Source organism: Meleagris gallopavo, chromosome Z, assembly GCF_000146605.3.
Source record: "Meleagris gallopavo isolate NT-WF06-2002-E0010 breed Aviagen turkey brand Nicholas breeding stock chromosome Z, Turkey_5.1, whole genome shotgun sequence".
Classification (NCBI taxonomy): domain Eukaryota; kingdom Metazoa; phylum Chordata; class Aves; order Galliformes; family Phasianidae; genus Meleagris; species Meleagris gallopavo.
Window position 1 is genome coordinate 65,531,068 of NC_015041.2, and position 50,738 is coordinate 65,581,805.

General features: G+C 39.6%; 1 long non-coding RNA gene across 3 annotated transcripts; it reads right to left on the reverse strand.

Annotated features, from left to right (window-relative positions):
* Positions 1–4,528: 4,528 nt before the first annotated feature.
* On the reverse strand, positions 4,529–38,025 carry LOC104915348. Of its 3 annotated transcripts, none has more exons than XR_004162248.1 (5): positions 37,941–38,025; positions 21,515–21,574; positions 14,493–20,880; positions 10,512–10,572; positions 4,529–4,912 (listed from the first exon to the last, which is right to left on the reverse strand). It is a non-coding gene; the product is annotated as an uncharacterized LOC104915348 (long non-coding RNA). The 3 variants fall into 3 exon arrangements; XR_004162249.1 differs by lacking the exon at positions 37,941–38,025 and adding an exon at positions 21,977–22,555; XR_002110138.2 differs by lacking the exon at positions 10,512–10,572.
* Positions 38,026–50,738: the final 12,713 nt, after the last annotated feature.

Sequence of the window (50,738 nt, forward strand, 5' to 3'; positions counted from 1 at the left end):
TGCATGTGTGTTGCCACATTTTTCTCCTGCTGTTACGTATTTTTCCAAGTGCATTTTTTCCTCCTTCTTTATGCCTTTTTGTGTACCAGATGGCACCGACATAAAACTGACCACAACCATGTTTCCCAATTGCTGCCATGCAGACTGCTGCAGTTTACTGTCCTAACTCAGCTTTGCTTCACTGCCAGCAAATTGCCAGGAAGAGTGGCAAGGGGCAAGCAAAGCTGACTGAGATCTCTAGCCCTGAGGCTTCACCTGCCAGCACATCACAGGTCACAAAGCTAGAGAGCCCTCACCGTGTTGCTCATCCATCAGAAGAGAGACATGCAAAAACTATGCTCCCACATTTCCCTGTTTTCTAAGCTGCCTCTGAAACTCCCTGGATCTGCACTTTCTGATGCGAAATCTTGCTTCACAACAGCTGGCAACTGCACCAGGTCGGAGCTGCAGGCCAGCCCCTGGGGCTGCCAAAAGCCAGGCAAAGCTCTGATAGTCCCCTGACTAGACTCCTGTGCAGCCAGGTATTTTACCACAGGTGTGATTTTAACCACATCAATAAACCCACTGAAATCTGCTGGGCTATTCAAATCTCTCTGCTCAGGCATTTGCTGTAAGTGGTTTGCTGAATCTGTCCCCGAGAGCTTATTGTCTTCTTTTTTAGCCATGTTTAGACTGCTTACCCCACACAGCAATTTGCCAAAGTCTAATTAACGGCCCCACCACCATTTATGTGACCCAGAAGCACAGTTTTAAAGCGCAGCTGGAAAGAAAGACAAGTGGAGAAAGAGAAAAGCTCCCAGAGTAAGAAATTCAGATAACCTTGTATCAAATGCTTATGCTATGAGCAACCAGTTGGCTTCTATGAGACCTTGGGAGGAATAAGGTGATATTGAATGGGAATTTGGGTATTGTAGTTTGGCACTTAGTAGCAAAGAGAGCACAGTGAGATGTGAAAACAGAAAATGAAGAAAACAGTAAGCAGCTATAGGCTGGCACAACCCAACCTACTGAGCCCACTTGTGACATATCCGAAGTGAGCCTGCAGAAGAGCAGCATGACTGAGCTCATAACCTCCTGAACCTGGGAACACGTGCCTCTGCTCAGCCTTCCACATCCTCTGTGCATGGTACATTAAGAGGAGCAATTCAATATAGCAGAAATAATAGAAGCCAACAGAAATAAACACTTAATGGTTTACGGCCTGGGGGTTGGGGAAATCTGTCATCCATCCGATCTGCAGCAATGCATTTCTGGCTTTCCATTGATGTCAGTGAGAGAACTGCAGGCTCAGAACAGCTCAAGGTGCACTAACTCGTGTTCCTCTGTCTTTTGGGACACCCTGCACTAAGAACAAGAGCTGCTGTTAGAAGGAAATCAAGCCCAGCAAAGAAGACTATAGGGTTCAGTTCTGCCTTTTCTCCTGTGAGCAGGAGTAAAGTTCTCTGTGTCCAGGACTGCTTTGTGCTGGTGATTTTTCTGGGATAGGTAGGCCTGTGATCCTACAACAGAGGACAATACAGAGCCATAAATCAAAAACAACTCCACAGAAACCATTTAAAGGGATGATATGAAATATACTGAATTCTCACCCAGGACATTGGTTTTGCCAGTGATGGTGGCTTTGATGAGCCTTCTTCAGGCGCTGTGCTGAATTCCTGCAGTTATCTCATTTTAGAGAGTGGGAAATTAATCCTTATTTTAGCACCGTCACTTCAGAGAAGGTAGAACAGGAAACAATCAGCCCATTAAAATAGATCTGAACTCAAGTCAGAGAGGTGAAAGTCTAATGCTTTATGAGTACCCATTAAGCACCTAGTAAAAATGCAAAGTATTCCAGATTTTATCCATCTGATTTTATAGTTACCCGAGTAATGGAGACAGATATGAAAGCCGGATCTTCCTATAAAAACAAAAGCTGGGAATCAGCAAAAAGCTGGAAAGTGTGAAAAGTTTCACTTCAGTTCCTTTTTTTTTTTTTTCTCCACTGTATCTTCTCTCCCACTATCACTTCACTGATTCAAATTCTACTCCACCATCTGTTCAGAAAAGAAACAAATGGAGTGCGTCTAATTTCTGGATATTCTGAAATAACCTGGGTAATCTGATTCCAGCAAAGAATCTGAGTACGTGTCAACTTCCAGATCTTCACATTGTACTGAAAAATGCTCAGTCTAAGTCAAAACAATGCTCACAGAGCAGCATGCAAACGTAGCAACAAAGTAAATATAGACGCACAGATATATTAATTCCTTCACTATAATGTTGCTCCTGATGTGCCTGTTACCAAAGTGAAAGAGTGGTGTCTTGTTTAAGCTGCCAATCTGCGTAACAAAGCCAAAAGACAGTCACTGCAAAGTTACTCATGAAAGTTCCCCTAAAGCTCTGGATCAAAAGCTAATAAATGATTACTGAGTCTGTAATCTAACTAGCAGACATGAAACCATGTTTTTAACTTTGTCAGCTGCCCGTGAGTTGCACAGCATGAAAAACATTTCTTCCTCTTGATGGCCAAGGCAACTGTACATCATCTTTTCACTGCAATGTGTGAAGGAGATGACAGATGAGCCTCCTCCGTGTTCCCGTTCAGAGCTAAGAGATGCAGCATTAATAACAATGCATATCAGCATCTTTCCAGGAAAAGATGTGGGTTTCTTTGTTTGTTTGTTTGATTGATTGTTTTTTGCTATTTTGTCTGTGTGTGTGTTTGTGTGTGTGTGTTTTCTTTGTTGTTTTTGTTTGTTTGTTTGTTGTTTTTTAAATAGATTGATGATAAAATGCATTTAAGAACAACTCATGCACTTCTTCATCTGATTCCTAACTTAGCTTCTGTCCTTGTAACAGCCTGGGGTTTAGACACAGCTAACACTGAGATATGAGTGAGAATAAACTGAGCTGTTGTTTCTCCCATTAAGGACAAACAAGCACTGTATTAAGATTGCTGATTAGATGTACAGAGGCTAACTAGACATCACAGCATGGAGTCTTTCCAAAACATCCTATCTGCTGAACTGATAGCAGTCTTAGAATCCTACAATCATACAATTATAGACTCCTTTGAGCTGGAAAGGACCTTTGAGGACCATCTAGTCCACCTCCCCTGCAATGCACAGGGACATCACAGCTAGATCAGACTGCCCAGGGTCTTATCAAGCCTGGCCTTGAATATCTCCAGGGATGGGGCATAAACCACATCACTGAACAGGGCAACCTGTTCCAGTGCCTCACCAGCCCCACGTAAAAGATTTTTCCTTACATCCAGTGTCTGACTTTATAATGATTTATTTTAAAAAAGTCAGGCAGTTAAAACAGGTTTTCCTGTTTGCAGGGGAACCTTTCAATTTCAGTTTCCCTCTGTACTGGCAAATCAGAGGAGGCAGAAAACAAACTTCTGATGGGGTCTCTGACTACTGCTGCTGGACTTTTAGGCTTCAGATATACAGTCACTATATAGCATGGGTCATCTAAGGGGCAGAAATAGAAGCACAGCCAGTGTAAATCTGAAATCTCTAGCTTTTTTCTTGAAGTACAACTGTAGATAAACTTCTGCAGATGGCCAACATACACCTTAGTTTTTCTTTGTTTTTGTAGGATCTGGACAAAAATGGTGACAGTGCTAGCTCTAGAGATTAATGGATATAGGACTCACCTTAAGAGTGATCGTGTTGGCAGCTTCTAGTACAGCACTGTCCTGATGAATGGCACCCAGGTGAGATTTACTAGTCAGAGCCCTTACTTCTGCCTCTTTCCTTTGGGAAATCTGTCATGTGAGAAAGCAATCTCAGTGCCAAACAGTATTAATTCAGCATTGCTCACAAGGTAATAGCACCCACAGACCCCCTTCAGAACCAGGACTACTTTGCTCTCTTGCTGTACATGCATATCCCAGAAGTTAAGAAATTCCCATACATAGACTCAGAGGAGAAAAATAACATCAAGTGCAAATAAAAACTGTTCCACCCTGAATGCTTTATGAATGAGCTTTTTAAGAAAAGAAAATTGAAATAATTTTAAAATTCTTTTAAAAGATCTGGCTGGTGCTTAAGAGATAAGCCTCTTAGACATCAAAGCCAGTAGTGGGAGGGAGAAGAAGATAAGCAATTTTTGTAAAGATCTAAATGGTGAACTATTTGTCACCAATGGCTACCAAAAATGGTGATCACAAACCACTGTTTTAGACAAAAGAGTATTTTGGTTTCAGTGAAAAGACATTCCAGCCTGCCAAAACTGCACAGACCTTCCATCAGCACAGCACAAGAGATGGTTTCACAAAAGGCTTTTCTTATGTGTAGTTCACAAACCATATCTTCATGGCCCACCCCATCTCTAGATATAATTGCACTGACCTAACTGAGTTACTATATTTCCATTTGACTTGTCATGGAACTTTCCTTTGGTGTCCTTTCCTTAAAGCATCCTCGCTGACACCAACCCAGGTCCCCTAATAAGAATGGATACAAACTGCATAATGTCTGTTAGAAAAATAGATTCTTACGAACTCAGTGAAACAAATCTGAACCACAACTGAATGTAACAATATAAATTCTCAGGTTTTATTATTTTTTTTTAAATTCCACTAGCAGGTATTCCAGAAGAGGAATGATTGAAAGAGAAGTCTCCAGAGTTACTCCCCCCTCAGACTGTAGATTAGGAGCAGTTTCTTTCTCATGAGAGCAGTCAAGCACGGGAGGAGGCTTCCTAGAGAGGTAGTTGATGCCCTGCTCCTGTCAAGAAAAATGTGAATAATGTCCTTAAAAACATACTTAAACTTTTGGTTAGCCCTGAAATGGTCAGACAGCTGAACTCAGTGACATCTGTGGGTCTCTTCCAGCTGAATTATTTCTTTCTACTCTCCCAGACGTCAAGCCCAATCTTCAGAAGCCAACCCGTTCAATCAGTTTCCCTTGAAAAGAATCTGCATGAAAAATGTGAAAAAAATGAAAAATGAAAAAATGCACCGAAGTAACAAACACTTTGTTTCCCTTCCACTTTGGGCTCCATTTTCTCTAATGAGGCAGAAACTGAAGCTGTAGTTTGCATAATCTGGCTCTTATGGATCAAAGAACAAATACTGCCTTGCTCGTGGATTTTATTACTGTCAGGGAGCAGTTCCTCATGTTCTTTTTTTTGCTCATATTACTAGACATCACTGTCACTTACTACCTTTAAAGGTTTTTACTGTGTTAAGGCCCACAGATGAAGCTTGGTGGATTCAAAGTAGGAAATAATTTTTCATCTGCTTCTTTCCTCTGCTGACCATTTGAGTTTCTTGATCCAAGAGGGAATGCGAGTATTACCTCTATTTAAACTGATATCACGCCTTTACAATTCATCTTAAAAGAGTAAGTAAAATCCTTTAACAGCTTAATTCTCTGCTCCATTTATTAGCTTTCTGTCAACATTTTGGAGACTGCCAGATTCCTGCAGCACTAAATTTTTTTATCTATCTCCACTTTATACACACAACAGTTAATAAATAATTTGGTAGCACCTCTGTGATGGTGAGATCCTCTCAAATAAAAGTTCTCTGTCCTCCAATCTCTAACCCTACTCCCAACTCAAAATCAGCAGCAGACCCTGAGTATTAGTGTTTTGAATTGCTATTACATAGAAAATAAGTAAAAAACTATTCAACAGAGCAGCTGAAGAAAATATCTGTTCTTGAGCAACAGAAGCTTAGATCTGCTCCAAAGCACTTTCAAGCCCTCTTCATGTATAAAAGTTATCTCTCTTGGACATTCCCCCAGATGGAGTCTTCTTGCTTATCTTCAAACTTCAGTAACAGGGCTAATTTCTGCAAATCTGTGAGCTTTGAGTAACTACGCTTTGGTTGAATTCAACTTCACCATCTGATTTTGGTTTAAACGTTAGCAAGGAGTTGCAAAAAATCTTTGGGACTGAAATTTGATGCAGTTTAACCTTAGTTCAAGCAGCCTTTGGTGTCTCTTTTATGAGAAGCTTCCTGTAGTTTATAGCTTCTATAATTTGGAAATGTCTCTCTGGGAGAAATTGAATTATGAGGTATCTTTAGCAGACACCATATTTAAAGGCCTTCATTGTAACAGAGAGCTTCTACAGGAATGATGATGGTCTAACATCTGATAGCTGCAGTCTTGCAAAACAAGAACAACCTTCTTAGCAATCAGATTAAAGGTTACAAATAAAAGTTATGCAAATACTAATGCTGCAAAAACTCCTTCTGTGCCAACTAGATAGCTGAATACAGCAGATTGGAGAATTTTGTTTTGCAAAAAGAACACATGCTTCCCATCTCCCATGCAACTCTCCAGACAAGGCAAGAACTCCCTGTCCAAGAGCTGAGATTAACAAAGACCTCAAAAAAATCACTGCATCATGATTAGCATGTTGGTGATTATTTATAATATAGAAGTGGATAACTGGGAAAAAATGGAGCAGGACTGCCTAGAATTTTTATACCCAGAAACCTGTCACAATATGCTTTCCCGAAAAATAATTCTGATAGAAAATAAGAACTATGTAAATGAGTAACGTGAGAACAAGACAAGGTCACAACACAATAAAATCAGGACTGGCATACAAAATGTACTAGATGATATGCCTCGAATGAGAGAAATGAAGTGTCAGCAGCTCTCTGTGGGAACGAATACCTAGCAGGTATCACAGATGGAGAAACAGCTCACTGCACAGAATGGGGTACATATTATCCATCCTTTGAAGCCTTCCTGTTAAAGGTACCTATACAGTGGGTACAGAAACTGGTATCCATAGGGTGAAGATGAGAAAAAGAAAATGGAAGATGGACTGTAAAGAGTGGAATAGGCTGAGAGGGAAAAAAACGATGAAGTCTGAGCTGGCCAAGTGGGGAACAAGCTACTGAAGTGCTCTCAAAAGTTTGTGATTAAATGAGTCATCCATTTCCAAACGCCAAAATGACTGTGTCCAAAAAAGCAGTTCATTAAGTGTCAGGTAAACACTGAGATCACTGAGCTTTTCTGATATTCTCTTAGGAATAATCTGACCATGAATTGCCAGCAATTAATTCAATACAGATGCATCTCTCTGAAGATAAACTAAGTACCAGGGTGCATCCGTGTGCTTGGATGCCCTCAGCCAACAGTTCACCTAGCTCTGGCACTGCTGAAATGGAGGGAGATAGGCTCTGTCTGAATGATATTCAGTGTCCTGAGGAAAATATATGTTTTAAGCTTGGAGTAGTGGGTCTGTACAATGTGACTTTAGGGGGAATATAGCTATGCTTAATGCATCACAAATGAGATTGGTATGACCAGTCTTTGACACTGTGATTACAGGTGAAGCCAAGGTTTGAGGTAGCTCTTGCAAAATACTTCCATCCATTGTACCCACAAAACAAACTCTTAGTTTTTGGAGGGAGGAACAATGAGAATAATCTCTGGGCTCAGCTGACATCCTAATGAGGTTACATTAACCAATGATTTGCTAATGCCCAGGAAGGCAATAAAAGAGCTGAGTTAACCTACCACACACAAAACTGGAATCAGAAGTCTGGACTGTTTTTAGGACTGAAGTACTGGGGACTAGGTAGCTAGCTGGAAATGACAGCAAAGCACCCCTTTGTGGAAGCAAAGACATGCTTCCCTTTAGAAGCTGGAGATGTGGAAACACAGTCTTGAGTTCTTAGATTGGCAACTAAAATGATATGCATCAAGTGAAACTACTGAGCCACAAAATATAACTTTATCCCTTGCACAGCTACACCAGTAAGTAGGCAAACACTCAGCCACACCAGGGTTCAGTATTGTTTAAAAACATGGTGTTGAAATGTACTATTCAAGTGTGCTATTAATGCTTTACAGTTTTCTTTGGCAGCTTTACAAAGAACCTCTACATTTTTCAACACATCCTTTGTTGTCACCTACATTACTGAGATTGTCATGATCCTGAAGAGTGAAGCACCTCTTTCTCTTCAATAGTATATACTACACAGTGTGCTATTGTATGCAGAGCATTTTGCATAGTACTTGAAGAAGTACTCATCCTGCAAGGACCAGAACTCAGACACAACATGCAGGGGAAGATACTGAAATCCATCAGTCACTGGATACAAAAGGGTACTCCCCTAGAGTTGTCTATAGCAAACTCTTCAGCAGAGCAAGGGTTTTCATTGCCTCCTAAGGCAAACAAACATGGATGCAACAAACAAGCATGGAAACACCAAAATTAAAAGGTACATTTTCCTGAAAAAGTTAAAGCTCCCCTGAAGGGAATACGCAGCCAAAATGGAGTATTGTTCAGGTAAGGTGTTAGAAGGGTTAGATGTCAGAAGCATCAGAATTTGGGGATACTTCAACAACTGTCCTTAAACTTATTAGAATTTCTCAAATAACTGTCCTGGCAGTGATTAGGTTGATTTGCACTACCTACAAAAAAATGAGGTACATGAACACCTAAATAGATTCATGTTGCAGGATACCAGACATCAAAAGACTTAACACCTCAATCGGACAGTGTGTCACAAATTCACTCCAGACAATTACGCCGTTCAGACTTCTGAGTGCCACTCTTTGTTTCACTAAAAGCACCAAGTAAACATTTTCAGGTTCTAAATTTGGAATATACAGAGACTGCCTGGAATATGTGCAGAGGCAACTTGTTAACATAATATCTTGCTATCAGATTCTTCATAGCATATTCCATGAGAATATTTCAATTCAGTTCTTCACGTTTTTCATAATATGGAATTATTCGTATCATAAAACTGAAGATGTTCTGTATCTTTATCATTTGCTGATAAAAATTGTATCAGTCCTGCAAGCTCAGCAGCTAGAATTTATGTTTATCTCAGTTATGATCATGAACTATAGCTGTTAGCAGGAAATTAAAATCTCTTGTGGAATTGTATCAAATCTATGCTTACAAAACACATCAGTGAATAGTGCTGCTGATGTCTTTTCAGAGAATTTAATGTGACTGTGTCACATTAATCACCTCTGAGGTAAAGGAATTACTCATAATTGTTTTTCATTACCTTGTGTTTGCTTTTTCAGTATTGCAAAAATGCCCAGACTAGGATTATGGATCATAAATCTCATAGGAGTTGCAGACAAGACTCTTGGTTGTTTTTTTGCCATCCAGTGTTACGTGCTGGCCATTTTCTTCTGAGAACAAAAATCTGGTTCAAATATATGCAACTTCTTAAGCACCGTGCTTTAACTTCAGTTCTAGATTCTGTTCAACATCTTTATTGGTTGTGCAATCAGAAAGAACTGGTTTTTGGCTATTGTCTACCAAGTTCTCAGGGCAGGGCGTGTTGACTTGTGGAGGGCACCTGGCTGGGGATGACTGCCGTGGAGTCAGTACACATATCTGACAGCCTGCCACGTGGCAGTCGCATGACTTGCTGCTGCTGCTGACAATCAAAACAACACATAAGCATGTGAAGAGCATAAAAACCTGAAGAGTTCAGACGTAGAACTAGCACCTCCTCCACCAAGCTGGAGCCATGCAGATCAGTGAGACATCGCTGACCGACCTGCAGCCCTGGAAGAACGGGATGCTACTAGATCCGTGGTGGTGACTAGGATTCCTCTCTTCACTGTTGCTAACTTTCCCATCTTCCCTGCATTCCTTAACTGTTTAGAATTTGCCATAAACTGGTAGGACAATATTTGACCCCACTTGTGCCTTGATGTCACTTCAGGTATTTATATCAAACCATCTCCTCCAACAACTGGAGTGAGACAGGGCTGCAGTAAATGCAGCATCACTATAATCAGCAAAAGGAGGTGACTCTCTCACTGTATCTAGCATTGGTGTGGCCTCACCTTGAATACTGAGTGCACTTCTGGGCTCCACAATCTGATGAATGATGTTAAGTTACTTGGAAGTGTCCAGAGGAGTGCAACAAAGCTGGTAACAGCGCTGGGAGGAGTGCTGAGTGAAGAGAGGCTGAGGACTCTTGTGTAGTCCAGTTTAGAGAATAGAAGGCCAAGAGGTGAGCTCATTGCTCTGTGCAACTTCCAGAGTGGGGGAAATGGAGAGAGAGGCACCAGTTTATCCTCCCAAGAAACCAATAACAGAACAAGGAGAAACAGCACAAAGCTGGACATCAGACATTTCTTTAGCATGAGGGTGATGAAACACTGGGAAGGTGGCTGATGCCCCATGCCTGTCGGTGTTCACTTAAACAATGTCATCTATATTATGCTTTAACTTTTGGTTAGGTCTGAAGAGGTAAAGTAGTCGACTTTGTGATCTTTGCAGGTCCTTTCCAACCGAACTGTTGAGTTCTATTTCTGTTTCTTTGGACATGATGATCATGTTAGTCTTCATAGGTTTTAAAAATAATCTAGATTAATTCCTCTAGAATAAGCTTATACATATATTTGCTTTTCTGTTGAGTGACTGAAAACTACTGTGTACAAGTACTTAAATAAACAGACTGCATTTAAGGTTAATGGAAAGATTATATTTTTTGCAAGTACAGCAAAATCTCAGCAAGATCCTTCCTGAGTCCTTCAAAAGTACACACCAACACAGATGCTAGTTCTCACCTTTCAGGATCCTTGCCAGAAAAATGGCATTTCCCAGTCATCTTGAAAAGTAGTCAGGGTACTTGTTACGAATAGAAAAAAGAATAAAAGAAAAATGGTTATGATGGATGGACAACTGACTGGATAAGGAATTGGCTGGATGGTCACACTCAGAGAGTTGCAGTCAATGGCTCAGTGTCCAAGTAGAGATCGGTGGTGAGTGGTGTTCCCCAGGGGTCAGTGTAGGGATCAATGCTATTTAATACGTTTTTAGGCAACGTGGACAGTGGAATCGAGTGATCCCTCAGCAAGTTTGCAGACAACACCAAACTGAGTGATGCAGTTGACACGCATAGGGTAAGGGATGCCATCCAACAGGATGCAGACAGGCTTCAGAGGGGGGCCTGGGCTAACCTCATAAAGTTCAGCAAGTCCAAGGACAATCCCAAGTACAGATACAGGTTGGGTGAAGAATGACTTGAGAGTAGCCCTGAGGAGAAAGGTTTGGAAATGTCGACTGATGACAGATTCAACATGAGCCAGCTGTGTGTGATTGCAGTCCAGAAGGCCAACCATGTCCTGGGTTGCATCAAGAGAAGTGTGATCAGCAGGTTGAGGGAGGTGATTCTGCCTCTCTGCTCTGCTCTTGTGAAGCCCCACCTGCAGTACTGCATCCAGTTGTGGGGCCTCAACACAAGAATGGAGCTGCTGGAGCGGGTCCAGAGAAGGGCCATGAAGATGATCAGAGGGCTGGAACAACTCCCCTGTGGAGACAGGCTGAGAGAGCTCAGGCCTACAAGAAAGCCAGGGAGGAACTTTTTATAAGAGCGTGTAGTGACAGGACAAGGGGAATTGGTTTTAAATTGGAAGAAGGTAGGTTTAGACTAGATATAAGGAAGAAATTCTTTCCTGTGAGGGTGATGAGACATTGGAACAGGAGGCCCAGAGACGCTGTGGATGCCCCCTCCCTGGAAGCTCTCAAGGCCAGGCTGGATGGGGCTGTGAGCAACCTGGTCTAGAGGGAGATGTTCCTGCCTATAGCAGGGGTTGGAATTAGATGATCTTAAAGGTCCCTTCCAACCCAAATTATTCTATGATTCTACGATTCCATAACAAAATGTTAATTACAGTTTAACAGCATAGTGCATGTGGGCAAAAACAATAGTTAGCTCAAGGCGTACAGTGAGCCAGCAACAGCAATAAAAGGTAGAATCTATCAACAAAAATCAAAGGAGAAAGTAGCAAGCTTGGAGAAAGGCTTTCAAATAAAAGCACAGGAGCACCACAATCCTAGTTCATGACTTAGCATGGCACGTTATTCTTATGCAGGCTTCAGAAATGTTCTCAGAGATGTTTCTAAAGCGAGATGGCTGGAAGATTAGAGGCTAGGGAAATGCAGGCGATTATATGCTGTTGATAAGATCCATATCAGCAGGATTTTGGTCAACCTGGGAGAGCCACAGTCCTGTCAGTCACTGGGACTGAAGGCATATCAGTGCTCTGAAGTTTGGCCCAGTTGTTTTCCTGAAAGCGACTGTCTCCAATCTATTTCCTTATATTAAAGTGATAATCTTTGACAAAGATTGGATGACAAAGCTCTGAAGTGTTGGGTTTTTCAAGGAAGGAATTAGTTGTTAAAATTTATTTTATTTTATTATTTTTTTTGCTAACTCAGAAGAAGAATAACAATGTAATTGAAGCACTAACTGATCTGAAACCACTGAACTCACTTGACTGAAGATAGCTACGATGAAGGGACCAATCTGAGAAATAACAGGCAGAGTCATAACTTCAGCCACGGTTTGATTTAGGAACAGCTATGAAATACAGAATGAGGTTCCCAGTTCATGCTTTCTGACCTTGTACACTGGAAAAAGATTGATTAATAGGAAAGTTCCTTTCTCTCAACATGTTGAAATCATTATACCACAGGGATATGACCTTTTTGCTCAGATACCAGTACCCAATCATATCCAGGCCCTCCAGGAAGCTTCTCAAGGGTAGATTTTATTCATCTAACATACAGAAACCTCCACCTTTGACTTCTCTTTTATATTAACCGTTTTCACTAAATCAGGCATGTTCAACCCGCGGCCTGCAGGCTGCATGCAGCCCAACACAGCTTGCCGTGTTACCCAACTCCTCCCCGTGATTTAGAGGCAGAGGCTGTTACCTGCAGAGCAGCCCTGGGCACGCACCCAGGTAAAGGTACCAACTTCCTTGGTAAAGGAAGTTGAAAAGAGAATCATAGAATCCTTACAGTTGGAAGAGGACTTTAAAAGTCATCTAGTCCAACTCCCCTGCAATGAACAGTGATAGCCACAGCTCAGTCAGATGCTCAGAGCCCCATCCAGCCTGGCTTCAGAGGTCTCCAGAGATGGGGCATCCACCACATCTTTGGGCAACCTGTACTATTGCCTCACCACCTTTATTGTAAAATTTTTTTCTTATACCCCATCTAAATCACCCCTTTGAGTTTGAAACTTTCCCCCTGTCCTATCACAGCAGACTCTGCTATAGAATCTGTCCCCATCTTTCCTATTGCCCCCTTTAGATTCTGACAGGCCACTCTCAGGTGTCCTGCAGCCTTCTCTTCTCCATGCTTCACAGCCCCAGCTCTCAGCCTGTCTTCATAGGAGAGATGTTCCACCCCTGGGCCCTTTTGTGGCCTTCCTCTGGACATGCTCCAACAGGTACTGTCTTTCCTGTACTGAGGACTCCACATCTGGACGCAGTGCTCCAGGTGAGATCTCACCAGCACACAGCAGAGGGACAGGATCACCTTCCTTGCCCTGCTGGCCACGCTTCTTTTGATGCAGCCCAGGATATGGTCAGCTTTGGGCTGCGAGTCACAGAATCACAGAATCACCATAGAATCATAGGGCACATTGCTGGCTCACATCTGGCTTCCCATCCACCAGTACCCCCAGGTCTTTTTCTGCAGGGTTGTGCTCATTCCATTCAGTTTATATTGGGAATAGGGTTTGCCTCAATCCAGATGCAAGACCTTGCACTTGGCTTTTGAACCTCTTGAGGTTCTCCTGGGCCCACTGCTCAGCCTGTCTAGGTCCCTATGGATGGCATCCTATCCCTTGTGCTTGTTGGCCACACCCCACAGCTTGGGGTTTCCAGACCGCCAAAAAAACCCCATCAATTTACATCTGCAAGTCCATTTCCAGTTGATATAAATACATGACCAGCAAATTTGCAAATACAATTTATAGAGTTGCAGTCAGATATTCAACTCAAAATTCTGATCACATCTCTGTATCAGACTTTCATAATCCCCATCTAAGCAGAGAGAAATATCATTTGCTTCACAATCACACCTTATTCATGTCATCACTTTTTGGCCATACACACATTTTTAACAATCGCTGTCAAGGATGAAGAACAGGAAGAGTAAAATTTCATCAAAGATCTCTGATGAATGCCTTGAGAGCTCACTAAGAACTGCAGACACTGCCAGCTGAATCCCACTAGTGTGTTAGTTTCACAAAAGCAAGCTCACGTATCCCACAGCCAATGGTGGTGAATATGCTGAAAAATAGTGAGAAATTGCTCTATCAAACAGTGTTACTGTGTTCTTTGTATCTGTTGTTTTTTCCATGGAAATAAGTATGAGGTATCGCTTTTGGAGCAAGTGTGGCCCAAGACAACTTCTATTCAATAACTACAGCGCAGGCAAGCCAAAACCTTGGATGCCCATGAATCACAGAATCATAGGATCATAGAATGGCCTGGGTTGAAAAGGACCACAATACTCATCTAGTTTCAACCCCCTGCTACGTGCAGGGTCGCCAACCAGCAGACCAGGCTGCCCAGAGCCACATCCAGCCTGGTCCAGGGATGGGGCATCCACAACCTCCTTGGGCAACCTGTTCCTGAACTAAATTTTCATTTAAAAATGAAAATTTGGCAGTGGCCAAAACTTACGCATTTCAGTGATGAGAAAGATATTCTGTCTAAAACCGTGTTCATCCGGCCTTTTTAAATACTTACCTAAGGTGCTCTGCATTCCCAGTTTGGTGCTGTTCATGGCAATAGGTAAGAGATCCACTGCCCAGCTGAGCATAAGTTCACAGAGAACAATGTATTCTCAGTCCTGACATAAAGGTCTTCAAAGTACTTCTGTTGCTCACTGCAGAGATAAAGAAATCAGTCAGCTACCAAGAAAACTTCTGACATGTAGATATAGGGGTGACAGCCAAAAGGGTATAGGAACTTGCAGTCCAGTTGTAGAAAGAAATCAAAAGGAAACCATGTTCTTATTGGGTGTTGCAGTGAAGAGTGCACGCAGTGTATGCTGCCCAGATCAGAACTGAGAATGTTTCATTGCAAGTACCCTCACAGATATACTCAATTCTTTCGCATAAAAAATTGTCTGCTCTGATTAGTTTTCCTTTTTCACCCCTTACTTATTTTGTACATTATCCTGATTTTCTATGAAACTTGGATGACTGCTATGCATCTTGTAAGAGAAAGGCAGTGCACACAGCACCATAGGGATAAGCTCATGCTTATGGTCTTTTTTCTGCATTGATCTGATGAATTTCACTCCTGCTGTCTTAACTTGGATTCTAAAGATTATTTAGTTTGTTGCAAGCTACAGTGATCATGGCAAACAGGGATGATTTTATTCAGGCAGAAGAAGAGATGACAGAGATCTACTAGGTGCACCTCCTGAGACATCAGGGATTCACCAGGCTGCAAAGCACTATTCAATTTCATTCCTCATGCAGAGATAGGGGTAAACGCACTGCCTGTCATGAAGAATTTTGAATCCTTTCTGGGCTGAAGAGCTAAGCTAGTAACTTTCATTCTGGAATACATTCTTAGACTGCCTCAGCACAGTCAGCTTCTCTAATCCTTTCCTCATTCACTGTTATTGAGGAAAAAAGCAATACTGGCAGTCTGAGGACAAAACTAAGACTTCCTGCTAAGCTGTACTCCAGTGCTCAGCAGTGAGTGTTGGGGAACAGCTAACACGGTCCTTTCCCTACTTTGCTCAGATCCATTCTCTGCTGACTGAAAGGACACTTAAAACACTTCTGATATAGAAACAAATCCGAGAGAGCAAGCCTCTTTAAAATGCTTACTGAATATATTAATTGTGCAGCTGTAAGTCAATCTGCTTCCCCCACCTTTCCCCATATCTGCACTGCTTACTTTGGAGGCAGAAAAACAAAAAAGTGGGTGATGGAAAAAACAGGGCATTCTAACACAGCAACTACTCACACACACTGCTCTGCCGATGAAATGCAATTTTAAGTTGCTATACTACTGCACTTGTGGATGGGAAAGAGAAATTACAAACCAAGCTCTTCGTAGTAGCATTCACTGATAAACCTTCTGATACAGCATAGATGAGAGGAGTCTTGTTAGCAACGACCAGGGAGTGCTGCTTCTCCTCCCTTCATTTGTTCTGAATGACTAGAAGGAATTTCAAATGGCAGGGTCTGGTGCTCCAGCACGTCCAACCCCATCCGCAGTTCTCTGTGACAGGGGCCAGCTGCTTGGAAGTATAAATCTTTGAAGTCCATTTTAGAGACAGATATTAATTCTTTCAGATTTCCATGAGTCGGTGCTGTGAATCACCATACAGGGACAGTCTAGGCAACAGTGATGACAGACAAGGAGGTAAATGAAAAGATGACCCACTTGAAGAGAAAGGGGAGATCATCCTGTGAACAGCACTCAGGACAGTTACACATCCAATATACACATCCAATGTATGCAGAGCTCCATATTGGCTTCCTAAGTCTACAATAAATATACAAAACCTAGGAAAAACATCACGGAAGGTATTTAACTTAACACTGTCCTTGACAGTGTCAAGGACAAAAGTTTTCCTGAACGCATGGCTCAATACACATGGACACGTCTGACTTGTAACAGACTGATAAAGTCTCTAACTGCATGAGAAAAAAAACTGAAGGAACAAAGAGATCTAAATGCTTAAATTCACTTCAAAGACAGCATATAACGTCTCATCAAAACCGGTAGGAAGGCCACATGAAATTCCAAGAGAACTGATTATACTATGGAAATGAGAAATCACTTTGTACGAGAGTTGCAGCTAAAGGCACCTTAATAGTTTATTTTTATGAGACACCATCAACAGCATATCAGACAGAAGCACCTTAGTTCATCCACCTAAATGAAGTCATTGTTACTCAGAAGATCAATGTGACTGATCCATAGAAAAGGAACTTTCTCACAATGCCTTCAAACACTGTTCATTTTTGTTAGTCAAACAAGGGCTGCAGTACGGTTACCAAGTGATGTGATATTTATTCAGTGGGCAAAAGGCATCTGTCATTTCTTCAATAAAATACAAGTGAATTCATAATTGAAAAATTATGATATGTCAATACAGACAAACTATGAAATGTCACGGCTGCAGTTGGAAATTAGTGAATGTGAAATGGAACAAGTGCTCCAGGACAGAGTAACAGAGTCTACTTTTTGATCACAACAGACATTTCTTCTCCCTTGACCAACTTAAGATGTAATGGTTTAGTAAATTACTTATGCTTTGAAAGAACATGACTTCAGAGCCTTTAAAAATCTCATGCTGTAAGGCAAGGGAAATGAGGCTGCAAGCCAGAACTCGAAGCTGATGTGTTAATAAACCCAGGAATTAAAGTGGAATTTAAAAGCCTGCTCTACTGAACCAAAGCAGGTTTGGAGCTTAGTCAAAATTTGAGATAGTAAAGTTATATTCTTCTGTCTTCCTATAGAACTTATTTGAACCATCACAATGCAGAAGTTTCCAGACAATTCCTATTTTGTTGAGAAAAAAGAAATTTATGCCTGAAGCAGAACTGGGCAAAGATAATATAACAAATTTGTACTCTATAACCCTTAGTACATTATTAGTATTGTTTCTGCTAAGCAGTGTACAAATGGTTGCTCTGTCCCAGTATGGTGATATTTTCTATGCAGATCTCACACTGTTTTGCATTTATGACCTGGAATTCCCAGCCTTAATGTCTAAGCAATACTGATGATTATTTATACCCAAACCAAAAAAACAAATATTTCTTTCTTCTGCCAATGGTTCAGTTAAAGCACATTTTGATATTACAGCTTTGAGACAAGTACAGTCAGGGAAATGTTGTAATGTCTGAGCAAAGATGGGCCAAATGTTTTTAAAATGCACCTGAATATACCAAAGCAGATTTAGTAATTTTTAACTATTCAGATTTCCAATTCAGAGCTCAATAAATCTGCACAACTTTCCCTTCTCAGCATTACCTTGATAATGTAAATTCTCCAAGAGACACTACAGACCAGTGCTTTGCGACGACACTGAATTCAACAAGGTCTGAGATGTAACTTATTCTCTTCCTCAGCAAAAACTCAAAGCCACCTCCTCAAAACACTCTTCAAAGCTGTTTTCTCAGTATGGAGAATAGAACAAACAAAAGTTTGAGAATGTCCTGCATGAACACAGAGGCAGGTGGTACAACCCCAACCTCGTATATTCAGTTCTGTTTAGGCTAAAGCTCTTCTTTTGCTTCCCATCTCCTATGAAGTACAGCTTTGGATTTACTCCCTACTGCAAGACAGATCCAACTAACACAACCCGTCTGGCTTCTTCACAGTTGGCAATCTTCTCTCTTTAATTCAGGAGTGACAGTGCTAGTCCTGAAGATGATACCAGTTGTACCACCACTACCTACTAGTGTACAACCTTAAAGCTTCACATTATGTACAGAAGAGTCTTCCCAAGCTAAGCATTTATTTTTGAGTGCTCCTTCACAAAAGATCAATAACGAGCATACTTCTTACCATTATGTTTACCAGGGCTATTATTATGGCTTCTGATGGTAAAAAAATTCTGTAAAAAAGCATAGCTAACCACTGCTTAAGAAATCATAAATCTCTTCATCCACCTGCAAGAATGGATGAAAACTACATTCATTTTACAAATATTACAATCCTACGCTTTGTTTTTTTCTATTTTTCCCTTTGATGTTTCTTTAAAAATATCTTCTACTAACTCTGGATTAAAAATTCTCTTTTCTTCTATCCTAGGCTTTTAATTTAATATTTTAATAACTTTGGCTAAGTTTGAGGAGTCTAACATTTATGGATTAGTCCAAAATAATAGGTGCAGTTACACATTTGGCCACAGACTTCAGAGTTAACTCCAGTTTGCTTTGTTTCTCCACTTTTACCTTCCCCTACTAGCTGAAGTTCTTCTCTCTAACTGCTCTTTGTTTTGTTTTTCTCTATTATTTTCTATCAATATTTTTTTTTTTCTGTCTTTCCCAGTGTTCTTCCTGCCTTCCTTGTAGCTTTCTAACTCCCAAGTTTCACCCATGGGCATATCCATTACTTTGTCAAACCTTCCTCCTTCTCGTGCCCAATACTCATTTTCTTCCTGCTCTGTCTATGGCTTCTTTCTATTGTCTTCACACAGATGTGCCTGCTGGTTTGTCCAATGATTCTCACACTCCTTTCAGATCCTGCCTTCACCTCCTTCTCTAGGATTCATAGGTGACTACATAACCTCACACAGACAATGTCCTGCATCCACACAGAGACATCCTTAAGCTTCTTCAGTCATTACTTCATAGGATAACAGAACCATAGAATGGCTTTGGTTGGAAGGGACATTAAAGGCCATGAAGATCCAAACACCTGCAACAGGAAGGGATGCCACCCACTTCCAGAATTTAAGTCCTGGTTCACAGGGAACACAGGTAAAGCACTCACAAGCAACATCCCAGCACACAACAGACTGCCCCACAGGACCAACAGAGAAACCAAGACTTCAGCATCAAGAGGGGGACATTCCAACCTGTGCTAATTGTGAGTTAGTGCCAGCAGGGTGGTGAGTCCTGAGGAAGGTGTAGGGGGGACATTCTCACCTGCACATACGTAGCAGCTGGTGCCACATGAGATGAGCAGAGCAAGTTATGCTGACAAGACCGAGGATGAGCTGTCTGTGAGTGGGAGTGTTATCTCTCTAGACGGTTAGGCAATTTGGCACCCACGTTTATAAAATGTACAGGTCACTGTGCAATGACGACTCATTTCTTCTTTCCAATAGAGTAAGACCATTACCTGACAAGAATGGTACAGTTTCATAGGGTATTTCCATTAAGAACCACGTTAAACCTCTTTTTTCTCTTTGGTGCCTTTCACTCACACACAGGCTGTTACTCTCTTTACCTTCTAAGCCTTTTCTAATATCTCAGCTTAGGCAAGCAGTCCTCCTGTATTTTAAAGAGGTAGCACAATCTCTAACAAAGCAACACAAAATGCTCCACACAGCCCTGGAAGAGCAACGGAGAATCCCTCAAGGAGAAAGAAAGACATGCTAATACTGAAGATTTTCTCTTCCTTTCACCTTTTGTGAGCCTGAAGAGTCACACTGCGCCCATTACCAAGGTGAGGCAGTGGAGCTGCCTGTCAATGGCTGGCAACAAACAGGAACTAAGATGACTTTTACCTTCTCATCCTGTTTGTGAACTTCCATTCGTCTGAAACTAATGTGTAAAAATAAGACTAACTTGGCCTTTAAGTCAACTTACTTTATTTCTTCCTGTTACCTGTAAAATCAGCGGTGGACAACATTAGGAAGGATGAACAAATTGCTCAGAAATACAGTTGTAAGACTATTTCAGTGTTCTTCATTATATATTCCAAGCTTTCTCTCCCCACTTACACTTCACTTACTTATTCACTGTCATACATGCAGTGCTAAGAAGCTATATTTACTCTCAGTGTCAAAAGCAAACTCTGAAATCAGTGACACTATCAATTATTTAACAATTTTCATTTAAAATTAAAAAAAACAGATAATAAAATTAAAGCAAGACAAGCACAATCCATTCTAAATTTAAAATTTGACAAATTTGCAGTAAGCATTACTTATCGTGAGAATAACAATTCAAAAGGACAGAGATTTCATCAGCTGTGTAATTTCTTTCTATACTTTCTTACTATCGTTACTACCAAAGTTTTATATTGTTCTATGTGTAAAAAATAGGTTTTATTCATTATCAAGTGTCACATCCAAGAGAGAAAAAGAACAACTAACCAAATACCAAACAACAGCAAAAATCTGAGATCGGGTAGCATTCTCTTCTTTTTTTTCTGTAAATAAAGCCACTTTTTATAATTGCTCAGAAAACAAGAGAATGTCCATTACAATCTTCAGGCTCTTAACAATGATTTATCTTGGCTAATGTTACTGCTTTAAGAGGAGATAAGCCATATAATTTTACAGGAAGCAACCCACTGAATCCTTCAGTAAACACAGCTTGGCAATCTATCTTCAATTCAAAATAATGAGGTGGCAGGAGTGTGGTGGAGAAATAAGTCTTCAAAAACATCATGTAAGGGAATCCAGCTGTGCTTGTATGGTTTCCAGCTATTTAAAGGAACAAAAAGGAAAAAAAAGAACCTCTATTCATATAAGATATTATTTAGAAACATGCAAACTGAAAAAAAAAATACATTCCAATGTCTTCAACTACGCATACTAAATCTAATCATAATGCAACAAAAAAAACTTGTACTCATGAATGGTTGTTTCTACACAAAGCTATTAGAATGCATTGCTGCAGCTTAAATATTCAAATTTTAAAGAAACAGTTGTCTAAATACTGCCTTTTTTACATGCACAGATGTTTTGCTGCAGATTTCCAACGCATAATAATAAGGTAAAAAAATAATAAGAGTTTATTTTGACTAGATTACAAGCCTGGCATTTCAACATAAGACAAAGATGCTCCTTCTAGAGAACTCTTCGTTGTTAATCATCAGCTGCTCCTCTAGACCTAGCCACCAGGTACGATTACAATGATTCCAATGCCTGCCTACTTGAAATTTGAACGCAGTCTTCTTGAAAATGCTTTCTGTGATCAAACAAATCCAACAGCTTTAATTAAAATTGGATCCACTTTCCTTCCAGTTTCATTAGATTTAATTCATATAGGCAGTACTTCCTGCTGAGCAGCACAAGGTGTTTACAAAGGAACTACAGTATCGTAAAATCTACAGACCTTGTTATAGAACTCAAACAGCTCCTGATGACTAAATTCCACAGATAATTTCTTCAGGTTCTGTGAAGGAAAAAGAAAAGAAAGGAGAGAATAAGCATTTTTTCTTTTGAAATTAAGCCCCAACGTGGGTTTAAGCTATATGAAATAATGTTTGCAACAGTTAATTTTCCTTCCACTCACTACAGCATCCCTCAAAGATGCATATTCCATTTTAGTGATGAATTCAAGTCCATGAGTACATCTGTTCTCCTGCTGCAAAGAATAATAATAAAATTTCGGCTTAAAATGATTTTGTTACCTAATTTGTAAGTCACAGATAAAAATGAAGGATTACATTCATCTTGCTCAGCAGTCCATCTAAGATCTGGTAAATAACATCATGAAAAATCTGTGGTGTATTTGATTGAACTTGCACAGCTACTAACATACTGTGCATTAGGCACAGAGTTAATAATAACTTACATTCATTAATCTAACAGTTACAATTTCAGTATGCTGACATTGCTACACACAGATTCAGCCAAAGTTAACAACACAATAGCTTCAAAGCAGGCCTGAAACACTAAAAAAAGCAAAATATCACAGCTGATGGAAACGACTGTGAATAAAACAGATGGCGGTAATAATAAGCATGCATGTGCTGATGTCTGCAGAAGTGGGGGTTAAATTAAAGCCTCTATCCTGCTTAACTTGCTTGCGTGAAATAGGTAGTTTAATGCCTGCTACTTTCAATCATAGTACCAATCCATCCAGGCTGTTTCTAGCTTAATTCCTGCTAGTTTGCTTTGTCACTTTCCTTCTTTTAAAATAAATGTGTAAGTTCTACTGCACATTGTCTGTGTTGTTGCTAGACTTTCCAGTGCTTAGAGGCATTTTTACGGATCACAGTTGCACTTCTATTAATACTAACAAGGATCTGTGAAAAACTGGATTTGTGGACCTGTCTACTCTCAATGTATCATTAGTTGGAAAAATGTACGCCCGCTAATGTAGTTGAACTTGTACCAACCTTATGTACCGCTTAAATGATTAAAAAAATGCTTATTCAACAACCCTGCTTAAATTAGCGAAGACACTTTCGCATACGGACAAGGCTGTGGGCCAGATTCTGTGCACTCTAACACTGATGCAAGTCTCAAGTCAAATAAAGCTGATGAATTTGGCTCCTCAAGCTCACAAAAGCAGCAGAAGTCCTGGGAACACAGGATAGGTACTGTCTGGTGCCCGTTCCAAAAACAAACTATAAGACACAGGAAAGGGACAAAATGACTGGGGCCAGCCTGTCTGGTGCAATTCCTTCTCCTCGCTCTGCGGAAAGACGGATCCTTTCCAACAATTTCAGGAAGGCTACAAAAGCCTAGAAAAGGACCAGTGATTTGCATGAGAGACCAGTCTTCACCCTCTGGGAAAGAACAATGCAATTCTGGGAATTGTATGGTGAATACAAAATAAAACTACCAGAACAGCAGTTCCCTTTGCCATGATTCCAGCTGATTCTCCCTCCAAGCAGTATAGTGCAGTGACTGGGAAGTAAAAGCATTTTTAAACTCATTCTACCAGCTAAGAAACAAAGAGAAAGCAAACAAGTGGTTTCTTCAGAAAGGAAAGGGGGGAGAGGAAAAAAGAGAAAACACATGAATAGCAAATAGATTAGTCTGAGTTTTAGGCATTTGAAGCTCCGGAAAGATTTTGGTATTTGAATGGACGTAAAACTGAAAAGAGAAGGTTCAGGATAAAAGAAATATATGTATCTTAAAGTTTATCAATTCCAATCTATAAAGCCACGATTTCTCCTGCATGGTTTCTGGCAGATTGCTGCTAGATTTCAGTATAATGACTCCTGCGTGGGCAGGCTGTGTGTGTGACACTTCACCCAAGCACAGCATGACCCACCAGATCTCGTTTCCCCAAGCTCCATGTATCCACCAAGACTGACATCTTCTAGTTCTACCTTACATCAGCAAGCAAGATCAACTTCTCATACATAATAAAATACATTGAAAAGCTTGTCTTTCATATTTTTTTCTAAGCACGCTGAAGTGGTGTTAGCTACCCGTTAGAGTAGGCAAACAAAAGAAGTACATCAGTTTAATTCAGGTTACTTTGAAACTGCCAAAACAATCAATAGGCATACGAGCAGACTATGATCTATCTTCTTATTATTAAACAGTCATGGTCTAATGAATAAAACAAAACTCACATTTAACTGTGTCAGGCAAATGTCTGAGGAGACCTAAATGAAAACATGCAGTTTGTAATTTTTTGCTAGTCTGAGTTTGGAGTGGGTCAATGGGAGAGAGGGTATGGCAATATTTTATGAGACATATTATGCATATGCACCCAATTCTCCGCTCAAATAGAACTGTTTCTGTTTGTAAAAATTTCAACAAAGGCCAGTGTCACAAAGCAGAGAGCTGAAGTGTGGCAACAGCTGAAAATATTCTGTTCATAATATGTATTTCTTACTAGCGTTAATCCCTTGAGGAAGTGTCAAAAGATCATTGTTACTTGACTACAACCTTTACGCAGATTACAAAACCAGCATACCACAGGTAGGTCCTTACAAGAAAAACCTACCTCTGAGCAGGTTGGTGGCCCCATATTTTTGCTCAGATGTCCTCTTATTTTATCATTTATTTTATTTTATAATAAATCTCTTATTCTATCACTTTAATCACTTATTTCCTTTACTCTCTGAGAATATAAACAAGTATAATTAAAACACAGAATGGCTTAGGTTGGAGGAGATCTTACAGGTCATCTTGTTTCAACCCCCTGCCAGGGTTCAACCCCTGGCAGGGTTAACAACCAGTAAATCAGACTGGATCCCATCCAACTGGCCTTGAATGCCTCCAGAGATAGGACATCCACAACCTCTCCTGACAGCCTGCTGCAGTACCTCAACGCTCCCTGAGTAACAAATTTCCTCCTAACATCTAAGTTAAAACTCCTTTCTTTTAGTTTAAAGCCATTCCCCTTTGTCCTATCACTACCAGATCATGTAGAAAGACAATCCTCCTCCTGTTTATATGCTCCCTTCTAGTAAGGGAAGGCTGCAATGAGGTCTCCCTGGAGCACTCCCTTCTCCAAGCTAAACAACCTCAACTCCCTCAACCTTTCTTCACAGGAGAGGAGCTCCAGCCCTCTGATCATCCTCGTGACCCTCCTCTGGACCTGCTACAACAGCTCTGCATCCTTCCTGTGCTGGGGGACCCATGCCTGGATGGAGTACTCCAGCTGGGGCCTCACAAGGGCAGAGTAGAGAAGGGCAATCCCCTCCCTTTCTCTGCTGGCCACTCCCCTTTTTGATACAGCCCAGAACACATTTGGCCTTCTGGGCTGCAAGAGCACTCTGCTGGCTCACGTCCAGCTTTTTGTCCATCCAGACCCAAAAGTCCTTACCTCAGGGCTGTTCTCAAGGAGTTCTTCTCCCAGTCTGTACACACCTGGGACTGCCACTACCCAAACACAACATCTTGACCTTGTTCAATCTCATTAGGTTCTCACGGGCCCACATTCTGGGCCTGTCCAGGTCCCTCTGGATGACGTCCCTTCCTTTTCTTGTGTCAAAAGCATCACTCAGCAAGGTGTCATCAGTAAAGTTGTGGAGGATACACTCAGTTCCGCTGTGTATGTCACTGATAAAAATGTAGAAGAGCACTGTTCCCAGGACAGACCCCTGGCAGATACCACTCATGACTCGCCTCTACTTGAACATACATTCGCTGACAACAACTCTGGCAATTCAGACATAAGATGTAGTCCACGTTCCAGGAAGAACCACTCCGGAATCTTTCCAGGCTTAGACACGAGGCTCACCAGCCTGTAGTTCCCCAGGTCTTCCTTTCTCCCTTTTTTGAAAATGGGAGTGATGTTTCCCTTTCTCCAGCCATAACTTTTCAAATATGATGGAGAGTGTCCTGGCAACCACATCAGCCAGCTCCTTCGGGACCCTGAGATGCGTGCCATCCAGCCCAATAGATTTGTATACATTCAGCCTTATGAGGTAGTCTCAGATTTGCTCTGTTCTTACTCTATGAAGAATTTTGCTCCACCATCTAGAAGTTCATGGACATGAGAGGTGTGGGAAGCCTGACTGGCAGTGAAGATCAACGCAAAGAATTCATTAGGTACCTCAGCCTTTTCGACATCTGAGCAGGCCAGCTCTCCCTTTTCACTTATTGGTGTGGGGGTACCCTCTCCTTTGCCTGGCTCTTTGCCTTCTGTATCTAAAGAAGTTCTTGTTGTTTTTCACATTCCTTACGAAGTTTAATTCCACCTGTGCCTCTGCTTCAGGACTAGGTTACAATGCAGTTCTGTACTTTTTCAGAAATATGTGCTTAGAATGATTACATATCTAGGTTATTATTAAGGAACTTAGCATAGGCAAATTCCTAATGTACCTCAAGAAATTTTGCTCAGATAAAGATACAAAACTACCAAGTGCTATCCTTTTTTTTTCATCCATAACTAAAATGTAAGATTACTTACTGACTTAATTAAATGTCTCTGTGTGCAGATGAATCTCAGCCTATTTATGAAAAGTATAGCTAAGCTGCCTTCTTTTATCCAAATATGCAGGTTTTCAGATTCTGTGCATGACCTAGTATGTGTTTCACAGAATATACATAAGAAAACTGTAATTTCCTGGATGTCTAACTTATTTTTCTATCACGTATATTGTTCACTTTTATTCTTTCCTGATAAATTTCTGTATTCCCCCATACGTCTACTCATCAGTTTCACTCTATTTTTTCCCTCATTTCTGCCATCTCATTTTATTTCTGCTATTATCTTACTGTGAAAGAAACAGACTTTATTCCTACTGTCACTCTCAGTGACTCTCATACATTACATCCCAAACTTTGTGGCAGTAAACGTCTCGTCTCCTAGTTTTGAGTTTTACTCCTGAAGATGTCAGCTTCACAGCATCAGAGAAACATACGAGAGGAGGGATGCTTATTTTATGAACTTAAATGCTGAATGTTAATTGTGGAGATAAGCTTTTTGACTGATTCAATAACCAAGAACAGGGTGGTGTACGGACAGCACTGGAGCAATATGCTCAAGCAGCACTGCTACAGAGCTAGCTGATCTGCAGCTTCATCTAAGTAAAGTTGCTGTTATGTTCACAGAGCACTGCATTGACTACTGCTGTGTGAATGGTGGGCATAATCTGTGACAAATCTTTGCTTCACTCTGAGCCCACTGCAAGGAATATGGTAGTAACGTTTTCTGGAATGCATGACGTAATATATTTGGCCACATATCACTGCTGACTACTTCTTAGTGTTAAAATTAAATTCTAGTGCCGCTTTGCCTTTTGACATCTAGATGGAATATTATTTCTTTCTACCTCTTATCTCATCCCAGGAATGTACCAATTTGCAGCCCCCTGAGACCACCCGTGAAACTAATAAGCTTAACTGATAGCATTGTTTTCTCCTCTCATCGATCTTCTCATTTATTATCTGATATAATTTCAAAAAGCATAACATCTTCACCCGTCTCTAAAACAGCTGTCCGAAACCAAGTTTCCTTGTCAGGAGTAAGGAGGAGAAAGGGGTGGGAGGCATCAGTGGAGGCAGAAAGAAAGATGAAAAGTTCCTGTTCCCTGTCAGCATTTATCTACTGCCATATCTGGAGCAGTCATTCTGAATGTAGAGATAATTCTACAAAATAACCACAGTGCACACTTAGCTTACAACCACCACCAGACCATTTCTAACATAACCACCAGGACAAAATGACAACGAATGAAGTACCCAAGATGTCGAACAGACACTCCACATTGCCTTGGCTAACAATTTATGTTAAACACAAATAGTTTCTTGACACAAAATGTTTCAGTGGAAACCTTGCACAAGCAATTCTCCTTAGAATATCTCAGAAAACAGAGGCAAATTCGTGGTTAAAATCAAAGTGTGGGTTTTTTGCTTTGTTCGTTTGCTTGCTTTTTAATCTGATGCTCTAAATACTTCTATTTTAATGTAATACTCCAAAAGGTTTTATTACTAATGACAGTGTTTTGCAATCTTTTTTATTGCCCAGCCACATCCTACGCACTTAACTCTCCCACCTCATGCAATATATGCAGCAAGGCATTAGGAGTTATAAAAAAAGGCAAACTTCTGGTTTGGAAGCTAACTGGACTGTGAAAAACTGATACTGCCATCGTAGTTCTCAACTGCAAAGCTATAACTACTTTTACTACATTGAAAAACAAATGCCAAGTATTCTGAAGCAAACAGATGGAGGGACAGGCTGGTGTACATCTAAATGTCTACTGACAATGATAATGCTCTCTCACTGAGCACATGTAAAAAAAATTATGGTGCATTCTAGTTTGTTAATAGTAGCAAGCTGAAGCAACACATACCTCCATCTCCATATCTAATACAACCTTCAATACTATCTTGGGCCACTTGGAATCTATGTTCAACAGATTAATATTTTCATATTTGCTTTTCATTGTCCAATTTATTTTCATTAGACATCCTTAATGTCCCAGATGCAACAGAAGAAGATAGATAATTCAACTAAGCTTTTTACAGCCAAATTCGTATGCATATGCACCCCTGTTGATTCTTAGTAGTCCGTGGTTCCCTGTGGACGTATCAGCATCTGCACTGCATTAGTTTAAATTTTCTTGTACCCTGGAGAATGATGCATTTGCTTAGGCACATACAGATGAGAAGAGGGTCGTAAGTTGTATCTCACAGAATTTATCAGCCAGATTAAGCTGCTCAGTCAGAAAGATGAATTGTAGCAAGGTAAGAAAAACAGATGCGTTAAAACAGACCTGAAAGCACACCTATTCCTTAACTCTCTGCACAAAAGAAACAGCAATTAAAACTACTTTACACTCCTATAACAATAGATAAATGTAATTTAGATAAGGGATATAGCAGAACACTGGAAGTTAAATACCAACATGTTTTCAAAATTGCACTTCCTTCAGAATCATAAAAAAATGTGAACTTCAAACTTCGTTCTTCTTCCGAGCTTATTTTCATCTGCAATGTCAACTGTAGCAAAAGAAAAGCATGCCTTACTGAGTTACATGCATTTTCAAGTCTCAGTGTGTAACTGTTGCAAAACAGAGCATCTTTCATACTAACCATCTCTTTTCTTGAACGTGTAGTCTGTGCACATACAGCATCCTCCCCTCTAAAGCAGTATTTCTTTTTCAAATAAGCACAAATAAATCAGATTTCTCATGGCGTTTATGAAGGTCAAAATCAGCAGCATCCTAAGGATGCCCTTCCCTCCCCTCTCAATGTCTTTTTAAGCTCCCTACATGAAGTTCTGCGCTGATTCTTGAGATCTCATCAAGTGTTACAGGAAACGAGTGGTTTGGAGAAACACAAAGCTAACCTTACTCCAGCAGACACAAGAGCATCTAAGCATGCATTCATGGAAATCACCTAGAGTAAATGCATTGCACAGAGCAGTAACAGACTGCAGGAATGTGAGGACCTGCAGAAGAACTTTCATACATCTAAACAGCAACAAGAAACGCCACACGTTTGCACTTCCACTCTCCCTCCCACCACACGCAAACGTCTCCTGATGACTGGCTGCACTGCTGCACAGTCCTCGAGGTAAAATCCTGTGGGAAAAGATAAATACAGTTTTTACCTCAACACAGTTAGTCAGAAAAAGTATCAGACTATTAAAGAACAGAGAGATAGGAAGCTTTCTTCCTTGTTCCTAACAGCGGTATCCAGGCAAAGTGCTGCTTTGTCTGGAATGTATAGGAACTCACATTCCTATTAATAACATCCAGTTATGTTGGCTGCTTTTTTAAAATGCTTCTTTGTGGAAAATCCCTTCAGACCAAAAACTGAGGCTTGCAGAGTTGTCATTTCTACGCAAAGATTATATGAAATTCCTCTGAAAAAAATTCTTCTACAAAACATCAGAGTAAACAAAAACATACTTTGGGGAAAATAGATGTTATACGTATCAGTGCAATCTCATCACAACAGGTCTTTTTCCTGGTACGTCCCTTTCTGTTCTAGGAATGAAAAATGGCTCATGGAAGATCTGTGGAAAGTTTGACTTCCTTCTGTCTGCTCTGTATTTTATATATACCCTCAGATGTTTTTCCCTTTTTTGGAGATCATATGTATGTCTATAGTGTATACTAGTCTTCGCCTAGGATTAATCACTAGCAGCATAAAGCATCTGTTTGCACAAATGCATCACTGTAATTTCAGGATTCAAGAGGAACATATAAAGGTATATTTGCCAAATATAATATCCGAGAAAAGATGTATTTAAAAACTGTTATTTTCTTCCACTAATGGAAAAAACAACCTTTGGAAAGACACACCCTCACTGCTGCATATTGTTTAGACGGTGTCCAGTTTGGAACAACCAGAATAGAACTCTCTTATTTATTCAGAACTCTGCTTTCACCATTATCTCTCTTTATTCCTGAGAAGAATACGGTATAACAATTCAGATGAGGATCATCTAAGAAGGCTTTAAATGAATGGAGGAAGCTGCTATCTTTCAGTAGTGTCAGCTCCTAAGCCTACCTGGTTCAACAAGATACTGCAGTGTTGCTTTGTTTTACACAAAAGCCTTTCTTCACTGCCAGAAAATCTAAAAGTATCTATTGTTTGTACTGAGGAACATGAAAAGAGGCCAGATAAAAGAAACTGGCAGTCAGAAGAAAGATCTAAGAAAACACAGATTCATGTGAAATCAATGCAACTGATGTGAAAATACCCTTCCCAAAAAGCCTGCTTAAATACCTTCAAAACGTCAAGATTAGACAATTTGTACATTAATTCTTTTGTATGGGATGGGTCACTTAGATTGTCACTAATATAGATTTTGTTAGGTAGTGAGATAAAGACAGACTTTCTGCTGTTGCTGTTCTGCTAAAAGCACATTTGTGGCTGTCAGCAAGCAGGTCTCCGATCTCCCAGCCATGTATGTTGGGAGCAGCACAGAAACCTCAGCTGCTGACTGGGGAGAAAAGCCATTCAGGGCAGGGGATGCTAACTACCAGCCTCATCCTCCAGAGGATCACAAACACACCTCTCAGAGAATGGGACTGCTTGAAAAGTGATGCATTTTTTGTGTTATGAAGTTGGCTAGAATTTTCACTGTACTCTGAGAAATAGAGCAGTGTAGTTAGTTCTATGAAACAAGGTACAGGAGCAGGGGGCTGCAGGGGAAGCCTCTGTGAGCAGAGCCCAGCACTGCCCTGTCTCAGGACAGACCAGGTCCAGAGGCTCCAAAAGGGACCCACCACCGCCAGCACTGAGCTGTGAGTGATGCTGGGTGCTGGGACAGCAGATTGAAGGAAGGGAAAACCGTGCACAACAGCAGCTGGGAGAGTGCAATGAGGAACATGAATGGGAAAAGCCCTGCAGGCACCAAGGGCAGTGCAGGAGGGCAGGAGGTGCTGCAGGCACGGAGCAGCCCTGCAGCCCAGGACAGGCTCATGCAGGAGCAGGCTGTCCCGTGCAGCCCATGGGCACTGTGCAGGACAGATCCCCGTAGCATCGGATGCAGGCTGGAGGAGCCCTTTCCATTGCATTTTCTCCCTCTTTTTCAATGACAAGGAACAGAAAGAGCACTGTGGTGGAGCGTGCTGACATCAGAGTGGGGTCAGACAGACATGGCCACCTGCAGCAGGTGACACAAGCTAACACCAGCATTTCTTAGGCCACAAGAAACCTAGAAACTGGAAGAGATCTTTAGCCTTTAACAGACAATTTAGATACAAAAGCTTCTCTTTTCCAAAGATGATGATATTATACATGATATGAAACAATATGAGGGCTGCTCCGAAAGTTATGCCTCCTGTTTTGTGTTGGCCCATGGCATCAGAGGCAGATGTTGGTCGTATGGCAGTACAAGCTGAACTTTCCTGCCAATATTTCTTTACATTTTATTGCCATGTGACAGATGGCAGCAGAGGGGCAGCCTGACAGAATGGTGTCTGACATGGAGGACGCAGATGAAGCAAAGGTGTGGAGGTTTTCCTCCATGCAGAAAAAATGGCACCCATTGACATTCATTAATGCTTGCTGGACATTCATGGAGACCAAAAGGTGAATGTGAGAACAGGGCAATGGTGAATGCTATGTTCAGAAATGACAGCGATACGAAGGACAAGCAATGTTCTGGATGGCTACACAGGCTCTTGTTCATCAGTGGCAAAACTGCATGGCTAGTAGTGGTGATAAACAGTGTTTTGTAGCTGAGAATTTGATCCATCAAATAGTTTTTACTCTGCTCTTTGCAATGTAAATTACATGGAAATAAACAGGAGGCATTATTTTCAGAACAACCTAAGTATAATGACAGAATTATTCTCTGATAATGGCTGTAAAATCAAGACTCACTTTTTATTAACGGCAGCTTAGAAATAAGAAACATTGATGTTTTGCTTTCTTTCCTCTGCAGCATAACAGACCAAAATGGAAGGTGCAGTGACTGTTCCACTGGACAACAAGGAAACAAACACTTCATCATGAAACAATCCATCAAAAAAAATCTCTTTTCCAGTTTGTCACTAAGATTTACACGTGGTTTCAGGCAGCAAAAATTTGCAGTTTGGATTTCATGCAATCAAGTTTCATTACTTCATCGCTTTTCTGAAAAATTATTGGTAGCTTGATACAGTGGTGTGGTGTGAATTCTTACTGCTTAGAAAGAAAGCTGGACAGGCTACTATGGATAGAAAGTAGTCCAAGTGCTTTGTAAGTGTTTCCACATACACTGAAGATTAAATCAAACCACTAACCCAATGTTTCTTTCAAAGCCAGAATATTAATATAAATACAGAGGGATTACCCTCTCAGGAAAGGAAGAAAAAAGTTTTGGCTAACATAAGCAATTTGAAAGAGGGTATTAAATTCTTTTTTATTTTCATCATGTCTCTTTGCTATTGAATTACAGCTCATACAGATTACCTTAAAATGTGTCGAGCAGTACGAGAAATATTGCACTAGATTTGGATTGTTCTATAGATGGCTGTAGCACAAAACTCAGGCTGGCTACAGAGATCTCAGTGAATATAAAACCAAGATATTTTTCATATTTTTCTCTTAAAACAAACCTATTTAACTCCAAACTAATCGCATCTGTCCCTTTGCAGGCAATGCTGCACGACACACAGCTGGAAAGATAAAGCAAGGAATAAGAACTGATGTTATACAGTGTAACCTCCTCACAAACACAGAAGTGAGATTAATATTTAAATAATCAGCGAAGTCTTTCAGATTTCTACTTTTTTCAACACAAGTTTTTAAGGCAGAAACGTGTTACAGGTCAGTCTGCAAATGTTATTTTGCCTTTAAGAAGGATTTTATAAAATGATGTTTAAAGTTGTGTTTAAGACAATACGTCATTCAAAAACAATGAAAGCTCACGTCTTGGTTAAAGACTTGTCTGCACTGATTATAGTATGGTTTAAAAGCATAATATATGGGCTAGTCTTTAATAGTTAGACTTGTAATTTAAGAAGTTAAGAAACATTTTAAACAATGTTTTCATTTTTTTCCTTATCTATCCCTTTAAAATGGGGAAAATGCTAAGACTGTATCTGCTGACTACAAGAGGTTTTGAATTTAAAAGAAAAATATAAAAACAAGGGAAATAAATGTCCTTGAAATACAAGCTACTATGGAATGCAATTTAACGTAACTTTTCTTTTTCGTTAAGAGGTGGTTTTTAATATAAACATGTTCTTCTTTACATGGGACTTGATTTAACAGAGAAAACTGCAGTGCTTGTGCTAAAGTACTCTGATCAGATTAAAGCGATGTGAATCAATACTGAAATAGCTTGTTTTTAATACTGACTTTGAATTTTAATTCTAAAAAAGCTGCACTTCTTTCTTTTTAGGGCATAAGTAAGGTGCTAGTAAAGGGAAAAAGGAACAAGAACTATATGACAGGAAAACAGAAGATTAATTTCAACTGTGACATGATAGCATATGTATTTGGTTTTATATGTATAAGGACAGTTTTTATATGCAGTAGGAAGTTTGCCTTAAAAGAACAAAAAAGAATACGATGGTGAAGGGAACAGCTTCTTCCCCACTGGCTAAATGGCAAGCATCAAGTCCGGCTTTTATTTATACAACAGAAGAAAATCTCCAACAATGTCAGGGAAAATCTTCGACCTCAACCCCACTATAAGTCTTCCATTGCTCTGGGATGTTATAGTTATTCAGGCTATGTGTATGTATGCACAGTAAATTGCTTTGTCTTTCTTCTTCATGATTCATAAGCTCCTTTCTCTAAAGCAACTGTCTATTTTTCTGCACTTTTTTTCATAAGAAAAGTGAGAAAGCAAGGGAGACTGAACTAGCTCAAGTTCAATTTAGGCATACATCAGGAGATAAAACAGAAATTGAAAAGCTGAAATTCTTCCTCTTCACTTAGTACAACACAGTAAAAAGTCATTTTCAAGGTAAGTGATCCTTTATTTTGTCAGTCAGGTATCAGCAGCTTATCACCTAAAAGCAACTATACTTCATCACCTGGGCTGCACACAGAAAATTCAGATCAACTGCAGTACTGCAGTCAAAACTGACACATTATCTGCTGGGGAAGAGAGGGCAAGAGGGAGATAATTGTTTCATAATTTATTAAAAGATCTATACCCTCAAATACTTCAAAATGAAGCATCTCACATAGGGCACTTGCACCTCTTTTAGTTGTGTACCTTCATCTCCCTTTGCTGGTCTGCAGCATCACAGGTATGGATGAATAGACTCTTTATAACTACAGTGTCTGCTTGAGTCACAGTGCTAAGCTGAGGCTGCAAAGCCTTGAAACATTCATACCACCTCTCTTTGCTGCTCTGCCAGTTCCAGGTATTGGGACTTAACACAAACAAGGCTTGCCCTTCACCTACAAGCAAAATTTATCCCAAAAGAGAAAAACTTACCTTCTCCTTTGAGTAATTATATAGAGATTGACAAACCAGTCATATATTGCTTAAGCTGGTCAGAAACTTTGGCTGAAATCTAATGTGACAGATTCTTCAGAAAAAGCAAATTAAGAGGAACTCTATTATCCTACTTGTGAATAAAAGAATTAACAGTTAAATACATACTAAAGGGAGATGCCATGAGTTTTCAAGAATGGGAAGAGTGACTGCTGAACGCAGAAGAATTCTATAGCCCTATGCAGAGGAATGAATTAGCCAATTTGCTCTCCACTTTCTTTAATGAGAACAAATAATCTAATATGCTTGGAATCATTATTTTTAAAGGATTAACGCATCACTGCACAGGGAAATCACTTCTATTTGGACTCATTTGTTTATCTTACAAATAAGCAGATAAACCAGCTAGAAATATCTGTCAGGCAAAGGCAAGGTGGGATCACTGGGTCTTTAAGGAAAGGGCAATTCCAACAGTTAAATTAACAGCTCTCAAGCTGATGAATGCTGTACTTCAGTTTTGGTGGTACTGGTTTTGCAAAAGCAGAAATCTGCAGAGATTTAAAACACAAAGTGCCAGAACACAGCCTGATACTTCAAGATGGGGCAACAACTAAACAAGTTGCATCACTGTATCAGTAAGAATTTGAGTAAAAATACAAAGCATTGTATGTTTCAGTGTTTCTCCAGGAATTGTTCAAACTTTCTGTATTGACAGCTTGAAATGCTGAAGCGAACTAATCACAGTGCAAGACCTCCAAGCCATTCAACGACTGCTACATTTGGTGCAGGAACGAATGAAACTTTAGGATCTTGAATAACTGGAATGAATTTACATGCCTTTTTTTTTTTTCCTGGGGGTATTATTTCTTCTGAATTTCTGAGATCTAACCTTCAATGGTTCTACATGCAAGAAAAGAGACTTCTTATCTTAAAACATCATATGAACAAAGTGTGTAAGATGCTTCAAAAGTAATGCCTCCCATCTATTTCCATGGAAACTACAGTAGGTACAAAGAGCATCAAATGAACATAGTTTGGTAAATTCTCAGCTACAGAACACCATTTATCAACATAATTACTTCCACTTTTTTTCATTTTTGCCAGGGATGAGCAAGAGCCTCCATGCCACGCTTGTAAAGATCTGCATGGCCATCCAAAAGGTGGCTTGTCCTTCATGTTGGTGTCATGTACCACCCATTGCCTCACTGTGCTCACACCCACAGTCTGGTCTCCATAAACATTTGACAAGCGTTGATAAATGCCAATGGTGCCATTTTTTTCTGCATGAAGGTATTCAATTCCACATCTTTTCTTCGTCTTCACTTCCATGTCTCTGTGTCAGACTGCCCTTCTGCTGCCATATGACACATGGCAACAAAATGGAATGGAATATTGGTGGGAAGGTTCAGCCTCTACTGCCATACCACAAACATCCACCTCTGATGTCATGGGCCAGGCACTCATGAGATTTCATCTGAGAAAGTGGGCCCAGGTTTGCACACCCCTAGCACCAGGCATGTTTACAGGAAGAGGTAACAGAAGACTGTAATTTATTTACTTTTAAACAGAGGACAAAGAATGGGGAACCTAATTTCAGTTCTATCTGTGACAGTATTAGCACTAAATTTTACTCCTACAACAGGTGATTTTATTTTTACCTTGTTAAAGATTATGGATCTTATCTCCTGATAGAGCTTACCTCATGCAAAGAGTGACTCTGGGTAATAAGTAATCGCTATCTCTTAGCTGAAGACTTGGTGAGGAATAAAATTTCAATCCATCCATGAGGACTCAGTTTCTCTGAATATTTTTTGCAGGGACTGGATCCAAAGATCTAAAACCTCTGGAAGATGGTAATCACATATTTTAGAAATCCACTGTTTTTCACTAATAAAAGACATGGAATTGGATGCACAGGCAAGTGGTTGACCAGTAGAAACAGCAGCCAACAAGATTATCTATATGACTTGCTAGAAGGACAGTGAAATTCAGAAGTGACAAGGCTGTTGAATCAATTGCCAATCTAGAGATCCAAAGACTTCACTGACAGCTTGCTTGCCTACCATGAACAGCTTAAAAGTGCTGCAGCTGGTGCTCTGATTAATGATTTTTAAACAGTGCAAGAAGTATTTCAAAGAGCACAAAACATCCATAAATGGCAAGGTAGAAAGACTTGAGAAGGTCTTGAGAAAGACTCAAGAGCTGTTGGAGAAAAAAAGATTGCTGCTATTACTCAGCTTTGCCTCCAGGCACCATTCAGAGCATCACCTCGCTTTTGGACTCATGCTGTAGGATCAAAATGCAATAGTCACATAAACAGAATGTGCTAGATTCCCATCAACTGATAAAAACTGTGTAGAATACAGTTGGTAGGCTCACTTTTCACCGTAGTTGCATAGTCTATTCTCTCAGAAGAAAGCCAGTATATATGTAAAAAGATTGCTACTGTATTAGTTACATATGTTCCACATAAAGTGAAAGAATTGCAAGTGCTTAGCCAAAACTATCATTTTTTTTCTGTGAAATCTTGCCTGGATGCCATGGCATAATCTAAATAGTAAAACGATGCCATCAGATCTAATTTCTTTTTCAGATACTGACTGAGCACGAATTCTTTACAGATGAATTAAAAATACAATCTACGATACAAAGAGACTGAAAGAAAACAAGAAGCTGGAGAGGTGAAGGTCAGCATCAAAATGAATCTATAGATCACCATACTGAAAGCTCTCACCCAAAAGCTCCCTGAAAAATCCTTCAACATTCTGAAGGAGTCTCAAAGACCGTTATTCTGAGGGCAATCATAAACATTATTAGAAAGAACTGCATTTTCTACGCTTCTGCTAAATGGCAGCATGGCATCATCATCTCCTTAGTATTTGTACCATCCTGTATAATTTGAGTGCATTTTACAAGCAATATGTTTTCACAAAACAAGACAAATTAAACACTGACAGAGGTGTGTACTCAAAACTCGCAGAATGAAAAATAAAATTATGCTTAAACTGCAATTAAGATTATGATCATTCATATCACCTAAGGAAATTAATGAAAGACAATTTACACTGATTGCTTCATAAAATCCCAGAATTCTGAATTTTTTTGAGTGCTTCCTGGTTATTGTCTACAAACAGCTCTTAAACTCCTTCCAGTTGTCTGAATGCAGTTGACAATACAATATACAGCAGTAATTTTGGAACAAAATATTGCTTTGCCATAAGCACTCTCAATTCTTTACTGACCGCAGTGGTTTAAACATGCCATGGTCTTACAGACTATAAAATGCATGGGGATCAACTGTGACTTGAGGATTGTGACAAAGAAAGCGATTTTTTAACACAAATCTATCTAAATGTCAATATAGACCTTGAAAAAGAAAGACATCAGGATCAGGAGAGTGCAGAAGTGGCTGATGATCAGCCCTGCTGTCACTCTATGATCTAGGAGACAAGACGAAAAGACAGTCTGGACATAAGCCCTGTAATTCTCAAGTTGGTGGTACCTGAGTGTCAATAAAGGTCTGTCCAAATGTTTCTAAAGTATTATACTGGCAGCTGTAAGCCAAAACCCACAGAATCTAGGGGGGGAACAAACAAACAAACAAACAAACAAACAGAATAATTGGTCAGTCAAAGAAGTTTGCTCTCTGCCAGGGACCTGCATCCACAGTATAAGGAGGAGAATAATAACAGCTATGATAAATCCAAATGATTACTATCCACTGCTGGTCTTTCAAGTTGGGTCACATGGAACTGCAACTAGAAAATTAAAGAATAATTAAAAAAACATTATGTCCCTTAGGAATTTGTTGAGGAGATTAGGAGTGCGGGTAGTGTTCTCCTTGATCCTCCTGGTTGGAGTCTGGGATCTGGGCAGGAGGAGAAAGGACCAGTACAATGAACGGCTGTGTGGATGGTGGCATGCCCAGGGTTTTGGATTCCATGATCTAGGATTTTCTAGGACGTATCTTCAATAAAACGAGAATTTTGACTTTAGATAGAATACATCAAGAGGTGCTTGCAAGGTCTCACTTTGATGAGGGATTTCAACTACCTGGACACTTGCTGTTAAAACAACAGTGAGCTGCAAGCAATCCAGGAGACTTCTGGTGTCCATCAAGAATAACTTCCTGCTGCGGGTATTGGACAGACCAGCCAGAGGTGAAACATTACTGGACCTGATGCTTATAAATGTAGAGGAGATTATCAAAGCAGTTAAGCTGGGAGGCAGTCTGAGCTGTAGCGACCATGTCCTGGTTGAGTTCATGATCTCGAAGGCTGTGGGCATGGCAAAGAATGTGGATTAAAAGAGCTACAAAGGTAGATGAAAAAAACAGTATATGAAAGATATATATACTCAAATTTCCCCAAATCTTAGAGAATTTACCTATTATGTATTAATGTTGTCCACAGGTTCGTGCACCACCAACAGCACAGCATGACATCTGACTGGCTATAAGGTTTGCTGTTCACCTAACTCTGGTTCCCATGTTCAGTTCTTCCTTCTCCTGAAAGATGAAATGCCTTGCACTCTGCTGACCATTTCCCTCTTGATTCTCAATATCAAAAGCTGAAGTTTTAAAAATGGCATTTCTGAAAAAGCTCAGGAGAGTGCAAAAGTTATAATTTGCCTCGTACCTACTTTCATAATCACAAATTATGTTCTTTTTAATTAGAACTATAGAATGGCTTGGCTTGGAAGAGCCATTAAATACCATCTAGTTCCAACTGCCCTTCAGCCCCACTGCTGTAAGTAGGGACACCTCTGTCTAGACCAGGTTGCTCAAATTTCCACCTAATTTCCACCTATCTGCACACCCACAGCTTGTCTGGGCAATCTGTTCCACTGTTTCACTACTCTCTGAGAAAAGAATTTCCTCCTAACATGTAATCTAAACTTCCCTCTATAATCATAAAAACTATCCCTGCTCTGTCACTACACTCGCTGATGAAGAGTCCATCTCCATCTTTCCCGTCAGCCCAGTCAGCTGAAAGGCTTTAATGTGGTCTCTCAAGAACCTTCTCATCTACAGCCAACTCCCTCAACTCTTCCTCACAGGAGAGGTGCTCAAGCCCCCCGGTCACATTTGTGGCCCTCCTCCAGACCCACTCCAACAGTTCTGCATCCTTCATGTGTTGGGGCTCCAGGCTGGGATGCATACTGTAGGTAGGACAAAACTGACAGGTGAGAATAACCTCCCTTGATCTGCTGTTCTTGTTTCTTTTGGCACAGCCTAGGACACAGCTGGCCTTTCAGGCTGTAAGAGGGCATCACCTGCTCATATTCAGGTTTTTGACCTTTCCTACAAGGCTGCCCTCCATCCATCCATCCATCCATCCATCCACCCATCCACCCATCCATCCATCCACAAATCTGGGAACGCTGCAACCCAAATGCAACACCTTGCACTTGGTCTTGTTGAATCTCATGAGGTTCTCATGGGCCTACTTCTCCAGCTAGTTCTGGTCTTGGATGGCATCCCTTCCTTCTCTTGTGTCAGCTGCACCGTTCAGTTTGATACTGTCTGCAAACTTCCAGGGGTGCACTCAACCCCACTATCAGTGTTATTTAAACAGTATTGGTCCAAATAGAAGAGAGGCAGCTTGACTACTGGGATATTTTTATTTATTTTTGAGCCCACCTCAAAATGATACTTTTTACTTAACAGAAGATTTGAATTTCTCACTACCAAGACTCTCATTCCAAAAGAAAATGTACAGATCACAAAGTAATGTTTTCTTCCGTCCATTCATATATACCTCTGAAAAAACAATAAACAATATAAAAATATTTTTATCAAATAATTAGAAATTTGAAATCTCATTTTAAAATATTATTCATTTTTCAAAAAGCCCAATTAATTTACAAAATAATTTTAAGGAAAACTAGCTGTCCATTTCGAAAGACTATTAATATCTTTGCCCAGAATATTAAATCTTACACAGACACAGAAGTACTGATGCTTAATTCAATACTGTACCATCTTGCTAGAAGGAAAATACAGAGTAGCTCTTTTGCAACCCCTATTAAAAATGTATGAGGTATTTTTTATTTTAGAAAAATTAATTTTTTAATCCATAACCCTTAAATGTGATGCACACTAAAACCAATGTGCATTCTAAACAAAACAGGTCGGAAACAAGCAGCATATATGAATAACAATCAGGTTATTAGCATGGAATCAGAATGCTAGTCTTAACACGAGGAGGTCACGTGTGTGTAAAGCTAGATGACTGACAGTATGCATCTTCTCAACATGCAAACCTTTTGTCCCAAACTACCTTTCTGACAACGGTGATGCACATATTTTATGAAGGCATGAGAATGCAAATAAGTGGTGTTATTTTAAAAACGGTTATTTGCATTTGTTTTTACCCAAAGAGAAGTGACAGAAGCAAGAAATATAGATTAAATGGGAAAATGTCACTGAGGAAATTTGAGACACAGAATGCAACTTCCTGTGTTACAGAGGACTTTGCAAGACTTCAGAGAACTAGAGCATCCCCATGGAATCTCTAATGTTGCCAAGGAACTCAGAGATACAACCTTGGAGAAGGAAGCCATACCACAAAATCAAAGCTTCTGGAAAACATAGGCATATTTAATCCTAGACTCCACTCCTAACCCAAGGAGACTGCAAAGACACAATGAAATTCCCCTTAAAAATTTTTCATCAAACTTGCAAGTATCTAAATGCTCTAGAAAACTTTGCAGGTTTTTAGAAATTATCAGTTTATCTAAATGCATTACAGAAAGAATCTGTGCATGCATGTCTGTACTACTGATAGAACAAACCTTACTAACTCGTCGTGATAATTTTTGTTTAGAATTAAAGTAATAGATTCAACTGGCCTAGCTTATGTCTACCACAAAACCTGACTAATTCAAAGCAATTCATGCAATGGATGAAACAAGTATGGAACAAGAAAGTGGAAATGAATGTATTTTAAAGTTTTCTTTAAAATATTATTAGCTTTCCGGACCCCAATGTTCCCACTTCATATCCACATCCATTCAGATGTGTGTTATGGAGATACAAAATGAAGGGCTGTGGCAGAACATATCCAGTGTAGGTGGCGTTCTTCTAACTTGAATAAAAGTGAAGAAGTAAAATTAACTTGCAGATCATTATATACTGAAATTATTACTCTTCAGAAAAAAATTATTTTCCAGGTTTCTTCTTCATGTTAATTTCCACCAAACGCTGTTTTATACTCTGATTGGGTTTCTTGAGCCTCATGTGTATTTATCTATTTAGTAACCATCAGCAGGCTTCTTCCTACAAGTTTTCCCATCTTTCCTTAAATTCACACAAAATTTTTGCATTCATATTGTTTAGCAATTCTTTCCGAAGGACTGTTACATCGTACATGAATGTATCAACACTTCTGATGGAAAGAAGATATCCTGACAGATCAGCCTCCTTTAAGAACTTAGTGTGACCCAATGATGGTTGTATTCCTATCTATGTCGTCCCTCCATCCATTTTCATTGTTACACTGATGTCTAATTGAAGGGAACACACTAAGCTTTTGTTGAATGGTTATACCAACTTTTACCCACTCCACATTGGAAAAGCATGCTTTATCATGCAGTAAAAAAGGATTTGCTTGAACTACCAGATCATCTTGTTCATTAGTTCAGTTTTTCCCCACTCTTAGTCTAGCTTCTCTTTACCACTGAAGAAATTTTCTCTTTATGTGTACGCAGCACGATCTGAGACTCTTTTACTTTATTCTAGAAAGAAGACGCTTAACTGAAGCAACAGATTCAAATACAATATGGAATGGAAGCAAATTTTTTAAAAGTATGAGTTTCTGCCTTTCAGTTGTCAACGATAAACAGTTAAGAATCAAATCTTAATTCTGAAAAAATAATGAGCCATATTTACGTAGTATTTATAATGATCAGTACAAAAGGAACAGATCTCTTGCTTGCCATCCTGCAATCATCCATAATTTTCTTCATCATTTTTTTCCAACGCATTTATTTTTGCATAAATATTTTTTCATTCCAAAATCTGAAAAACTCTTTTTTAATAAAAAGTTGCTGTCTCCACTGAGATTTCAGAACACTGACTGAATTAAACATATCTACACAATGCAGAAATATGATTCAGTTAGTTTCTCCAGAGTATGTACATACTATCACATCGCATTCCAAATGTAATAATGAAAACAACTCATTCTTCTACCAAATAATGAACAACAACGTGTCAATCATTAATTGTTAATAGATGTACAACTAGCCACTTATAGTAAAAAATAATACATTTAAATAGCAGCAGGACTAACTACCGAAAATCACAGATGGCAAAATGATGTAATTTATTTTTTCTCTTTTCTGCAAAATGCCTTCTCCTTTTCTATATAGCAAAACATTCTTCCTTCCTCGTGCCAAAACCCTGTGCAAGGTTATCACTTCAACGCATCAGTTTCATCTCTGATTTCATAAAAATGTACTCTACTATAGAAACATCCCAGAAGCCTGCCCCAGAGGAAGATTCTACCTCAACATGTCTATATACACTTCAAAGGTCTGTATGTCTTGAGGTGACATCATATTAGAGTAATCAAAAAGCAATTCCAATCCAGTCAAATCTGATAATAACCTCCAGTGCAATAGTTGTCAACTGTGTGAGAGAATATGTTAAATAAACAGCTGACTTCTATGTACGTGCTACTGGTTAGACCTGGTTCAGCTGACTAATCAATCAGTATCATTCACTATCATTCAGAGCAGAACAGATAACAGAAGTAAACTTCTGTGGTGCATGAGGAACGCCGAATTGTTGGTAAAATGCAGATGTTGCATTCTCATCATTGCTTAGTTTTGTCTAATTGTTACAAAGGGTAGGAAGCACTGTCACCTAGCCACCCCAGAACTGAATGAGCCACAACAAAGAATAACTTTTAGTCATCCAAATGCGTTAACTTTTTAAATACAGATTTATTTTGTTATTTATTTTATCTTTATCACAAGCAAGAGTACGTGCAGTATTAAAGTTATGTGAAAATATCCAATTAATTAGGAAAAAAGACATTTTCACAGACTTTAATGGAATTCCCTGATTTTTATGAACGTCACTCCAACCGACATCTCTCCAAGTGACAACAAATCCTTGAAATAAAGGAATGTATATGATACATGTCTAATGGTTTTTTATGTTAATGAATAATAGTCAAGGTCATTATTCACCTGGTATGAGAAAACAAAGATATGAATGACAGGAACACTATAAAAACATAATTTGCTCTTATGACAGCCTTTATTAATCTTGAGTCATAAATTAGCATTCAGTGTTTAAGTCTGGTGCTCTGCAGGACAGCATACTGTGTGTGGCAAGAGCGAAAAAAGACGAAAAAGAGAAATAAAGGCTACACATACACTACATACAGGGAAACACTTAAGATGCTGAAAGTGATTTTTCCTCCCCCAGCAACTTCTCAGCATTTTCAGAAGCAGTATCTATACTTACACGCTTGTTTATGTTAGCAGTAACAGTTCCCTAAATTTACACTGGCTCGTGCTGTAACAGTTCCCTCAATTTACACTGGCTCGTGCTTCCTAGGCTTACAATATTCAACAGGGTTCCAGCTGCAGATCTTGTCACATCTCAGCTGTCTATGTCACAGTCCGAAACGCAGATTGCAGGGACCATCTCTGCTCTTAAACTTTTCTTCACTGGCAGCTTTGGGTGTTTTCTTGTTGTTTCTTTTTGTGTGTTTGTTTCATTTCTCTCTGCAGTGAGAAAGAAAGAAGCCTGCTGACTGCACATATTGCTTTAGTCCTTGTGTACAGTAGTAGTTTACTACTTGGCAGATCTGCACATTTACTGGCACTTGTGCTAGAAAGAACAGCTCAACATTTGGACGCTTTATGATTTCATAGCGCGTCTGCAGAGCTCATGCATAATACATTTGTTCAGAGATTCATCCAAATAAAAGGAACTGAGCAAACAGCAATCTCTGTTGATGACATGGACATCGTCTGAGTTGGAAAATGTAGTACTCTCTGAAAAGTGAAATAATTTTACCACTGTGTTGAGTATCTGTTGAGAATTCTACTGCTTCAAGTGTTCAGAAAGTCCAAAAAAAACGCTCAAAATCTTTGTAAATCTCATGCCCACAGAGCTGAGAAATACTGTATTTACTCTTCCATATCCCCAGACGTGCATCTAGAAAATGAAAGGGAATAGAAATCCTAAGGAGCACTGGACACCCCATCACCACATCTCTCGTGCACTCCCACCAAGCCTTGCATTCTGTGTACACGCACAAGTGTACAGAAGAGTAACAGACATAAAAACAGGGAGAAATCAAACCCAACTGATGGTTTAGGTGCTTGCAGATGGTTTTTATCAGCCATCCACATTCTTTCACACTCAAGTTACTTAAAGCAGAAATACACCAGCAGTTTAGGCACCAGAAAGACATAAAGCTGTTAGGCTAAAAGAACACTGGAACTAAACCAAATGGACACGAATTAGCCAAATATTCAGCTCAGATTCAAACAAAGGTCCTAAATATTATGACAGTGAAGCCTGGAAGATGCTTCTAATCAAAGTAATGGGGCCAAAAATCACAACCAATTTCATAACGAAGATCACAGGAGTTATGAAGGAACTGTATGACTTTGCGATGTAACGAAAATAAATTATTCAGTGGCCTAAGAAATCACTTAGTTCTACATTCTTGTTATCTGAAGAACGATGCACCCAAAATCACAAGCCACTTTTGAGTATGTTATCACTGGATATATTAAAACAGAGCAAGTTTCAGAAGTGTAAGAGAGTCCTACTTTCTTACTGCACGCTAAATACAGTAATATATTTTAAAAGGCCATAAATCTATTATACATTGGCAGTTAAGCCCAGCTTATACCAAAACCCTGCCACGAGTCCTAATTGTGACTTTGAAGGCACTTCAGAAAGCTTTCAGCTCTAAATCCAGTTGACGCTCCTTAACTTCATCAAGCTGACAAAATCTTAGAAGCAGCTTTGTACTACTGTGAACAGTACATCAGATTGTGGCTCTACTTGTTAACTTTGCATTCCTATGTTTGATAGTTTGTAAGGTAAAAATTAACTCTGCCCAGATTCTGAGTTTAGTGCAGTATCCCCCGGAATACTGGGTAGATCTCTTCTAGACCTCATTTTCCATCAAACTTCCTAAACCATGTTAGACGCAGTGATGTAATCAATAGCTTCAGGGAATGCTCTATATTGTCACCGAGAACAGACACAGCAAGTTACTTCTGCGAATTACCTCTTTCATTAAGTTTTTAAGAAGAGAAATATCTTCAGATGATTCATTCCCTACGATCCGCATTGTTCTGTAAAACACTTGAAATATGTGTTCGTTGATCCATCCTTTACTTTTTCATTCTTTTAGACACAAAGGAAAACGAGCATTCAAAACTCCGAGAAGGAGTTTGATTTTATTCCTGTACTTGAATGAAGTCCCAAAAGGGCAGATCTGCAGCTAAATGAGCACAGGGAGAATATTTAATTCTGCTGCCATCATAGGACTGATTTCCATACAAGAGAACAAAAATATCCTCAGTCAATTTTTGTCCAAACGAGAAACTGCAGGCTTCATATCTGTTTGTGTAGTATCTCATCTCTTACCGCATACTGCTTGTTTATCAAAAAGAACAAAAGCTTTCTTTATTCAATCTTTTCTTTAAATGCAGTCTTCTGATGTTTGTTTCAGATAAACAACAGATTCTAATTTTGGTTTACTTCTTGTATCTTCATTTTGAAACAGATATCTTAAGAATATTTAAACTCTACTGCCTAATTTAGGAGATTTTGTAGAAGAAATATCCTTTCACACTTCAGTGACTGTATATAACTAAACAATCTGCATTTGATTGAAAACAAGTTTGATTCTTTTTAACAAAAATTTGCTTAAATAGTAAGAGAAGTTTGCGATTCCTCAAAAATCACTTCACAAACCGAGGACTTGTCTGTAGCACGTTCTGATTTCCAACAAGCAAACTTCTTTAAAAAAACAACAACAACAACAACAACAACAACCTGATATGTTGTAATTTCTTCTTTGGTTTAGAAGAAAGAAGAGCTATACAGCAAACCATATGACAAAGCCTGCTTCTGATTTCTTGCTGGATGCACATTTGCACAAAGAACCATGGAGCGTATGTAGTAAACTCACACATGCAGGAGGGTGAGCACGAGGAAAAGTGAAATAAAAGGCACAAAGCAAAATCATGCTAAGTTTATGGAAAAGACAACTTAGGTTCAAGCTTTACCAAATTATTTTTGATAGCAAGGTGTGCCTTTAGAAGTATTTTGATAGAAGCAGTGTTCCTCAGGCCAAGACAAGCTAACACAATATGGAACCATTAAGAGCAATACGTAGATTAAATACAACATACGAGGGTATTGGTACTGAGATCAAGAAAAGCAAAAAAGCAGAACGTGTAAAAATGTACACTGCAGATCTGATACAAAAGGTAAAAGCTGTACCAGCATGTGACAACAACCTAGAAATCCAAAAACATCTCTTCATATCCTGAAATGGTAAGAATATTTTATTCTGCACTGTGCGCTGCCTGCACTTGCTGGCGAATGTTTTACAACACAATAATTTATTTTCCACTTTTATCCAGTTGAATTTTCATAAATCCAAATCTACTGCACTGTTAATCACCTGATGCGGGTGTTTATACAGTCACCTCAACTGCAACTCAGAGGACAATGAATGACGTTGTATTAGAACCTAGCATTTTCTCAGCACTAAAGGTTAAGGGACGTGCATAGAGGCAGACAAAAAGAATGACGCAGGGCAGGAAGTGGGCCTCTGCTCTCTGGCTCCCTGCCACCTCTTCCTCCTACCAGGTTATCTTTCCTTCTTTCAAGATAAATCTGCTTTATAACGCTTTACAGCATTCACTTTTCAAAACATCTACTTTGGGATCTGACATTTCCAAACAGAAATATCAGCCTTAAACAGATGGGAGGAGAAAGAGGGAGACAATCCCACGAGAGTGGCAATCTGATTGTTTTTCATTTGTTGACTGTCGATGAACTTTGGGATAGACCATTTAATTCACATTACACAAAGATAACAGTTGTGCTCAAGGTAATCATTGCGAAGAATCAGCCAGGGATCTTGTTTAGATTGAAAGTAGGTCTCATCTAGCTTTGCAGCATGCACAAACGCAGCACCAACTGCCTTTCTCTGGTATGCTAGTAATTGAAGTACAAATAATTAATTCATACTAAGTTCTAAACATGAAATAGTCATGGACAGCACTCTTTCCTTTGCTGCATCAATTGCACCACTCACCGTGGTGTCATCAGCAGACTTGCTGAGGGTGCATTCAAACACAATGCTTAGGTCACTGATGAAGATGCTAAAGAGCACCAGTCTCAAGACTGTTCATACTTTTAAAGTTCCTTCTAATGGATCAAAAATCCAAAACCTGAATTTCTTGTGGACATCATGATTGTTTCAGTTTCAAGATCTAGTCTAAACTTCACCAGAAGACCTCCTTAATTTTTTTTTTCTTATTCAGGCTGAAAGGCTTTGAATTTTTAATACAGCTGGCTAATATTGTTCCAGTACAGCAACACTGCTAGAAAATGCTGAATTTGATACTTCCTGCAGAAAAACCTAATTCTGAAAAAAGCTTAGCTAAAAACCTGTCTGCTTTTCTAGCAGCTCCTGTGCTTCCTTCCCTGGGTTTGAACACCACAAAAGACCACTGAGGTTTTCCAGCAGAAGTTTTCCAACAGTCTGTCCAGACAGCTGCTGCAGAATCGAGGCACCAACATTTTGTGTGCTTCCCAACCAACGCCATCCTTGGCCATGAAGGCAATGGGGTTCCTAAACTCCAGGTATAACACAGCACCATCAGGACCTGCTGGGAGCTTTGGTTTCACGTACCAGCTGGCAGCCTGGTGGCAAGCCAGAACCCTCAGGGCTACCAGCACTTCCAAGTGGCAGCTTGCCAAACATCTGCTCCTCTGTCACACAGGGCAAGCTACAAAGTCATCCAGGTTATCTCAGAGTCTGATATGCACCTTGGCAAGAAACCGAGATCCCAATCTGTATGCGGTTTTCCCATACCTAGTGTTAGACCTGAGCAAGGCTTTGTTGTTGTTACAGTCCTCAGCCTCCCTGATGAAGGCAAACAGGAAAATCAAGACAACTGCATTTTGTTGCAAAGGGCATTGCACAGTAAGTAGCTGTTCTCTCTGCTGGCGAGCTCTGTAAGTATATAATATGAATATGAAAGATGCTATAAAATCTTTTGTTGCTGTTTTCATTCCCCTATTGGGACTTGACGTCCTACTCTACAATGCTGTGGGTTGAATCATAGCAGCAGTATTCCCAAATGGGACCAATGTGCCAATTAAAATTTGGCTGTAAACACAAAATCCAAACTATTTTTACTTCCGCTACAGTTAAAACCAAAAGGCTTCACTTGATATGTTGTATCCAGAAATCCTGAGCCCTGTTATCTGAAATATCCAGTAACCAGTACATTTGTAGGGTAAAATCTAAGAATGAATGAATAAACAGCTCTTCATAAAACAGTACACTATGTTAAGTATTATATAAAATAGACAGGCAGGAAAAAAGCTACGTAAACAACCTGTTGCAGTGTGAAGAGTCAGTAACCAGGAAAAATAAAGTTTTCTTAAGAAAGCCTTGAAATGAAGCAAAAGTACACTGTACTGAAGTTGGTGAGGTGTCCAGGAATGATGCATTTAAATAAGCAATTTGGCTTAGAATTTGCACTCAATTGTGAATATTTATGAAATTGAATTAAGCAGCTCCACAGCCCAAACTGTTGAATATCTCTGCTGTATTAAAACTCTCGCCCCCACTTTCCATTCCTTTTCTTCTAAATGCATAAAATGGAAGAGAACATCCCTGCATGCCGGTAGGGGGAAAAAAAAAAGGGGGAAAAAAATAAAGTGGTAAAGCATTGTGCAAAGTCACACTGAAACATGCTCTGAATTGCTAGACTTCTGCACGCTTTATGCCGTATGATCAATGAGACACAGGTACACAGTAGCCTATGCACTGCTTATTCCACCTTCATTAAGACATCTTTTTTTGGTTTGGCTCTTGAAGGTTTCCAATCCCACTGGAGAGAAGAACCTCTGAAGAAGAAAAATAAAATTCTAACTAATTCCAAAAGAACTCATGCTCTTCCTGAAGTGGGAAGTCCACCAAAAAACTCTCTGGTGAAGCTCGTGGTGACCTTTGTTGCCATGACTCTCCTCAAGCACTGAATTCCAAGGACAGTAAGGAAGCATACTGACATGTTCGAAGCACTTAGCTTGACAAAGGTAATTCTAATGAATTTCAAGACTATTTCATTTGTCAACAGAACAAAACAGTGTTGCATTCTACCTCACGAGAAATGCTTTCTAAGATTAAGAAGAAATTAATTTTTCTAATAAAAAATAGTGTAGCAAAACTCTTCGACTTTACAACTCTGAGGAATGAAGACCTCCAGCCCATTAATTAAAATGCTTTGGCTCATTTTGTCGAAAAAAGCCTTCAGATTAGTGAATCCATGTAGAACTGACCATAACATTGAAGTTAGTGACACGGAACTCAAGTCTGCACTGAGAAGAAGTGTTTCCTAAACATTTTATTGTTTTTTTAAATAAAGATACAAAAATACCTGTCTGCGCAAACAGGAAATACAATGTGTTTTATTCTTTAAGGATCCCTGAGTAAATCTGAAACAACTTCTGATGACTTACCCTGGACCGACAGTACAGCTTACTGCAATGATATAGAAGAATGTTCAAATTTAAAGTTCTGAAACACATGCTATTAAATACAAATAACACATAAAAAATAAAAATAATACATTCAGACACTATTTTAAATAAAGTATGTTCTATTAATGCAATCTCCATGCCAGAGCTCCAGCAATCAGCAGATAACAGACTAAGGGCATGATGTAGCACCTCTCAACAGATGCTCTTAAAATGTCTTATTTGAAATGCAGCAAATTGAATAAAGAAATGGGAAATAATATGATCTTAACTCAAGAGTACATAGATCATGAGGTAATTCAATTAAAATGTGAATAGAATTGTGTCAGAATGAAGTATAATGTTGAACAAACTTCCTTTGTTGTTCTGCTTAAATGAATTAAACTTTTGCCGATATATCCCCAACTGAGGCTCAAGAAATATTTTGGAACATGTAATCCAAGACTAGATGACATACTTCTTTTGGCCTTTTTTACTTTCAAAATATCTCAAAGTTAAAAAGCACTGAAGATGAAAATATTTCTTTTAAAC